The 72089-nt window shown below is 42.3% G+C and overlaps 1 protein-coding gene across 3 annotated transcripts; it reads left to right on the top strand.

Moving 5' to 3' along the window:
* Positions 1–17380: 17380 nt before the first annotated feature.
* Positions 17381–50065, top strand: LOC309530186 (uncharacterized protein). Of its 3 annotated transcripts, XM_082218909.1 has the most exons (6): positions 17381–17564; positions 17717–17870; positions 43282–43393; positions 44178–44246; positions 46892–47044; positions 49977–50065. In XM_082218909.1, exons 2-6 carry the CDS (start codon positions 17819–17821, stop codon positions 50056–50058), a joined length of 468 nt encoding a protein of 155 aa, XP_082075035.1. In that variant the 5' UTR covers positions 17381–17564; positions 17717–17818; the 3' UTR covers positions 50059–50065. The 3 variants fall into 3 exon arrangements, 1 of the variants encoding a protein (XP_082075035.1); XR_014218636.1 differs by lacking the exons at positions 43282–43393; positions 44178–44246; positions 46892–47044; positions 49977–50065 and adding an exon at positions 30789–31353 and having other exon boundaries at positions 17381–17870; XR_014218637.1 differs by lacking the exons at positions 43282–43393; positions 44178–44246; positions 46892–47044; positions 49977–50065 and adding an exon at positions 22809–22906 and having other exon boundaries at positions 17381–17870.
* The last annotated feature ends 22024 nt before the right edge of the window (positions 50066–72089 follow it).

The raw sequence follows: 72089 nt of genomic DNA, 5'->3' as shown, positions 1-72089 counted from the left end.
AAAAGGCTGATTTATGGAGCAACTGGTCTGGGAAAGTTAATGAGCAGACGCTTAGACTGTATTTTATGGGAATTGCTGAAATGGTGCCTGCCGTTTGAATAGGACTTTTGGATCAGCGTGAAAATCCACACAGGACTATAACAATGTTTGCTTCAGCTCGCTTGTGGAGATAACTCAGAGGTTATTAAGAAGAAAAATGATAACAACAAGAAGATTGGAAGATGGGATTTGTAAAGGATAACAACAAAGAGACGGAACGATGGGACTTGTGAACATCAAAGCAGCAGAAATATGAGATGATTGTACCCTTTCTGAACTTGAAGCATGGGTACCCCCAACAAAAATTTAAAATTCGGCTAAATATTTTGAGTTTATTATGTATTGGTATAATTTAATGTGATATGATTGGTTTGTTAATTGGAAATTTAATTTTTTTTAAAAAAAAGTATTGCAAGTGTCCAGGGGTTATAGGAGTTGTAGTTCAGCAAGATCTGGTAGGCTAAAGGTTCCCCACAACTGTGCTAAAGCAATATGGACATATTATCATCTGCCCCTATCATGTAATTGTCATACATAACCTGTCTTTCAATGAACTCCAGAGATAAGTAATGCTTCCAATAGATTTCTGCTCTATTGAACTAATTTTAATTCATTCTAGGAAGAGCAGGCAAGAAAATAGAAGAGTTGGCTTGCTTCAGACACTCCAGATTCTGGTCTACTTACTATTTCTCCTTCTTTAGCAGGAAAAACACCTTCAACTCAGAATCTAAACATTAATCAGCCTGAAGCAGTAGATTCAACCAACAGAGAAGGGTTACAATTTTCCTGCCTCAAGCTCAAGTTTTCTGTATCAGTAGACAGGTAGATGGATATGAAGACTTGTCCACAAGGGGTAAATATTCTTGACCTTTCACCTTAGGTGTAAACACACACACACACACACACACACACCAGTTGGCACAGCTTAACTTTATTAAATACCACACATAATAGTGCAAGAGAAAATAAATACACACAGTAGCATTCCAGAAAATAAATGCAATGTGTGTGTCTCTATGAAGTAACTAAGGGCAAAGAACTGAATATGGAATGAAGAGCTGAAGACATAAATAAAAGCAAGCTTAGCAATGTGGTCTATTTCAGTGTGCACAGCAATCATATATAGGTCATAACAGATTCTGCATATAACCAAAAGATACATTTAAAATGAGGGCAACATTTTCTCTCACAAAAAGTTGCTGTGATTTTATTTTAGAGTTTATAAAATGTGCTGCTGGGGAGCATTTAGTAACAGAAGGTCATTATAGCAACCTGGGGCAACATACCATAGTCTCTAACTGGTCCCCAAATGCTGGGACTCTCCCAAAAACCCTTATGCCACCATGGTTTCTCACATTGCCATGCAGAGTCCAAAATTCACTTTTTAAAACATTGCATCAAAAAACACCTATACCATTATAAATGGTGGGCAATAGCTCAGTGGGAAGGCATTGGGTTTGCATGCTGAACATCCGAGGTTCAATTTCCAGAATTTCCAAGTAGAAGAGCGGCCAGTCTGAACACCTGGAAAGCTGTTATTAGTCACTATAAATACAGACCTAGGTGGTTCAAGGCTCTTACTCTGTATACATCAGCTTCTTGTGTTCCTATGGTCAGCCATCTCTCTTTGCCCTCCCAGCCCCTGCAGCCCATGCTCATTGTGAGATACCTCAAAGCATCCTTCCATGGTGGCATTGATGGGGGCAAATGGTCCTTTCTGGAAATGCTGCCACAACCTGGAGCAACAGCAAAACAGTACTTAGTATTTTATTTCTTTTTAGAAGGAAAATAAGGGAGAAAAGCATCTGCCACCAGCAGTTTGGAACGTATGTTTCCCAGCCAACCCCAACAATGAAGATGGTTTGTGATGGTGCAGAAACACTTGAGGCTTAGCTTTGTAAAATGGACACTTGTAACAAAAAAGGCTGGCCTTGCCCTTCAGTTTAGAAGTATGCATATCTGCCGAAAGCTTTCCTGGTGTTGCAACAGTATGCTCTTTGCAGAAACAAGGTTGTTCCAAATTCTATCTGGAAGCATTTTAAATTATCCTCATCCACTTGCCTTCTGAGGACTGTGCATAGGGTGGAATACCAAATTGCTGGCAAATGAACTGAACTGTTAAACAAGTATTGTGTTTCCCTTACATTTGTATTCCTCACTGCAAACAGGGGCTAAAATGTATTGCTCCCATTTAAACGTATAAGCTTGGATCTCCTTGATGTCTTTCATATCTGCTGCTTCTATACCAGAAGTGGCTTGCTGCGTGGGGTGCAGCAGCTGCACTTGCTTCCCAGAAGGTATGTTGCTGTTGCCTATTGGGAGGATAGGAATGAGGTGGTCAGCTTGGTGAAAGCATCTAAGGAACTAATCCAGAGTCCCAAGTAGAAGTGGTCTATTTGAAGGTATTGTCAGAGGCAGAGGCATAGCAACCTGCTCTGGTACCCAGAGCAGCACTCATCCCAGTGAGCATGGCGCATGTCCCAGGGGGTGTGCGGCACATGGTGCAGCCCCCAGGGTGCTGCCAATAGAGGGTCAGCATTTTGTCACCCTCCCTTTGGAATGGTACCTGGGGCAGACTATGCCCCGCCCCCTTGGAACACAGCTGGTCAGAGGCAGGGATGAGGAACATGTGGCGCTCCAGATGTTGCTGGATGCAAACTCCCATCATCTCTACTAGCTAGTATGGCCTGTGGCAAAGGAATTATGGGAGTTGTAGTCCAAAACCATCTTTTGAAGGTTCTTCAACCCTGGTCTGTGCAAAACAGCATTTGTAAGAGGCATCCTGAAGTGAAGCAGAGACCCTTGCAAGGTTTTGTGTTGGCCTGGCATTTCAGACATCCAAAAACGCTGCAGACAAGTGTCTTCAAAAGTACAACTAATGTCTCTAAGCTTACCAGATAAGGAAATTGCCAGATTGGAGAAGAGAAGGGACAGCAAATTCCAGGGTGGGGGAAGGAGGGGAAGGAGAGCTCTGTTATGACTGACATGCCAAGCTTGTAATAAGAGGAAATGGTGTTGCTCTCCAATCCCAGTGCTTTGGGAGAAAGATGTTGTAATACAGTGGTAACTCGGGTAACATATGCTTCAGGTTACAAACACTTCAGGTTACAGACTCCACTAAACCAGAAAGATTACCTCAGGTTAAGAACTTTGCTTCAGGATGAGAACAGAAATCGCGCAGCAGCGGCGCATCAGCAGCAGCAGGCCCCATTAGCTAAAGTGGTGCTTCAGGTTAAGAACAGTTTCAGGTTAAGTATGGACCTCCGGAACGAATTACGTTCTTAACCCGAGGTACCATTGTAAACTGCAGGGCACTTACAATGCAATTGAATGGAGGAGGTGTATCCATGTACATTCGTATCATGTATGCCCCCTTCACATTCATGTCAAAGGCATGGCTACTAGGGAAGTGGTCAATAGACTCAGTGGGATTCCCTCCCACATGGGTTTGCTAAAGGCATTTATATACACAAATTAACCTTCTAACACATTGCCCATTCTTTGAGCTCTCTCTAGCTCTGATTTCCCCAATTCCAATAAGGGTCTAACTCTTACCATAATGTCAAGTGTCTTTTGAAAAGGGGAAAATATTGTTGAAGAGTCATTGTTTTGACACTGAGAGTAGACTATATCGGAAAGAATAGATATTATTGATTCAGCAGCAGCATTTTTATCCTTATACAGGGTGGTATATAAATAATAATAATAATAATAATAATAATAATAATAATAATAATAATAATAATTTCAAGTAAGTGTGTGGACATTAAACCAGGAGTAGCTGACACAGTGCCTGCCAGATTTTCTTGGTCTACAACTCTTGTCATTCCTGACTATTAATCATGCTGGCTGAAGTTGATGGAATTATGGTCCAAAAACATCTGGAGGGCAGCAGATCGGTTATCTCTGCTTTAAACTATCAAGTCTTAAAGAGGTCAGCCATTTTAGTTGGGAAAACTCTTTGCATTTTCTGAATCTAGAACAGGGATGGGATGCAGGCAACTAAACTTTCAAAAGAAGAGTAAGGTTTTGCCAGTTATGGGAAAGTTAAGGGCCTCTCTACTAGGACTGCCAGCTTTAAGATTTAATCACAGTGATTAATCAGGGGGGAAATGTAGCAACGTTCTAAAATTTCTAAAAAAACAACAACAACAAAATAATAATCAAAAACCAACAATGTGGATAGCTATATTTCTGGCATACCCTTCTTTTATCTAGACTTTTTAAAATAAATAAATAAATCAAACCTTCTTAATCAATAATTAAAGATATGTGATGCTCCCTCTAAGCGATATGCACCACACATCTTTAGCGCTGAGTGCTTTGACACCCAACTGTGTCTCTCTGCGGGAATTGTCCTTTTCTGTCCCCTTTTTTTGATTAATGTTATGCTCTGCAGAAATGATGCATGGTGATAATGGTCGCTAAATAATCAGCCGTCAATACTGCATGGAAACTGGGGGGTGGGGTGGGGACAGCAGAAGTATGCTTATCACTATTGTTGCGAAACAATTAACAATGCAACATAACTGGAAGAATAAGTCATCTTCTGGCTGGAAGAGAAAGCAGGATGTGTAAGCACATGTGTCATGTGTGGTCCTGAGCATTGTCCAGGAAGGTTTGCCTCATCTATATAGGAGTTGGGCCACATGGTTCAATCGTGGTTCTTTTTTATAGTGGAAAGAGACAAAAGCTGTCTGGGTAGCTGAAAACTAGAGATTCACATGCACCCATGAACTGATCAGAGAGGTTCTGGGAACCTGGTGGAGGTGGGACAAAAGAGAGGGGACTTAGGACGGATCCTAAGCTTGTTCATTTTGGTCACATGGCTTGGTATAAAACACAGTGTAAAGGCTTACTTTCTTTCTGCCAGGATTAGATAGAGCAGCAGCAGCAGCAGCCCCATTGCTGAACTGGATTTGAATCTTTGACTGGACTTAACTGCCCAGTGTTCCTTTACCTTTACCTTTTACCTGTGTATACAACCCCTATGCCAGGAGTAGAAAACCTTTTACATTCTGAGCACTGCATTCTCTCTTGGATAACTTTCTGAGGGCCACATGCCAGTGGTGATCAGGGCCAGAGGCAAAGCAAGTGGTGCAACCCTTACTTTGCACAGTAGGTTACATTCTAGCCATGTGAAGCCAAATGTTTCTACTCACACGCCTACATTCTCCATCCAGGGAAGCAGGAGGCATGATCACAGTGCAAGGACACATTTAATGCAAGGAATAGCACTTCAAGAGGGGGCCGAGTTAGGTTGATGATGAGTGTGTCATATGGGTGCTGCCTGGGCAAGTCCCAAAGGCCAGATAAAGAGGCCTGGGGGCACCTCAGTCATCCCCAGGCTTGAGGTTCTCTACTCTAACCCTAGGTTGCCTGAAATGGCACCACCAGGTGAGTGCTGCCCTCCACAAGGGCATCCCTCTGTGCATTGCCGGCATGCTCATTTGGGTATCACCTTAAGTGTGTGACGCAGCCCATACACTTCATTTAAGAGGAGAGAAGAGAAGAGGTGCCTGCGGTGAAGCTGCAATCTCCCTGCATATGCTGCGAAGAGCATTTTGCGTCTCAAATCAGCTAGCTATTTCCTGATTAGGCGTGACAGCTCAGTTGCTGACATTCTTAATTAACTTGTGGGATAAAATATTTCCTCCAGGGGATAAGAAAAAATTTAATCTCCCAAGACTGGGATTTATCTGGGACAGAGAAGTTTACTTACTCTCTTACCCTTCAAAAATGGCTGTGTCAAGTTATTTTTGGCTCGCACTCATTTGATTATCCATTACTACTATGAAAGTCAATGTGGGGAACCCCTGCATTGCCAGGGGTTTATGAACTACAGCTCCCATCATCCATGGCTATTGGCCCTACTTGCTGGGACTGATGGGAATTATAGTCCAGCAAAATATGGAGGGCCAGAAGTTCCCCATGAGTGGACTCCCACTCATTAAGAGGATGCTTTCAGCATTTCTAAGGTGGTAAAGAAGCATAATTGGGGTTATTGCTGATGTATGTAAACTCTATGCCTTTTCTCAAGTACTGCAGCTAGCAATGATAATTAGGAAATTTGAATCAGGACATTGTTAGTTTAAATCACATTCTCTTTACTGCAGCTACCACAAGCTATACTATAATATAATCATGGTGTTGGAAGAGAAACCATGGATCATCTAGTCTCGTGGTTCCCAATATGGGGCACATGCCCCAGAGTGGGGGGGGGGGTTGATTTGGGGGGAGGCAATTCAAAAATGAGTTAGATCAAGTTAATGGCCTTTTAGGCTTCCTCCATGTGAATAGGAGCTCACTTTTTGAATAATAATAATTATATGTGACGGCAGCGGGGGGTGGGATCAGGATTTTAGAGATGCTTAGGTGGGGCATGACCAAAAAGAGGTAGGGAACTACTGATCTAGTCCAACTCCCACAATGCAGAAATATACACCCGTACGGGGTTTGAACCCATGACCTTGGGGTTATCAGTGCCACTCTTTAACCAGCTGAGCTATCATTGTTGTCGTACTCCTTTCCCAATTTTGAACCAATCAGTTGTTCCATAACCAGTTCTAACTGTAGCTTCTTGTCCCACATAGAGATTTCTCAGGAGACAGATGAGGTGATCAGGCACTCCCATTTCTTTAAGAACTTGCCATAGTTTGCTGTGGTCAACACAGTCAAAGGCTTTTGCATAGTCAATGAAGCAGAAGTAGATGTCTTTCTGGAACCCTCTAGCTTTCTCCATAATCCAGTGCATGTTTGCAATTTGGTCTCTGGTTCCTCTGCCTCTTCTAAATCCAGCTTGCACTTCTGGGAGTTCTCGGTCCACATACTGCTTGAGCCTGCCTTGTAGAATTTTAAGCATAACCTTGCTAGCGTGTGAAATGAGTGAAATTGTGCGGTAGTTGGAGCATTCTTTGGCACTGCCCTTCTTTGGGATTGGGATGTAGACAGATCTTCTCCAATCCTCTGGCCACTGCTGAGTTTTCCAAACTTGCTGGCATATTGAGTGTAGCACCTTAACAGCATCATCTTTTAAACTTTTAAATAGTTCAGCTGGAATACCATCACTTCCACTGGCCTTGTTATTTGCCGTGCTTTCTAAGGCCCATTTGACTTCACTCTCCAGGATGTCTGGCTCAAGGTCAGCAACCACACTACCTGGGGTGTACGAGACATCCATATCTTTCTGGTATAATTCCTCTGTGTATTTTTGCCACCTCTTCTTGATGTCTTCTGCTTCTGTTAGGTCCTTACTACTTTTGTCCTTTATTATGGTGATCTTTGTATGAAATGTTCCTTTCATATTTCCAATTTTCTTGAACAGATCTCTGGTTCTTCCCATTCTGTTGTTTTCCTCTATTTCTTTGCATTGCTCGTTTAAGAAGGCCTTCTTGTCTCTCCTTGCTATTCTTTGGAAATCTGCATTCAATTTCCTGTATCTTTCACTATCTCCCTCACATTTTGCTTGCCTTCTCTCCCCCGCTATTTGTAAGGCCTCGTTGGACAGCCACTTTGCTTTCTTGCAATTCTTTGCTCAGATTCGGGAAGAAGTAGACTCCACCGTGGGAGCAGGGCCGGGGCGGGAGAGTGCTAGAGTTCTGTCTAGTCAAGTTGAATGGGATCAATTCCAATCTGTTACCTCCGAGGATGTGGACAGGCTGCTTGGACGAGTGAAACCAACCACCTGTCTCCTGGATCCTTGCCCATCCTGGCTTATAAAAGCTAGCCAGGAAGGACTGGGCAATGGGCTTCGTGGGGAGGTGAATGCTTCTTAAAAAACCATCTTTAGATGCGGCCAGGATGGCCAACTATCGCCCAGTCTCAAATCTTCCATTCCTGGGCAAGGTGATTGAGCGAGCGGTTGCCGAACAACTCCAGGCACGCCTGGAAGAAGCGGACCATTTGGATCCCTTCCAGTCGGGATTCAGGCCTCATCATGGGACTGAAACTGCCTTGGTCGCACTGGTTGATGATCTCCGGCGGGCTAGGGACAAAGGTGAGAGCTGTTTCCTAGTTCTGCTGGATCTCTCAGTGGCGTTTGATACCATCGACCATAGCATCCTTCTGGACCGTCTTGAGGGGCTGGGAGCTGGGGGCACTGTTATACAGTGGTTCCGCTCCTTCCTCCTGGGCCGTGTTCAGAAAGTGGTGGGGGGGGATGAGTGTTCAGACCCTTGGGCTCTCACTTGTGGGGTGCCTCAGGGTTCTGTCCTCTCCCCCATGCTTTTCAACATTTACATGCGGCCGCTGGGAGAGATCATCAGGAGGTTTGGGCTGGGTGTTCATCAGTATGCGGATGATACCCAGCTCTACCTCTCTTTTAATCAGAACCAGTGAAGGCGGAGAAGGTCCTGTGTGAGTGTCTGGAGGCGGTTGGAGGATGGATGGCAGCTAACAGATTGAGGTTGAATCCTGACAAGACAGAAGTACTGTTTTTGGGGGACAGGAGGCGGGCAGGTGTGGAGGATTCCCTGGTCCTGAATGGGGTAACTGTGCCCCTGAAGGACCAGGTGCGCAGCCTGGGAGTCATTTTGGACTCACAGCTGTCCATGGAGGCACAGGTCAAATCTGTGTCCAGGGCAGCTGTTTACCAGCTCCATCTGGTACGTAGGCTGAGACCCTATCTGCCTGCGGACTGTCTCGCCAGAGTGGTGCATGCTCTGGTTATCTCCCGCTTGGACTACTGCAATGCACTCTACGTGGGGCTACCTTTGAAGGTGACTCGGAAACTACAACTAATCCAGAATGCGGCAGCTAGACTGGTGACTGGAAGCGGCCGCCGAGACCATATAACACCGGTCTTGAAAGACCTGCATTGGCTCCCAGTACGTTTCCGAGCACAATTCAAAGTGTTGGTGCTGACCTTTAAAGCCCTAAACGGCCTCGGTCCAGTATACCTGAAGGAGCGTCTCCACCCCCATCATTCTGCCCGGACGCTGAGGTCCAGCGCCGAGGGCCTTCTGGCGGTTCCCTCATTGCGAGAAGCAGAGCTACAGGGAACCAGGCAGAGGGCCTTCTCGGTAGTGGCACCCGCCCTGTGGAACGCCCTTCCAGCAGATGTCAAAGCGATAAACAACTACCTGACGTTCAGGAGACATCTTAAGGCAGCCCTGTTCAGGGAAGTTTTTAACGTGTGATATTTTATTGTATTTTTGGTTTTTATGGAAGCCGCCCAGAGTGGCTGGGGAGGCCCAGCCAGATGGGCGGGGTATAAATAAATTATTATTATTATTATTATTATTATTATTATTATTATTATTATTATTTTCATTGGGATGGTTTTAGTTGCTGCCTCCTGTATAATGTTGCGAGCCTCCACCCATAGTTCTTCAGGCACTCTTTCCACCAAGTCTAAATCCTTAAACCTGTTCCTCACTTCCACTGTTTATTCATAAGGGATTTGGTTTAGATTGTATCTTACCGGCCCAGTGATTTTTCCAGCTTTCTTCAGTTTAAGCTGGAATTTTGCTATAAGATGCTGATGATCTGAGCCACAGTCAGCTCCAGGTCTTGCTTTTAATGACTGTATAGAGCTTCTCCATCTTTGGCTGCAGAGAATATAATCAATCTGATTTCGATGTTGCCCATCTGTTGATGTCCATGTGTAGAGTCGTCTCTTGTGTTGTTGGAAAAGCGTGTTTGTGATGACCAGCTTGTTCTCTTGGCAGAACTCTATTAGCCTTTGCCCTGCTTCGTTTTGATCTCCAAGGCCAAACTTGCCAGTTGTTCCTTTTATCTCTTGATTCCCTACTTTAGCATTCCAATGAGAAGAACATCCTTCTTTGGTGTCACTTCTATAAGGTCTTGTAAGTCTTCATAGAATTGGTCAATTTCAGTTTCTTCAGCACCAGTAGTTGGTGCATAAACTTGGATTACTGTGATGTTAAAAGGTCTGCCTTGATTTGTATCAAGATCATTCTATCATTTTTGAGATTGCATCCCAGTACAGCTTTTGCCACTCTTTTGTTGACTATGAGGGCCACTCCATTTCTTTTACGGGTTTCTTGCCCACAGTAGTAGATATGATAGTCATCCAAACTGAATTCGCCCATTCCCGTCCATTTTAGTTCACTGATGCCCAGGATGTCAATATTTATTCTTGCCATCTCATTTTTGACCACATCCAACTTACCCAGGTTCATGGTTCTTACATTCCAGGTTCCTATGCAATATTTTTCTTTACAGCATTGGACTTTCCTTTCGCTTCCATGCATATCCAAAACTGAGCGTCCTTTCAGCTTTGGCCCAGCCGCTTCATCAGCTCTGGATCTACTTGTACTTGTCCTCCGCTCTTCCCCAGTAGCATGTTGGACACCTTCCGACCTGAGGGGCTCATCTTCCAGCGTCATAACTTTTATATGCCTGTTGTCTTTCTCCATGGAGTTTTCTTGGCAGGGATACTGGAGCGGCTTGCCGGTTTCTCCTCCAGGTGGATCACGTTTGGTCAAAACTCTCCACTATGACCTGTTCATCTTGGGTGCCCTGCTCGACATAGTTCATAGCTTCTCTGAGTTATTCAAGCCCCTTCACCACGGCAAGGCAGTGATCCATGAAGGGGTTCAAGGTGAGTACAGCCACATTTGTTTCTTTTTCTTTTTGGTAACAGAAAAGCACTGAATATAGGGATTTATTTTCAATCCTCATTGCATGGGGGGGGAAAGAAAAGAAAAGAAAAGAAAGTAAAAAAAGAACTTGCAATCAATACACGCACAAACACACATCTGATAAAATTCTATTATTGGATCAATGGCTGCACAAACGGTGGGAATTTCTCATTATTGAGAAAGTGCCACATCAATTGAGTGAAACAATGGACCTTGCTAATCCTGAAGACTTCCTTCTAACATGGAAGCATTTTCTAGCCTGCAGATGCAAATACGTTCTTCAGCTTCACAGCCCCTGTTACTTGGGAGGTATTTTGAGTGCTACAAAGGCACACATTTCCTAAAGCAGAGTTCCCCAAACTTTGGTCTGTGAGCTTCACTCAGGTGGCCTGCGGCATACCCACATTAAATATTCATATCGACTTCTAATTGTATTCTTACTGCCCTTTTTATTTCTTATATTGTATTTTTTTTAATTACAATTTGGGTTTTATGGAATGTAAATTGTAACCCAAGAAAATGCAACGAGAGAAATAAAAGGAGCAATTAAAGCACAATTAAAAATCGTTCCACTCCTAGCACAGCACATGACGATTGCTGCAACAGGCGGGGGAATTATGGGGTCCTCTAAGGCCATCAGCAGTTTTCAGGTTGTCCATGGGAACCACTGTCCTAAGAGGGGACAGGGAGTAGGACTTTTTCCCCACTCAGATTTTTCAGAATGCTTATGAGGTGTTCTCCTTAGTGGCAGATTGCAATAAGAGAGGGGAAGGAGTGTTTTCCTAGTCATGGTTAGCCAATGAATAGAGTTCTGTTTGCATTGTTCTTCTTCTTCTTCTTCTTCTTCAAAAGAAGAGTTTTGATTTGATATCCCGCTTTATCACTAACTGAAGGAGTCTCAAAACGGCTAACATTCTCCTTTCTCTTCCTTCCCCACAACAAACACTCTGTGAGGTGAGTAGGACTGAGAGACTTCAAAGAAGCATGACTAGCCCAAGGTCACCCAGCAGCTGCATGTGGAGGAGCGGAGACGTGAACCCGGTTCCCCAGATTACGAGACTACCGCTCTTAACCACTACACCACACTGGCTCTCGTGATCTGCATGACCATCTCGTGTGTTTAATGTGATAGTGGCTCAGATCTGAATGCATATGTGTAAAACAGGGGTAGAGAACCTAGCCCTTGAGTCTTCCTGGGCCACACACCCTCCCAAGTCGCAAGCACCAGCCCTCTTTTACAGTCTCGTTGATAGTGTTTTCTTTTGACTTAACTGGAATTCATTTTCCATTATCAGAGGCATAGAGATGAACATGAATAAGCAAGCCTACTCAATAAAAGGTAAAAATCCCCATCTGCCTATGACCCTGCCTACCACTAATATGTGGGCCCCTAGAAGGCTATCCTGAATAGTGTGCCCCCCCCAGGCTGTAAGATGTACCCCAGCTTGGTGCAAAAGAAGAAAAGTCTTTTCCTTTTCCTTTCTTCTTCCCTGCTATTTAGCATAATATAACTAATCCACTTTATTCTCTACCAGTCTCCAAAATCCACATTAGTGGCCTCATTTCCATTGATCAAATAAGTGCAAATTCCTGTTTGGAATTCATCTAATGTTGCTGAATCCATTTAAGGCTTCTTTAATAGTGTTAAATAGATTTAGCAATTTGGATACGATCAGTGCTTTCTCCTAAATTACAGATTTCCCTCCCTTCTCACATTGTCCCAGATTTTCCTTTAATTCACATCCAGAGTGTTCTTTCCAATAATGCAGCATATGATTACTCTTTAATTAAAGTAAAATGAAAAATCCACTGTGAAGAAAATGGCCGGGACAAAATCTCACGTCTTTGTTCTGTACTATTTTTTTTTTTTTTTACAGTGAAGGAAATCAGCATTGCTTTGAAATGGGGAGAGGGGGGAATCAGCCTACATTTTGCATTTATCACATGGAGACAACTCAGACATATCTATATTACCTGGCCTCTGAAATGTATGTACCGGGTAACAACTGTTTTTCTTCCTCATCACAAGATGCATTTCTACACCAGTGTCACCCACTGCACGTAGGTTTTTGCCAGTGGACAGCAAAAGAGGTTTAAAGAAGCTCTCAAGGCAAATCTTTGAAAATGACAACTGGGAAACATTGGCCTGCAAGCACTCCAGTTGGAGAATAGCCTCTACCAAAGGTGTCATGGACTTTGAAGAAGCACAAACTCAGGATGAAAGGGAGATTGAGCTAAGAGGAAGGCACATTTGAAAAATCCTCACCATGATCATCTCCTGCTCAGAAACCTATGTCCCCACTGTGGAAGGACGTGTGGATCCAGAATTGGCCTCCACAGTCACTTACGGACTCACTGTTAAAACTGTGATTATGGAAGACAATCTTACTCGGCTACAAGTGATTGAGAAAGAAAGAAAGAAAGAAAGAAAGAAAGAAAGAAAGAAAGAAAGAAAGAAAGAAGAAAAGAGTTTAGATTTGATATCCCGCTTTATCACTACCCGATGGAGTCTTAAAGTGGCTAACATTCTCCTTTCCCTTCCTCCCCCACAACAAACACTCTGTGAGGTGAGTGGGGATGAGAGACTTCAAAGAAGTGTGACTAGCCCAAGGTCACCCAGCAGCTGCATGTGGAGGAGCGGAGACGCGAACCCGGTTCCCCAGATTACGGGTCCACCTCTCTTAACCACTCGGTCCAGTGCCGAGGGCCTTCTGGTGGTTCCCTCACTGCAAGAAAGAAAGATGTCTGCAGATGCTCCATGTAACCTGGAAGAATATATGTCACTATGTTTTTGTATTGTGGCAGCCAGATTAGCAATATCTAAACATTGGATAACCTTTTTATTAAATGTTCAAATTTTAAAAATTCTTTTAAGCAACACTCAGAACAAATTTCTCATACCCATTGACTTCCCCTCCACTCCTCCATGGTGCTCTTTTCTTACTATATAAACCTGCTCTATTACTTATATTTTACCCATTATATACATTGATTCTAACTTATTAAATGTTGCTATGCTTCAAATCAAACATACGTTTTGACATAACCATGATTCCCCCCCCCAAAAAAAAAATCTAAACCTTGGAGGACTTCATCTGGGGACCTGATTCTTGAATGAACCTCTCAGATTTGGTCTTTGATGCAGAAGTTGGCATATAAAGTAGATGCAAAAAGAAAGAACTGCACAATAGATACATTTTGTTATGTTTGGCCAGACTTCATTTCTTTTTCTTTTTTTAAAATAATATTTATTAAAAGTTTAAGAATTAAAGAAAAAAAGAAAAAAGAAAAAAATAAACAGTACAAATCAATACATTACAATACATATAAAAAAGCAAAAGACACAATACATCAAAACAAAAACAAAAGCAAAAACAGTTAAAAACACATCCATTATTTCCATATCTTTATCTTTCATTAACTTGTTTCATCGACCTCCTCACACCTCCCTTTTTGTGTTCTAGTTATTAATTATTTCAGCAAATCCTTTCCATCTTTCACTGTTTTCTATCATTTAATTATCTTAATTTATTTTAACCTTATCTTACCATTAAAACCCTAAAACTTATTTATACTTAACTCCTTATAACATTTCTACTAAAGCCATATAATTTCATTCCAACATTTTTCTATCACTCATTAATTTTGCAACATTTCTCTAAATAATCTTTTAAAAACTTTTTTTTAATCTTCCTCCACTGTCTCTTCTCCCTGGTCTCGGATTCTGTCAGTCCTTTCTATCAATACCATATAGTCCATCAACCTGGTGACCTTCTGTCCGAGGCTCTTAACTCTCTTCCATGTCCCTTCTGCAGATCTTCTTCATATTTATACATGCACTTTACTTTATCTTCTGCTGATCTTCTTCTTAATTTCCTTCCTTTGGCACTGAGGAGTAGATCTCGGGGAAACTCCAACCTAACAATGTCTTTATTCCTTCTCGACGGGTCAGCCCATTCTCCATAGTCAGAACTAAAGTCCAAAAGATACTTCAGAGCGCCACTCTTCCCCCTGACCCAAATCCAGATCCCAAAGGCCAGAGCATCCCTGCATAGGAGGATCTATCCAACTTTCCTTCTCCCATCCAAGCAGGGCTCCATCTCTCCAAATCTGGCTTTCTCTAGATTCGATCATAAAGGACAACAGCTTATGTTCATCAAATTGCCTCTGTGAGGCCGGGGCTCTCTCCACTTGAATTACTTGAGGTTCAACAACAACTTTCTTTCTTTTTTTAAAAAATGACATTTATTAGATGTTTAAAAATTACAGAAAAAGGAAAAAAGGAAAACAATAAAAAAATTAACAGAACATACATTACAATACATAAAAAGAAAAACATAAAAATACAATACAGCAAAAAGAAACAGAAACACTAAAACACACATCCAATATTCCATATCTTTACCTTTCATTTACTTGTTTCATCGAACTCCTCACACCTCCTTTTTTTGTATTCTAGTTCAAATAACTATTTCAGCAAATTCTTTCCATCTTTCTCAATTTTTGTTCTATAATTTATCTTGACGGTCTAACCTTAAATTTTTCCATTTTGGCCCATTATCAATCAGCTTTTACATAATTCTTTATTACATTTCTGCCAAAACCATATAGCTTCATTCCAGCATCCTTCTAACATTCATTAATTTTGCAATGTTTTTGTAAATATACTTTGAATTTTTTCCAATCTTCTTCCACCAACTCTTCTCCCTGGTCTCGGATTCTGCCAGTCATTTCCGCCAGTTCCATGTAGTCCATCAGCTTCATCTGCCATTCTTCCCAGGTGGGTAAATCTTGTGTCTTCCAGTGCTTTGCGATGAGTATTCTTGCTGCTGTTGTAGCATACATAAAAAAAGTTCTATCCTTCTTTGGCACCAATTGGCCGACCATGCCCAGGATAGACTCTCCTCAACAACAACTTTCTCCTTCGTCTTCTCCACAGCTTGCCATGTCAAAACAGATTCCTGGGTCAATTCCTGAGTAATTTCTGTGTAGGTATTCCCTTTTTGTCCCAACTCAGTCATTTTTTGTCCCGAATTGTCAATTTTAATAATCATCACATCCATCTTCTCATGAAGCTGTTCCAATAAAGCACTTGTCTTGCAAAATGCAATCACTAAGGCTTCTTCTGTCAACATTCTTGTCCAAGGTCAGACTCTGATTCTCACGCTCTTTAATCTCTGCAGCTGGAAAATTCCCCAGCTCCACTCCTGCAACAGTTTCAAAAGCTCCCTCTAGGGGAAACAATTTCTATTTGTATCCATCCTTTTAAACGCAGATCCAGCGACAGAGTTAGTTTCGATTTTCAGTAACTTTTTTTTGCTCCTTTTTAAGTGCAAAAGGAAACAGTGGAAACAATATATTTCTCTTATTTAACTATCTGTCAACATACGCTTTATTCACAGTCAATGAACTTTCCCAAAACGTCAATCTTACTGGCAGCCCATTCCCAGGTTCGAAACGGTGGTGATTTATCTTTCTTCACTCTCTCTCCTGCAGGCTTAAATGATCTAGAATTTCCCCCCTCTTCTCCTGCTTCCAAGGGGGGTTTAGTAATTTTAACCGATGGAGATTTAATCCTTTACAAAAGACTTTCCAGGCTTTAGCTTGCAACGTCTTTGCTTCAATCTATTTACAAAAGAGGAAGGTGGACTTCCTGTTTGAAGCCTTCCTGTATCGATGCCAAATTAAGAAGTTTAGAGATCCAATTTTCCGTTCTACTCACGGGTAGTTGTTTAGAGTCCAATTGTCCACAGGAAAAAGTCAGCGCTCTCCGGCAACAGCAATGCGGCTTCACTCCGTGAAAGAAGCAGTCGATTCGAAGCACCGCGCCGCTCACCCCACGTGGCTCCGGATCCCCGAAACCGGGTTTCCCCGTGAGTAGGGGAGGCACAAAAGGTGTCAGCCGAATCCCACATCCACAGGCTTCTCCCGCCTGTGGTTTTTGGTGGGTCTCCGCCTCGCCGTGGCGGTCCAGACCCTGATTTCCACGGAGCGGATTCCTCCCAATCAGAGGAAATCTGCCATTGCCGGAGGCGCTAACCCGGAAGTCCCAGACTTCATTTCTTCTTGCTCTAGTTATCTCTCGCTTGGACTACTGCAATGTGCTCTACGTTGGGCTACCTTTGAAGGTGACCCGGAAACTACAACTAATCCAGAATGCGGCAGCTAGACTGGTTACTGGGAGCAGCCGCCAAGACCATATAACACCAGTCCTGAAAGTCCTACATTGGTTTCCAGTACGTTTCCGAGCACAATTCAAAGAGTTGGCGTTGACCTTTAAAGCCCTAAACAACCTTGGCCCAGTATACCTGAAAGAGTGTCTCCACCCCCATTGTTCAGCCCTGACACTGAGGTCCAGCGCCGAGGGCCTTCTGGCAGTTCCCTCACTGCAATAAGCAAAGCTACAGGGAACCAGGCAGAGGGCCTTCTGGGTAGTGGCTCCTGCCCTGTGGAACGCCCTCCCATCAGATGTCAAAGAGACAAACAACTAACTGACATTTAGAAGGATCTGAAGGCAGCCCGGTTTAGGGAAGTTTTTAATGTGTGACATTTTAATGTATTTTTAATCTTTGTTGGAAGCTGCCCAGAGTGGCTGGAGAGGCCCAGCCAGATGGGCAAGGTACAAATATATTATTATTATTATTATTATTATTATTATTATTATTATTATTATTAATTATATGTGTGTGTATCAGTGACTAACAAAACATACATTTAAAATTCCTATTGCAAATTGCTTCAGCATCTGCCGTCATCAGTTGCTCTGATAACAATGATGTCATTTGAAAGGTGGCAGTTATAGATCTTTGAGGACAGAATGCTCAGGAGACCTTCAGACCTTCTCTGAAGCTAAGCAGTCCTGCTGCTCTCCCCTGTGTTGAAGCCATGCAGTGTTAATGTGTCTGGCATGTACATCTAAAGGTTCTCCCTTTCTACTAACATTTTTGGATCTGTTGGCAGCTCCAGAGCAATTACTGCCAGGCTGCGGTTCTGAGAATTCAGATGTTTACCACCAGGGATATATTAGCCATATGCATGCTCCTAATAGTTAAATCTATTTTTTTATTTTTAAGAGAGCTATTGTATGTCAGAAGAAAGCATGTTAAACCTACACAGGAAACCCATGGCTGCAAAAACCCTGCACTCTCTCTGCACAACTGGGAGGACCGCCCCACATGACCGTTTCCTTTCACTTCAATAGAGGGACCGCTCTCCTGCACATTTTTGGTGAGTATTAGTTGACTGCTATGTGAATGCTTTATGGTAATGGGGGTCCACAGGGGGGGGGCAATGGTTAAATGCTTGAGCCAACTCTGTACTTGCCTCGTGAGGTTGTTATGAGGAGGATTAAGCAAAAGACCCAATTCCAGAGAATACAGGCATTGTTTTCCAAATGCAACAATGATATACAGCAACTACGAACCCATGCTAACGATTTTCCAATCATGCTTTAGCTAAACATTCCTGAGGGGCTGTTCTGTTGTTCTCATTTATTTGTTTTACCCCATAATTGCCTTCCATCTTTGTCTGTTTAAGACAACGAGGAATAAAAAGGCACTCATAATTGAATTCAAGGAAGAAATGATACCATGCGGATTGATGCCAACCTTCCCCTGAGATAATAACATGGTGAACACAAGAATACAGCTGAAGGATCATGTATTTTATTGTGAGAAGCATCATTCAAAGCAACTGGGAAATTAGTAAGAATCACCACATTTCAGTATACTAACATGGCGGTGCAGTTCTATGAGTTATGCATAATAGTAATTTTGTGAAGAACATTGCAGAATTACAAAGCCTTTTAGGAGTAACAGGTAACTTAAATGTGTCTAAGTAAAGGAGAATGATATTGGCTTCACTTTAAAGAGAAAGTGAAGCTCTTTATGGATATGATTAGTTGTTCTTGTGGTGCTGGAGGAGACTCTTGAGAGTCCCACGGACTGCAAGAAGATCAAACCTATCCATGCTTAAGGAAATCAGCCCTGAGTGCTCACTGGAAGGACAGATCCTGAAGCTGAGGCTCCAATACTTTGGCCACCTCATGAGAAGAGAAAACTCCCTGGAAAAGACCCTGATGTTGGGAAAGATGGAGGGCCCACGGAAAAGGGGACGACAGAGGACGAGATGGTTGGATAGTGTTTTCGAAGCTATGAGCATGAGTTTGACCAAACTGCGGGAGGCAGTGGAAGACAGGAGTGCCTGGCGTGCTCTGGTCCATGGGGTCACGAAGAGTCGGACACAACTAAACAACAAAACAACAAAACAACAACAAATTTCTTGAAAAAGGCATAGATTGAAGCATTTGTGTCTCAGGGTACTGCATCAGTTATTACTGTTTAAGAGAAATGTTCAGCTGCACTTTATTCCATCTTCACATGAAGAAGAAGAAGAAGAAGAAGAAGAAGAAGAAGAAGAAGAAGAAGAAGAATTCAAGTTATTTGGACAAATTGTAAACATTTCAGAGATCTGAAAGTGTCTGTGTGAGAGCCTCAGCTAATTTGTAGGCTTGCCTGTATTGGGTCCTAATTTCCAGCATCTGTAGCTAAAGAATCTTGGGTAGCAAGGTTGAAAAATGTATTTACTTGTGTCTCTGCTGCCAGTCAGACTTTACAGTACTGAGGTGGATGGACCAATTTTGTGACTTGGTTTCAAGTAGATTCAGATGTTCATGAACCTTTGTGTAGGCTATATCACTGCAGGTGGGAGCTCATGGCACTGAATCCTCTACCCTTCAAAAAAAGACCCTACGTCCTGCTCAGCTGGCCACAGGGACACTGCAAGGAGTTGACAAACTGAGTTTTATCATTCCCCTGCAGAACTCACTTCACCATTGACCCCATTCAATAAATGCCATGTTTGCCTTTTCATGCTTCCTTGAGGGCTCAAAGATCCCCTGCTTTCTTACTCATCTCAGCTGACTCCATGCTGGGAAATAGTGGCCAGTGAGTTTTTCATGATGGTAGTCTGGGTGAAGGGCCTGCATATTGCTCATGGTGCATGGATGAAATAAATGGGAGACCCCAAACAACTCAGTGACACCTCAGCACCTCTGCAGTTTCTGCTGATATACTGTGTCAAGCAAAGGGGCTTGTTAGGTTGGTGAATGAGCAAACACTGGACCTAGGACCATCTGTCTACTTTGTACTTTACCACTAGGGAATAGACCTACAGTGGGCCTCTTTAGTTTGGATATGGCTATATTGCTATTCTCTTTGGAGGTTGAAACACAGGATGAGGTAGAAGGTAGTGTTCCACAGGCCAAGCACCCAAGATGCAACAGACAATTTACCATTAGTCTAGCTCCCATCTGCTGCTGTGGCTGTGGGGTTAGGGAGTGACTTTGCATAGTGAGAATTTCGGGCTTTTGACCTGCTGCTCACATTTCTATTTGGCATCCTTGGCAAAAACACCCACTGACTTCCATCGCAGCTATAAGGCAGCTTGTGGTGCTGGCCTATGAGCTTTTTTTGGTGATATATGTCAACTTTATTCATCAAGCTGACATCTTGTTCCTCCACACAGGGGGCACTAAACAGTGCAGAGTTTAGTAGGAGCTTTGGATCCATAGCAGAATCTGAACCACGATTCTGGAAACTCCATAAGATCTCCACACTTTCTTCTTACCTAATGGACGTGAAGCTTGATGTATGCTGTTCTTGTAATGGTAGACCTTTGTACTCTGTCTAGAATGTTAGCTATTTGCATGTTGTCTGTGTTTCTGCTGCTAGGGGACATGAGTTCCTACCTGCAGAAGTCCTTGAGGTCTATGGTTTGCCCATTGCTGTTTGCCCTCCTACCCATTCCACAGTGGTAGCCTGCACTGGAAAAGAAACACCTTCTTGCTGCATGCTTGTACTGTATATTGTATATACATGGAGGTTCAGGACACAGTGACAACGCTCTGCATTGATTGGTGTCTCCCATACATGTCCAATATGGAAGGCATTACCAGCTGGTGTTGGCGTGTCTGTCAGGGTTGCTGTTAGCCCCTTGTTTCTGTAACTGTTATGGTGCTTCTGACTTCGATCATGATTCCATTATGTCAGGATTCCATTCAGAGCCATGGTTCCTGACGTAGACTGTTGTTTATCTGTTGTTTAAAAATAAATAGTAACTTAGAAATAACAACAGTAGTCACTTACAAACAACCCAGTTCTCACAAAATATCCAACGGTTTGGGAAAGCATATAATTATGATTGTCTCCAAAACTTCAGCTAAACTATTTCAAGTAATTAATCACTTGTACTCATTTTTTTGTTATGTATTCAAAGTTTGATATACCTTTAAACAAGTTTTTTTTAATAGACTGTTAGCTTCCCTACTGTTGCAATTTCCCACATCTTCAGGAGCTATTCATCTTTGGCCAGTGAGCTATTTGCTGAGTGTTTTGAAAAAACAAGTCTAGCAATCAGATTACATATTACTTCCTGATTACTTTTTGATGCACATATAAACTAATATGTCGAGACTGCTTTCTACACTTTTGAGATATCAAAGCTGTGAAGGTTGAACATTACTGAATAATCCAAGTGCCCAATTCAGAATGCCAAAGATTTTTCAAAATATAGCAACTGTAATTCCAATTTCTTTGGAGCTGTAACAACACTGAGGCTATGTTTTGTAGCATCTTTTGATCAAATCCCACTGGGACTTACTTTTGTGTAGACACATACAGGATTGTGCTGTGATTCTCTTTTCAACAGTGCCATCAATAAGCCTGTGCAAAACAGTAAAATGATAAACATGGTTCAGGGCCTATCTCCACCATTGTTGTTCCTCACTGAAACCATTGAAAATCATTCCCACTCATTGATGTCCCTTCTACCCAGTCATACAGATCTTAGTTGGGCTTTAGATGTTCACATCCATGATTTGTAGTACGCTGCTGGGATCACATTCTGGGTCTACCTCTCCTGTCTTGGAAAGGACTTTACCATCACCCCCTGGACCTTTCTTGCTATCATGGAAGCAGGACCCCACAACACACCACCTCTCTCTGTCTCACTCCAAAAGCTTGTCTGAGAGCCTTTCACTTGTCTTGTTATTCCCTGCAGCTGGTTTCCTTACTTCACACCACTTCTGATACACAGACCTGTCACTTTCCACAAAACAGCTGGGGCTTTGGTGGTGAGGACTGCTGTTTCAAGTCTTTCATTACATGTAAAATCTGGCCAGTAGGAAATTGGCAGCACAAAGCTCTTTGGCAATGGTAATTTGACAGAGTTTCTATAATTCCTGGGACCTCCCTGCTCAAGCTAGAGACCAGCTGGATCTTGCTCCTCCTGGTGGGTCTTGCCATAAATTGCTCCCTAAGCATACTTAGGAATTGTGCTGCCTGTCTATTGCTGATGCATGAACCTGCATCCACATTTTGTGCTGTAATCTTCTTTGGGAAGGAAGGAAGGAAGGAAGGAAGGAAGGAAGGAAGGAAGGAAGAGTCTGGGGAGCTGGGGGTATAACTCTCTTTCTGTACCCTATATGAAAGTGCTGTCTGCAGCACTCCTCTAATCATTTCATAAGTTCATGGGTGAACCAGTCTCTAGTTTTGGGGTGGCAATATATCTCTTTCCTCTTTCCACTATTAAAAAGGAACTGCACTTAAGCTTAGTGGTCCAGTTTATATATGGGAGAGGCAAATCTTCCTTGCCATTACTCAGGACCGCATATGGCAAATAGGCCTACACATCACATTTCCTATTCTAACCAGGTAAAGGTAAAGGGACCCCTGACCGTTAAGTCCAGTTGCGGATGACTCTGGGGTTGCGATGCTCATCTCGCTTTACTGGCCGAGGGAGCCGGTGTTTGTCTGCAGACAGCTTCCGGGTCATGGGGCCAGCACGACATAACCCGCTTCTGGCGAACCAGAGCAGTGCACGGAAACGGCGTTTACCTTCCCACCGGAGTGGTACCTATTTATCTACTTGCACTTTGATGTGCTTTCGAACTGCTAGGTTGGCAGGAGCTGGGACCCAACAACGGGAGCTAGCCCCATCGCAGGGATTTGAACCACCGACCTTCTGATCGGCAAGCTCAAGGCTCAGTGGTTTAGACCACAGCACCACCCACCAGAGGGTGGCCAATTTCCCCGGCTATGTTACAGTGTCAAGTATATTTCACAACACTAATAGCAATAAGTATGCTTCTACTATGTTTCCACCCAGTATCCATGCAGTGTTGAAGGCTGATTACTTAGCGACCATTATCACCGTGCATCATTTCTATGGCAAACAACATTAATCAAAGGAGAGACAGAAGAGGACAACTCCCGCAGAGAGGCACAGTTGGGCGTCAAAGCTCATAGTGCTAAAGATGTGTGGTGTGCATAGCTTAGAGAGAGCATCTCATATCTTTAATTATTGATTAAGAAAACTCGATTAACGAAAATAAGTCTAGGTAAAAAGAAGGTATGCCAGTAATATAACTATCTGCATTGGGGGGGAGGGGTCTTTATAATTGGAAATGGCTGAGAATGTAAAACAAAAGGCTTAGCAGAAATAAAGGTATTTGAAATCTATGACAAATGTTGTTTTACAATCAAGACAGGATTGAGAATTGATCCATGGTTTCAACAAATCACATTCCTTTCACAACACAGCAGTCTTCAATGTGCATACAAAGCAGGCTTTAACAACCTGTGCTTTGAACTACAACTCCCATAAGCCCTAGCAATAGAACAAAAAGGTAAATGTAAAGGACCCCTGGACGGTTAAGTCCAGTCAAAGGTGACTATGGGGTTGCAGCGCTCATCTTGCTTTCAGGCCAAGGGAGCCGGCGTTTGTCCACAGACAGCTTTCTGGGTCATGTGGCCAGCATGACTAAACTGCTTCTGGCACAATGGAACACCGTGATGGAAACCTGAGTACACAGAAATGCTGTTTACCTTCCCGCCACAGCGATACATATTTAACTACTTGCACTGGCATGCTTTCAAACTGCTAGGTTGGCAGGAGCAGGGACAGAGCAAAGGGAGCTCACCCCGTCATGGGGATTTGAGCCGCCGACCTTCTGATCAGCAAGCCCAAGAGGCTCAGTGGTTTAGACCACAGCGCTACCCACGTCCTAGCCCCAGCAGTATTGCAGGTTTGTGAAGGGAAGGCTGACCTAAGAGACAGCATGCTTGAATATACCTCCTCCACAAAATCTACCTGGATGGGTAAGCTTAGCACATCTGGAGCAAGGCTTCTCATTGACTTGAGCTATGTAGGAATGATTAAAGCTAAAATGCTATGTGTGCATCTGATGTAGCGATACTCCTGCACTTTGTAATTGCCTGCTTCAGTGAAAACATGTGGTCTGCATCCAATACTTAAACTTTTATAGCATCCATCAGCTTTGAAAACCAAGAAAATAAAGGCAAGGGGAGGGCTTTGTGGTAATATATGGTCTCTGCCTAAGCTTCAGCTTATTTGGGTGAGAGAGCTTTGGTGTGTTTTGTCAAACAAGCTCAGATATTACACAGCTCCCTTGTTCCCAAATCTTTGAAGCATCCCTGGGTTTACCCATAGCTCTCTGAAGCCTTAGAAGATCACCCATTGGGGGCTTTTGCATGGCTCAGTCTGAGCTGTGATTAATGTCCAAGACTTGTTCAAGAAACATGGAATTTTCTGAGGGGCAGTTAATAAAGCAGTGTGTTAAGGTTGCCAGCGCTATAAGCTGGGACAGATCTTTTTATTATTACTTTGGGAGAGGGTTAAACTTTTTCTTTCGGAGTTTTCTGAGAAAGCTCATGAATACCAAGCCAGAAATAAATTAAATGGGCGTGAGGGAGAGATGCAGTACTATGAGGATTCTACAAGACGACCTTCTCCAATGGGGGCTCAGATATTTGTATTGTGGAATAAGTGACAACTGTGACTTACAAGTAATTGAATACTGCTCAAAGTTACACAGGTTTCTATAGAAGCTTTGGGTTTCATAAAGCAGAAAAATTAAGTGCCAACTGGGATGGGGAGGGGAATTCAGTTTGCATTCTAATGGAAACCTTTGTATTCTGAAACAGTACGCAAACTGAAACCCAGCTTCCCTTCCAAAATTCACATTTCTGCAATTCTCCCAAAAATGTGTACAAAATGTATGTCTCAAGGGAAAGTATGCATAAGAATGCATATATCTATGAAACCAACACACAGCTTTTTATTGGGGAAGTTGCTTGAAAAGGGTAAATATTAAGCATAATTAAATACCAAAGTGTACCTAGAATGATGGCCAATTTTCATGAGAGTTTTCTAAAAAAATAATAATCAGTAAGTGATACATAAATATTGCAAACTGAACCTAAGGCTGAAAAACTGAGGAAAAACCACAGCTGCTTGATTCCTCCATCCTTGTTTCTAGCACTGCTAAACTGGTCCCTACAACTACACTAAGCGTTAAAGGAGCAATCCTATGCACACAAAGCTGGCATAAAGCAAGCCAGTATAAGTTAAACCTGTGTAAAATTGCACCAGATCTAAATCCCGCTCAGCAGTGGGGCTGCTGCTGGTCTATCTAAGCCTGGCAGAGAAAAAGCAGCCTTTAAAATAGTGTTTTAACCTGGGTTGCCAGCTAACATGGTCAAGCTGAACAGACTCAGAATCCCTGCCTCTGGTCCTGCCATGCTCAACAACTAAAGATGGCCCTGGTTGGACATCCCAATGGATCTTGCTCCCTTAAGTCTCATTCTTGACTTTTCCATCCTCACAGTATAGGAAAGAGTGTGCTTCCTTCCACTATGCAGAGAACATGTAATGGGAAATTGGGTCCTCCCTTCAAGAGGGCACGTATTGCGGTGAGACCTGGAAACTGACACCCTGTGTTGTGGGTGGGTACAATTAGTCAGCCACAACACCCGATTGGTAGGTCCCTCATAGCTGGGTGAAATCTGGCCAATGGGATGCAGTCCAAACGGTTTGAGGGACCTATTTATACCCATGCATGTGACCCAGAGCTTCCTCTTTTGGCACGTGCATTTGGAACACCCGCCCACCTCTCCCTACTTTTAGGGCTTTGCGCTTGACCTTGCTATGCCGTCGTGTGTCATCTGTCATTGGGACAGGGGCATGGCAGGAATTTTCCCCGCTTGGCTGACTGGCTGTTGCCATTTGGGTTTCGCCTGCCGCGTAGCAAATCTTCACAACTTGTAAGGTTGCGGATAGGCTCTGGTTCAGTTGATAGGGATGGGAGAATGCTCTCGCCATCCCTATGTGAAGGGTATTCCATTAAAGGAATCCAGGGACTCGATGATTTGGTCAACCCCTGAGAGGGGGTTGTGCCCATGCCTGAGTCCAGGGGGACATTTGGGTGCCGGAGATAGCCTGTTCCCGGCTTTCCGCTTATCCAGGTGTTCACCCTTGACTGACCTATGCTGGAACCCTGGGTCAGTGCTGCCTGCAAGAGTGTAGGGAGCTAGTCGAACCAGAGCCTATGCAACCATTCACTTTCTGTATGCCTAAATTCTGCCAAAAACCAAAACCAAAATTTGAGTGAATTTATTTAGGGGGGAGGTTTCTGGGTCTGAACACGCAAAAGCCTTTCATTGTTGGCAGGTCAGGCAGAGGGAGAGAATCTTGTAAACCAGATCCCTGCATGACTGATCCCAATTTTACTGGGACATCTGTGATGTCCTGCTTCCTCCACAGGGTCCCCACCAAGGCCTGGAGGCCTGCCACAGTCACTGACATGCTTCAGGAAGCTGGGCCGCACTTCCAGAAGTGCACTTTCTCTCCTCTCCCAATCTGAGCACTCAGCAGAGGCCTTTCGGAGATGGTGGGACTTCTGGTGGAGGCAGAGGGCGGGGGGATGAGTTGCGAGGTTGCACAGGGTAGTGGTGGCGGTGGCAGACCTGAGTGGGTGGGGGGCAGCGGCATGGATTTCAGTTAGAATAAGTTGGAGGGTGTGGCGATCACACAGGATCCCTGGACGTTTAATGGTCTATTGATCCCTGTGCCACCACTGTGCTTGCTTCCGCACTGCCACCAACCAGTTACTCTCTGGTAAAACACCGAGTCCAGTCAGTTGTCAAAAGTGAACCAAAAAAACCCCAAGTTTATTTTACAAACGTTAGCAAGTTTATGGTTTCTCAGATAATATTCCTGTCAGTACTTTAGTTTCTTTACCAGCAGAGCCTAGGACGGTTTGAATCCCTGCAATGGGGCGAGCTCCCATTGTTTGGTCCCAGCTCCTGCCCACCTAGCAGTTTGAAAGCACGTCAAAGTGCAAATAGATAAATAGGTACCACTCCAGCGGGAAGGTAAACGGCGTTTCCGTGTGCTGCTCTGGTTCGCCAGAAGCGGCTTAGTCATGTTGGCCACATGACCTGGAATCTGTACGCCGGCTCCCTCGGCCAATAAAGCGAGATGAGCGCCGCAACCCCAGAGTCGGCCACGACTGGACCTAATGATCAGGAGTCCCTTTACCTTTAATACCCTCCTAATACCTTCTGACTGATTAGCTCAACTGTTTGACTGACTCCTCTTAACAAATTCTCTCACTGTCTCACACCAGACTAGCGCAACCAACAGACTCATCCTCTCTGTCTCTTCTAACTCCAGACTGTCTTCTCAACAACTCTAACTAACTAAAAAACCTTCTGTTCTTAAACCTTATACCCAGTTAACTCTGCCCCCGGGTTCCCATTGGTTAGACATTTTACAATTAGTTAACCCTTTCCTTATGAGCCCAGTATGATGTCACACACATAGGAGGGCAAACGCCACAGAGGGTTTACCCTTAATGGCATCTCTGTGCTGAAAGAGAGGGCAGTGATCCTGCTCATCTAACATGCAAGAAAGTGACTACACTGTCAAATGTATGAAGCTCAAAAGCAAAAGGAAAGAAAAAAGGCACCAGTGAAATGGAGAAAAGGAGGGAGATGGAATCCGAAGGGTGTGCTTTTGAAGTAAGCCTGGGGCAGGGGGACTGCATTTTGCTATGGTCAGTAAAACTTTGTGCACATTTGAGAATTAATATCCCCCCTTTACCTCTTTTTAAATGTATGAAGGAGGTTGCAAGACTCTGAAATTCAACAACTCTTGTTCTATATAGCAATAGCAGCAGAAAATATGATTAATAGGCGGCCTGATTTCTGAGCAGTAGAAGAAAGGTAGAGTGTGAATGTAATGAAGAAGAAATGATACACGTCACACAACCCAACTTTCTAAAATGCTTCCAAACTCCAAACCATTCCGGATGCCCAAATTCAGAACACAGAGGGGAATTTCTCTGGTCAGCATGTTTAAACAGTGAATCAGACAGCCGAGGGTTTATTGATCTGGCATGGATTTTACCAAAAGGGGTCAAACCTGAAATACTGTAGGTTAAATATTGTGGGGGATGTTTCTCTTTTGTGAAAACATATTTCGCTTCAGGCAAAACTGGTAGCTCTACACTTTGTGTTTGAAAACACAGTTTGTGTGACACTAATAAAGGGAGGCTATGACTCAGACACCTTATTTATGCTACAACATGCTAGAAATATAATTCAATGAGTATCCTCACCTGGCAATAGCTATATATGTGCACTGAAGAATTTTGTGGTATTGTCTGAAAGAACATGTTATATATCAAATAAAGAGAAGACCCTGAAACTTCAGGATTCTCTCCCCTCCCCACCCCCCAAGCAGACAGTGGGTAACATTTCAATTTTGCCTCTACTTACCTTTACCCTACAGATAGGTAGCCGTGTTGGTCTGCCATAGTCAAAATAAAAAAATTCCTTCCAGTAGCACCTTAAAGACCAACTAAGTTAGTTCTTGGTATGAGCTTTTGTGTGCATGCACACTTCTTCAGATACACTGAAACAGAAGTTGCCAGATCCTTCTATATAGAGAGAAATTGCAACTCATTACCAAACTTAAAACCATGGAGAGACCTGGTCTGAACAAAGACATTGGATTCTTATCTCATTATGCATGACTAAGCCATTTTTCACATTCTCACCCCTTGCCTTTTCCTGTAAGACCTATTGCAGTCGTTAAGAGTCGTCAACAGGCTCATCTCAGCTATCTGCCAATCTCCCATTCCCACCACCCTTCTGAGTAATACCCCTCCCCACCTTCTCACTATATAGAAGGATCTGGCAACTTCTGTTTCAGTATATCTGAAGAAGTGTGCATGTACACGAAAGCTCATACCAAGAACTAACTTAGTTGGTCTTTAAGGTGCTACTGGAAGGATTTTTTTTTATTTTACCTTTACCCTGTGTGGGATGACGGTGACTTCTTTAGCATAGAATTGTAAATTTGGAATTAATATAAAATTGCATAGTTGGAAGGAACCACCAGGGTCATCTAGTCCAACTCCCTGCAACACAGGAATCTTTTGCCCCAGGTGGGGCTCAAATCCACACTCAAAATAGTCAGTCTTGGCTTTTTATTTGCATTGAATGTTATTTAAGCTAAAGCTTTTGATTTATTGCCATCTGTCTTTGAAAGCTAATCCTACACTTTTAAATGTTATCAAAAAGGATCTCTGCTGGGCTTTTTTTTAAAAAAAGACTGGAGTTCTGATTTTTTAACTTCATATTTTTTTGCTCACTTTGACTCATCTCTTTGAACATAAAATTGCAAGGGTGAAGTAATCTAACAATTTTATATGCATTTTAAGCAAGTTGGTGGGGGAGTATCACAGTACTTTTGGATTATAAAATGTGAAACTTCTTTTTTTAAAGTGCTGTGGTAAACATTTTATTTCAGTGGTTTTATTTTGAATTGTGTTTTAAGATGCTCTAAGTATTTCACATGTATTGGTTCTGAGTTAGCTTTGCATCAGGTTTCAAAGATAGGGCATTTTAGCTGTCTTCAAATCCTGAATGGAATTTGGATCTCATGTACTTTGCATTATCTTAACTTATGATGGGCTTGTTTTACAGCAGCTTTTTGTGTATACGATTTAACAGGATTGTTAAAATCTCCTTACCTTTGGAATACATGAAAACTTTCATCAGAGCATCTAAAGGCATACAACTGCAACACACACACAATCTAAATCTAAACTGTCAGTATAAGAAATGTAAGATATATGTTGGATGGACAAAACAATGGTGTGAATACAGTAGTCAAAAGCGAACTTTTAAAATTGCTTAAACTCAGCCAGTGATGTCACCCCCCCCCCCAGGGATGAAACCCGGGGCAGACTACACTCACTGCAACCCCCCTTCCTATGCCAGTGAACTCAGCTATTTTTCATGACTTCCCTGATATCTGTTAGATCATACCTCTCAACAGATTCTCCATTCCAAATTCCATTGGTTGCAAGATCACAATCAATACATAATCAGAATGAATTGTGTTTGTTTTTAGTGCCTCGGGTGGCACTATTATCGCCACTGTTATTTTATTCACCACTTAATACCAAAATAGGAGTCCATTTTGGTAACAGCACATCAGAGGCATCCCTTGCTACCCCCATCAAGGAGCTGTATCTGCACACACCCCAGAAATATATATATATATAAATTTACAGCAATATCCACATTAGAAATTACTACGTTTTACATGTCTCAAATACTTGAAGCATCCAGAGTGAAGGCAAGGCAAGGAGGAAGGGCGAACAAATTTGCATGCCTTTGTGCCACAGTGCGCGAAGGATGAGAAGCTTCTCCTGTGTTTGATCTCTCCATAACAGCAGCATTGTGTCACCACACACATATATGCATCAGACACCCCATAGTCTGATTTTTGCGCCCAACTGGACATGCACCCTTGCCGGGGGCAAGATTCACCAACCCCTAGGGACGCCTCTGCACCACATGCTTCTAGATCTTCTTGTTTATCATTATTATTGGTTTTCCATCTGACAAGGCTCATCGCTGGCTACTCCACTGGTGATAGTTTTTTTTTTTTAAGCCCTTTATTAGAAAAGTTGCCATTGTATATAATTGACCTCCAATAGTAGCAAGGGTCAGTTCATTAGGGGAAACTGGTTGCAAGTCTTCTATGAACATTCTGTTCTCATACTGCCCATTAGCAGTTGCTAATGTATATTAATGATTGAATGTGCATTAATGAGCCATTGATTTTTTTTAAAAAAAGAATTAAACAGCGTTCTTAAATTATATCAAGGGAAATAGTCTGTTAGTATGATGCAAATTAATGCTTACCACTTCCCCCCAAAGAGAGAAAAGAAAATGGAACATTAAGACCAGGCTGTTTGGTATCTTTCAGAGCCCTACCCTGGCAAGAGGCACAGAGAGAAAGAAAGAAAGAAAGAAAGAAAGAAAGAAAGAAAGAAAGAAAGAAAGAAAGAGACATCAAAAGTGCAATGTCACCATCTCAATGTGCTATCAGACTGAGCAGAAGCTAACTGCAGCTTTGATCATATTGCCGCCTCAGCCTTAAACTTAGTGCAGAATAAGGGAGAAGCGGATGATGCTGTCAGAAATTCCTTTTAATCTTTGAAAGAAGAAAGGAAAGAAACTGTAACTGCAGCAGTAGTAAATCAAAGTTAGACTCCCAGATAAGAACTGTTAGCTGATAGATTCAGAATTATTAAGTGAATTGTAAGATAGGATGGGGTGTTGTACATTTTCTTCATGTATATCAAACCGGCAGTGTAATGTTCTTAACATTAATATATTTTTAAACCATGCAATATGGTTCAGTGGGGCATTCCATGGTAATTGAGCATAGGATAGCAGCCTTAATTATCTGTCTTTGTTTCTTGGTTCCTGTATGATAATAAATAAAACAAATAAATGTGATCCAAAAAGTTTAGTGGCACTCAAAATCACCCCTGAGCATTATTTCCTAAGAAATAAATTTGCCTGATTTTAATGCAATTTACTTCCAAGTTAGCACACAGAGGATCCTGGCGTAACGCTGCGGCCTTCAGGTAGCTTAAACCAGCTGATTTCAATTGACTTTAACTGAACTCAGAACAATTTAGCATGGACGTTTCCAGTGGTTTGTTTGTTTTTTTGTCAGCACAATAACCTCGTAATAAGGAAATGTAATCATCATGGTGCATTCTGCCTCTCTTAGACTTCCAAAAAGGAGAGTCATCCAAAGCCCTTAACCTGATCAGGCCAATATAAGCAGCAGTAACTGTCCTGTTCCAAATTACACCCTCATGCAGGAAACTCGTATGTAACCATGGGATGCATGCATTTGTCCATTTTGGCTCTCTAAAGGAGCAAGCCAATGCAAAGGAAGGTAGCAAAAGTTATATTGGTATGCCAAAACCAAACTCCATTCAGGAGTGGAGCTACTGCAGACTGAGCCAGTCAAAGCCTGGCAGAAGGAAAATAAGCCTTTAAATTGTTTGACTTACAGCACATCTTTTGAGCTCTGAGGCGACCAAGCCCTTCCCCCAAGTAAATAACTTCACACTGACTCGTATTTTTGGTTTAAGCTGTTGGGCAAAATCTAGGCCACAACTTTATTGATTACAGCAAAGTGAGGCTTAGGCATTGGCAACTGACTATAACTGACTCCTAACTTTCTGGCAGGTAGTCTGGAAGGGTAAACAAACGAGGGAGCCACATCAATGAAGACCAACCGAAGCTCACCCCGGGGTTCCTGTAGTTCTGGCATGGCCCTAGCCCCTCAAGTGGACTTCAGATGAGATCTAGGACCCCCAGATTCCTTTACCAGAATACCCTATTCACAGAGGGGCAGGTGATGGCCGCACCTCCCCTCCCACACACCTCACTAAGCCAATGCCTAACTGCCAAACCTTACAAAGTTGTGACAATTGCTAAGGGGGTAGGCGAAAAGCAAGTGGCTAGTGCCAATTTGCCAAAAGGACAAAATTCCTACCCAGACCCTGTTCCAAAACAGGCGACCAACCAACATCCAAAGCAAGGCCAAAGCAGCAACCTATAAATAGGGACGGGAGGGCAGGTGTTCGGCAGCGCAAAGCAAGTGTCTTGGCCATGTCACGCAGCCACTTTTAAAGAGCCCCCCAATCACACCACCTGCCTTGGATTGGCTCAAATGGCCTGGTGTGATTGGAGGGCCATAATGACAAGCCTGGGACACGCCCAACACCTACCACCTAGCAGGGTTTGTGTGTGTGTCTCAGGGCCCGAGCACAACCTGGGCCCTCATTAGGATCCAGCCTAAGTCTCTACTACCACCACCACTTTCTGGTCCCCCTGTCATACCTGTGGAACACATTGAGCTTGGCTCAGCGTGTTGGGTTCTGGCTGGGAATGGGGGAGAGATGCTGAACATTCCTGTGGCTGAGTCAGGGGTGAAGGGGTTAAGACAGCATAGCCTGGGTTCACCAGATAAGAAACTGGCTGAGAAGTCCTCAGCAAAACTTTCTCTCGGTGTAATCGAACTTACATGGTTGAGAGAATAAAATGGGTAGCCCACATCTGCTACCTGAACACATTGAAAGGAAGGGTGGCATGCAAATGGTTTAAACCAAGCAAATGGATCAATTATTCATTTAAAAACAATAGATTTTGCTAATTAAAAACCTTTCGAAAGTTGACTGAGAAATCCATTATAAAGCTAATATAGTCTGAGGAAATGGTTCCTACAGCTATCCCAGAGTGATTAACTGGACACATTCTTATCTGTCACTTAAAAGGAGACTTGGCAATCACGGTGTCTGATTTTGACTCTTTATGAAAAAAATAAAATATAACATATGGTTTGTTTATTTCTCTTTCTCTTGGTAGTTGAGAAGGCAGATGCTTAATGGCAAGACTTTGAGAAAGAGCCTTTCTAAAAGTCACTTTTAGAGTTATCTGTCAATTTGATTTGAGAACGTAAGATGGCCATTCTTCTTAATATGAAGCCCAGTATTATGATAGAATGAATGCAATTTCTGACATAAGCATTTACATCATTACCTCGGCTTCTTCATAGCTATAGCATATTAGTCAACCAGAAGTCTTGGGAAGATAAATCACTGTCAGCATAGGAGGGAGATGTGATTTATATTCCACTTCCACGTATTTATTTAGAATGGAACTATGAGATTAAACAAAAAGCTAAATTGGCTGTTGACTCAACAAGGGGAAAAATGAACACTTGTAAATAAATTGTGCTTCACAGACCAGTACTTGGGACATTAAATGTAAGCTCTGCCCCTTTCTCTCCACCAACTAACTGCCAAACAGCATGTAGAAAATAAATTACGAGGGGAGGGGGGAATCACAATTTGCTAATGTTCTCCAAAGGGCTGTGCCAAGTTATGAATAGAGGTTATAATTCTTGTGGCTTGATTTGTCAATAATATGGGAAGTGATGTTTTGCTTAAGAAGCAGTCTGATAAAAATGTTAACTTCGTTGCTCTGTTATTTTTGTTTTAAAATGCATCCTGTTTTCAAAAGCACGGGACTGCTATCCTATTTCTGGGAATATTCAGTCATTCATCTGTGTATGCAAGAATTTTTTTTTTTACTAGGGCCATGTGTTAGAAGCTCTATGCCAGACCTTCCCAGCCATGCAACAAAACACAGTTCACCAGAATGTCCTGTTTCTACATCCTGGCTATGTAAGTAAGAACCAGGAAATTGCCAAGTACCAAGTAGGTTAGTGTAATGGGTTTTCCTCGTTGATCAAACGGTGTATGGGGCTGCTCTTTGGTAATCATATAATTTTCAATTAATAAATATATTTTTATAGCGGTATAATCTAGAATTCCCAAGTTCTTTCTGAGTCTGCCCTGAAAAACTCAGACACACCTAATAAATCATGACAATAACATCACCTAGCCTGGTAAAAGCCTGGAATACATAGAACTCAGTTTCCTCCTTTACTGGGCTCTAGATACAAATAATTTACTAAGACAATTGAAGCTATTCAGCTCCATAGTCAAATTATCAAAGCTGTTGTTAGGGAAGAAAAAATATAAGCTGTGGTTATCATGATCTTTCTCCACAGGAGTAGAGACAGCTTCAGGCTTAAGAACATAAACAGGATTAGACCAGTGGCTCATCTACAGTAGTACGGCATCCTGTTTTCACAGGGGCCAACCAGGTGCTTATGTGAAGCCCACAAGCAGAAACTGAGGTCCAGTATTCCTGCGGTTTCCAGCACGTAGTATTCAGAAGCTTACTGCCTCTGTCAGTGGATGCTTGACGTAGTGTTCTCTTCTGAGCCATATTCTATTCCAGTGCTTTCTCTAAATGTGGAACTCCATGGTGGCACCATTGCAGAATTGCTTGCTCACTGTGATCTGTCCAGGGTGCTGAATGACCTCCCCCCCCCCCAGTCACTGATTCGTGATCCTGAATGGGACCTGCAGCTCTTATCTCTGCATGACAGGCTTGCATTTAGAGTGCGAACCTTACTTGTGAGTAAGGCACACTGAACTTTCATTTTTATAGGCTTGGTGTGTTGGACAGGCAAACTGGTAAATAGCCTATTTTCATTTGAGGGACCAAACCTAGAGAGCAATTGGATGAATCCTGGAGCCTTTAGTGGACACAGGTTATATCATTTCCAAAGAACAAATCATGCCAAGTACTATACAGCACAGGGTACAGGTTATTTGCCTGATGTGACATTCCATACAGTTTGCTGTTTATTAGGACTTGAGCTAGGAAGAGCTAAATACTCTAGGTAGGTAAAATCTATTAGATGTACTGCAGCAGCTACCCCCTGTCAATAAGATTGTGCTGCTCAACTGGTGGAGACCATACACCATCAGTGTATCAAACACCTAGCAGACCAAAAAGAAAAACATAGGTGTCCTTATTGGGGTGAACCTTAAATTCTGCAGCTAAGTCAAGACTGAGAGAAAGGAAGGGGGAAAGAGTTAAGGAAACACAAAACAGAGAAAGTAATAGCTAATATCAGTAGCTATTAGCTGTGGTGGCTAAATGAAAGATCTCTTTTCAGAGGCAGTATAGCATAGAGCCCAACTAAACCTGCAGGGTGGGGTGGCAAAAGGTGGAGAGGGGGCTTAATCTGTCCCCTCCATGCTGTTTCTTTTCTCCACATAGCTTGCAGAAGGCAATTTGTAGTAGAAAAGCAGCATGAGGAGAGCACGTTAAGTCCCTCTTTCCCCTCTTCATGTCAGTCTTCATTTTAGTTTGCAGTGTTCAGTTGGGCATTTCGAAAAACAAAACCCACCGAAGTCAGGGTTCAGATCCCTGCGGCTAAGCCTCATGTATAGCCTGACCTTCAGGGTCAATTGCTCAAGAACATTGGATTGGGTCTCATTTTCATGCCCTGTTTCACCTTCCAGAAGCATCTGGCTGTTACCTGTATGCAGGCAGATGCAGAAAGGCGGACCTTTGACCCGATTCATCAGGGCTCTTCTTTTGTTCCCAAGCTCTTATTCAGGGTTTGATAAGGGGCTTAAAGGATGAAATAATCTAGCCACAACTAAATTGTGCCTTCTTGTGAGAACCTATGTTTCCCCATAGCATTGTGAAGTACTGGTGGCTTGCCAAATAATCTCTTGATTTGCTATCAGTTCATTCATGTATCTTTAAACATCACACCCTTGTTGTTATACAGAATGGGGCACCTCATGCCTTGCTTACAATATTCAAATAATAAAAACATTGCTGCTTTGCTTTCTTCAGTAGTCCTTCTTCCACAAACATCTTAAACGGTTATAATAATAAACTATTGCCAATTCACCAGAAAGAAGATTTGAGAGCCTATGGTTGTGGGTAAACAGGTTAAACTTATCCAATATAATGAACTAATTATCTAGAATAACTGGAAGAGTACAGGGTGGAGCTGACAAACAACCTAGTTTCTTCCTCTTTCCCACTGAATGATGGCATTGTCACTTTCTCTCTCTCTTTTTCTTTTTAGTCTTTTTTGCATTTAAAAAAAATTACAGATAAAGCATATATTAAACACTACATCCAAATATTCAAAACTAAAAAGAAAAAAAAATACAAAACCAAATATATATATATAACAGGAGGGGGGGAGATTTTTTTTTAAAAAAATGAAAGATTGATGAAGTACACCAAATTATTTAAAGGATACAAATATTGATTTGACTATTCTATATGGTAAGTTACCAGAAAGAGATTGCATTTGTACTCCTTCTTTTCTTTTCTTTTCTTTCTTTCTTTCTTTCTTTCTTTCTTTCTTTCTTTCTTTCCAGTCACTTTCTTTCTGTTCTGGAGAACTGGTTTGCATCCTTTCTATGTTGGATGACTTCCCTCTATCCCTTTGCAGTTTCAATACTTTCCTTAAGTAACGAGTATTCTGTATTCATTTATTAAAATCAGTTTTCCCCATATCACTTGAAATTAATCTAAGTACAACCAAGTATTATTTTTGGAACCATATTTTATCAGGTAGTTTTTGAAGCAATCCCATTCTTTTTTTACCTTATCGCCTGAGTGGTTTCTTATTAGGTCAGTCATTTTGGCTAGTTCGAGTTACTCGCACAACTTTAATTGCCACTCATCTTTTTTTGGTGTTAACTCGCTTTTCCAATATTTCGCTATTAGCACTCTATTGTCGCATAGAGAAACACTCTTTTATTTTCATTGACATTGTCGCTTTCTTTGCCCAGCTAAACAAACTCTCCTCTTTTTTTCCAGGTGAGGAAGATATGGCAAAGGAGATCACCATCTGAGGCCATTCTTCATGCGCCTCTTCCATGAGAGGTCCAGAGGGTGACAACACAAGAATGGGCCTTTTCTGAAGTGGCTCCCTGTTTGTGGAACGCTCTTCCCAGGGAAGTTCGCCTGGCACCTTCATTATACGCCTTTAGGTGCCAGGCAAAAATGTAGTTCAGATTGTAATAGTAATAATAATCCTGCTCTAGAGTAAATGCTTAGTGGATTGTAGCAAAAACAACAACAACAACAACAACAACAATCCACCCTCAATTTTTTATTAATTCTCATTTTTTAATGAGCCCAATACACTAATTCGTTTTTCTAAAAGTGTCAGGCCCTGCAAAGCTGATTTGTGCACGTGTTGCTATTTTACAAAAACCAAATTAAGCTTCTTAATTATAATTAAAACAGAATCACATGGATGCTTATTAATTTCAAGTGAACCATATTTAAATATTGCAGATGATAAGGGCAATGTTTTGTAAATGTTTCAGTTTCCTTTTACGGTTTTTAACAGGAGATGCATTTTAATATTTTCTACTTGAAACAACTATTTAATTCTTTTAAATAAATGTTTACTGTAAATATATTTGGAGTTGAAATATGCATTCTGCTATTTAAGACCCATCAGCTACTCTTCAGAAATATCTCAACATTCTCATGGCATCAATTATGTTCCCTTACATTATCATATTGCAGTAATAGTGCATTCAATTCAGTGAATAGCATGGAAACAATCACTTAGTTCTACTGCAGGCTATACCATATCCACTACTTATTCTGTATCTTAACAAATAGATACATTTCATAAAAGGTAGCTATATTATATATGGAATCCTTGCAACAGCACTGACTGTTTGCATGGCTGGCGATAGTGATACGCATCACAAATCCAATAACAGTAGACACAAATTCAAATGTCAGTTAATAAGGCAGTGTAGGTTCTCAGTATCTTCTGCCGAGCATTCCTTGAAGAAAGATTGAAATTTATTTTAATTGCCTTGTCAGTTGTTTTTCCAAGAGGATATTGGAAGTATTTATGCCTTTCCTGCAAACAAATGACCTTAAACAGTTTGAAAAAGAATACTCCCACTGTTTAGATGCAGCTTCTGCCCTCTCTGATGTTATTCAGATGCACAATTGCCAGCACACACACAAAAAGGACCCGAGATGCAAAAATTAAGCACTAAATTATATTTATTAAATGTAGCAAAATCAGAATATCTGGAAAACCAATAAACCAGATTTAACCAAATCGTGGAAGTCTGGTCAAGTGGGTATATGTAATAAGGAAATAAATAATCCCTTCCATCTCCTGGGCATGTTTACAGTTGCAACCTGTGGCCATGGGATCAAGGGTTGGAAAAAAATTATGTCTACTTGCTACGTGAGCCTTGTGTATATGAACCTAGCATTGCCCCTCGGTGTTAGGGACTGGGCAGAGAAGGAATGGTGGAGACCGCCTCCCCATCCTGACCCTTCCAGGGTGGAGGACCATTTAGATTTATGGTCTTGAGGGAGATTTGTGGTTTGAGGGAGGTAGCACCTCAGACGCAGATGAAGGAAAAGCTGGGAAATCATGGGAGAGCCGGAACAACACCCAGCTGATACGTTGTGATTAGAAAGCATTCCAGACCCTCCATCTCCCAGAACCTGGAGCCTTAAAAGTAGGAGAGCAAAGAACTCAAAGACAGAGGGCATGTAGCATCACCCATGGAGGAGATCATGAGAATGGCGAATGAGGTAGTGGGAGAGACAGGGGTGGAGATTCACTTGGGACAATACCATTATCCAAGAGGCTATGGTATGTAAAACTGCAGTCAAGTACAACATTCCTACAGTGGACATATTAGGGGATGTTTTGTACCACTCAGGAGAAGACTTTCTGTTTCCTCCTGAGCTGGGACAGGCTTCCACTACATGTGACTTGAAGAGGGTGTGGTCCGTTGCACTAGCATGGCGAGCACATGGCCTCCATGCTCTGATCAGTGTGTGTTTTCCATTTTGTATGTTGCTGTGTGTTTGGAGAAGTGACTGCTTAGTTGCAGTCACTTGGGACTAACTTATTTATGGAATAGTTCTAGTTGTTATGTAAGCTAAGCCTGCCTTCAGGGATATGACTGTGAACCTGAATGAATCTGTGAGTAAACTACTTTTATATTAACATTAATCTTGTGTTTATTCTTTTTAAGAGGGATTAGAAGGGATTTTACCAGGAAGGAATCTTTAATAGTAAGACTCAGATGAGTCAGCAACAAGCTGATCGCTGCGTAATTTAAAAGGGGGGGGGATATTTGGAACTCTGCTAGAATATGGAGCTTGCTAGTGCAAGTTATGAAGGATATGATTAAATAATATATCCTCTCCTGCCTCTCTAACTATCCCCACAGAGGCTGGGTTCTATAGCTACTCTCTGTAAAGATTAAAATAAAAATGGACGGTAAGAAACTTTTCCTTGTTTTTATACTTTCTTGGGCAACCAACTGGGAGCAGCTGACAGCATCCTGACACTGGGTGAACATTGGATTGGGTGAACACTGAAAAAGCATCAGTGCTTTTTTTCCTGGGGGGACGCAGGGGTATGCATACACCTAAACATTTTGTGAATCTTTGTACTTTTGTCCATAAAGGTAAAGGGACCCCTGACCATTAGGTCCAGTCGTGACCGACTCTGGGGTTGCGCCGCTCATCTCGCTCTATAGGCCATGGGAGATGGCGTTTGTCCGCAGACAGCTTCCAGGTCATGTGGCCAGCATGACTAAGCCGCTTCTGGAGAACCAGAGCAGCGCACAGAAACGCCGTTCACCTTTCCGCTGGAGCGTTACCTATTTATCTACTTGCACTTTGATGTGCTTTCAAACTGCTAGGTTGGCAGGAGCTGGGACCGAGCAATGGGAGCTCACCCCGTTGCGGGGATTCAAACCGCTGACCTTCTGATCAGCAAGTCCTAGGCTCTGTGTTTTAACCCACAGCGCAACCCACGTCCCTTCTACTTTTGTCCGTATACTGTATCTATTTTTCCCGATTCGAACTATAAAATGGTGAATTTCTTGAGTCAAAATGGAGTACCCCTAAACATTTTTTTTTAAGAAAAAAGCACTGGATAGCATAGTCTAAAGGACACCCCCAAGGGTACCCTAAGCCGATGACAATGAGAAGTGACCAAAGAACATTCCTCACCTTTAACGCAATAGTGCCTCAGGTGTTCAACAGCCAATTTCTTAAAATTCTCTCATCAAATGGCCAAATAACAAATACCCACATATGCCACTCTTCTAAACCAATTAGAATCACCCAGCAGTGCGAAGGAGGTGAAAAAGAAGAATTCCAAAGGCCAATCAGGGATTCCTTGCAAACTTCCAGTGAGTCAACTAGTGAAGCCCACATAGTGAGGGGAGAGTGCTGCAGGAAGGAAGAAGAGCTGGGGGCAGGAAGAGCTGGCTTCAGAAGGCTGATACCACTCCTTATCTGGACTAGCCAGCCTCTTATGTCTCTAGGGAACTCCTCCCCTTGGAGTAACCACTTGGGTCTTCTCTGTAAGAGGAATGCGCGTGGCACAATTTGAGGGTGGGAGTTGCACTTCTGTCGTGCTGTGCTCTGGAAATGTCTAAACTTTAAAACACTGTTGAGTTAGCAGCCTCACAGAACCTACCATGCACGTTCAAGTACACATAGAAAACTCCTCTTTGGGGAGGGGGGGGACAAGTAGTTTCATCCCATACACAAACAGCAAAATTTGGCATTGTGTGATAGGAGTTACTTGGGTGGAAAAGGTTCATGCCTCCTTGGTGGAGGGGGGACTAGTTTATAAATAACAAAAGTTATTTTTGCTTCCTTGGTATCACAGCAGCTCGTGGCTTCCACAACATGTCAACATGAGTGCAATTTCCCTGTACATAGATAAATTTCTAATAGTGGATGATGGCGATGATGATGATGTTGATTTTCTTAAATTGCAAACTGCTTTGCAACTGCTTTGCATGTGCATTATTTATTTGATACATCTGAATCATAATTAGATCTTTAACACCCATGACTCAAGTTTCTCGGAGCACGGTGAGGACTTCACAGTGCAAGCGGAGCCTTTCTGCCTTGCCAAAGGGGGACTTGGGATGCATGCTGCAGCATACTGTTTTGATTTCGTTCCAGCCCAAGCCATATTTACACGGTTCTGTCAATTTGTTAATATTGTTTGTGCCACAAGACAATCACCCTTGATTTCCAGATACGTGCAATTTTCGCTGCGGCTGCGATAATAAAAATTGTGTAATTTGGACAGTGTCCTCAAGCTGTTCTTCTCTTTCCTCTTGAATGTGATCCCTGTACTGTCTTGGAATGGCAGAATAGCAAAGCTTAAACTAGAATATACTGCTGCCATAACCAGGTTGTAAGGCAGAGGATTGTAGCCAGTGTTAGCTTCCATTTCAATGTACACCCATTGAAATTAATAGGCAAGGCTATGTCATTGATCCCAGATGTGTCCTATTTAGCTGTTTAACAAAGAACCCGAAGAAGTACAAGAAAAAGTCATTTTGTAACCAGTTGTGAACAGTGTGAATTATGCTTTTGAAGGAAATGTTTTGAGACACTATCCATGATCTTGGAGCCTGTGCTGGAAAAACATGAACTCAAACTTGCTAAGCAAACTTGAATTCCTGAACAGTGAGAGTAGCCAGAAATATAAGCTCAAGAGGAAGGAGAGAGAGGAGTGTTGATATAGAAACCAAGGGAGCAATCCTATACACAAGAAGCTGGCATAAAGTAAAGGTAAAGGGACCCCTGACCATTAGGTCCCGTCATGACCAACTCTGGAGCTGCGGCACTCATCTCACTTTATTGGCCGAGGGAGCCGGTGTACAGCTTCCGGGTCATGTGGCCAGCATGACTAAGCCGCTTCTGGCGAACCAGAGCAGCACACGGAAACGCCGTTCACCTTCCCGCCGGAGCAGAACCTATTTATCTACTTGCACTTTGACGTGCTTTCAAACTGCTAGGTTGGCAGGAGCAGGGACCAAGCAACAGGAGCTCACTCCGTCACAGGGATTCGAAGTGCCGACCTTCTGATCGGCAAGCCCTAGGCTCTGTTTTACTGTGTGTTTAACCCACAGCGTCACCCGCATCCCTAGGCATAAGGTAAGATGGTGTAAATTAAACAGGAATAAAATTACACCAGATCCAAACTCCATTCAGCATTGGGGCTAACTGCTAGCTGAGCCAGCCTAAGTCTGGTAGAGGGAAATAAGGCTTTAAAATTGTGTCTGGTGTAATTTATGTCTAGTTGCTAGGTTACATGACCAGAAAAGACTTAGGAGCCAGCTTCAGTCCTACCTCTCTGATAGTGCCCCCATGCCTCCAGAATGTCCCCTTTCAGGGCTTTAAAAAGGTAAAGGACCCCTGACAGTTAAGTCCAATAGTGAATGTCTCTGGGGTTGCAGCGTTCATCTCGCTTTACTGGCGGAGGGAGCCGACGTTTGCCCACAGACAGTTTTTCTGGGTCATGTGGCCAGCATGACTAAGCCGCTTCTGGCGAAACCAGAGTAGTGCATGGAAATGCCGTTTACCTTCCCACCGGTACAGTACCTATTTATCTACTTGCACTATGACGTACTTTCGAACTGCTAGGTTGGCAGGAGAAGGGACTGAATAACAGGAGCTCACCCCATCATGGGGATTTGAACCGCCAGCCTTCTGATCGGCAAGCCCCAGGCTCAGTGGTGTAGACCACAGCGCCACCCGCATCCCTGAGGGCTTTCAGGGCTTTGGCTAGGTTAAAATTCACCGGGCTTGATGCAGGCAGCTGGGTCCTGGCTGAGCTGGCATGGGGAGAATTATCCTGGTGTATATTTGGCTGTGCTCAGGATGAGGCTGTTAATTCTTCATAGGCCAGATGAGTCAGGAACCTCCTAATCCAGTCAGAGTTCTGCTGAATCTGAACTTGCATATACTGGTTTGTTTTGCTTTAGAATTGCTCTCTGAGATGGAAAGTGGGGGAATCACAGATTTATTTATTTTTTGCATTGATATTGTGATTGGGACAAAGAGGAGTGGAATTAAGCAATTAATTAAGTAAATTTAAATAGAATCTTACCTTTGCATCTATCTTTACTTATTTTGTCTGTTGTAATCACTCCTGTTCTTTTCTTTTTTCTTTGTCAAAGTAGGGCTCTGTTCTGGTATGGGTCACTTAAGACTAGTTGCCTTCTTGTCCCTGGGAAAGTTGAGCCTTGTAACAGTGCTGGGAATCCCAAATTCTAAGGAAAGGCTGTTACTCAGGTAAGGCCTTTCAATCTCTGACATTAATCAGGTAGGGGATTAAAGGATTTCTTACCCATTAATTTCAAATACCTATCTTTTTATAGTAAGTAGAATAAGGATAAAAATAATTGGCTTCTCCCCCCCCCCTTAAATGGAGAGGTTGATCATGCTAGTAGGACCAAAGCAGTGTTGTGGACAAGAGTTTTGGGGAGCAGAAATGGGAAATTTATGTTCAGGTGCCATCAAACCACATGATGTCGTTGGGCAAATCAATATACTGCAACTGAACCTAATTATGAAGACAAAGGGGATATGAATTATAAATTTTGTACATGGAAAGCTGTCACTGAAGCAATCGATACACTTGTCATTTAACAGATTCTATCTATTTGTTTTAAAAAATGGGGGGTTTCAGCCCACACTTACAAAACAAAATAAAATAAGTGTAAGCCACACAAGGCTGTAATGGCTTCAGGTCAACAGATAATAATTAGTCCCAGAATTATTGTTTCCAGTGTTGGGAATATCTGTAAGAGAATACAGTATTTGGATTTGTGTGTGTGAGAGAATCTGAAGTTTATATTATAGGGTTTTTGGTGCATTTTGTAATCCTTTTGGGAGCAAACCATATGAGAATTTTCACAGCATTTCACAAGAGGGTTTTTGCTTTTTTGGGTTTTTTTTATCCTGCAAAGGTGTGTAGAACCCAAACTTAAAATGGGTGGAGGGATTGGACTGACAGAGTTATCCACACAGAAGTCTTCAATTAACCAGACTCCTATGTACTTTCTGTTGTCTGCAGTATGTCTCACAGTGGGCTTAGAGTCATCACCAAAATGTCTCCTAAAGCTACATCCGAAGTTAATTTGAGGTACGTATTCAGAAGGAATGTTTGATGAATTTGGTGAGAGGGCAAAATAATGTTGCTATGGATGGGATGGTGGATCTCTGCATCTCTAGGCTGTCACCAGATCATGCATGAATTAAAATTTGAAATAAATTTGGATCTTTGGCTGAACATCTGATAAACTGTGACAAAAAAAAGTTTAATAGGCTATGAAGTTTCTCAGGGAGGTTTCACACGCTTCTTCGTGTGAACTATCCACTACAAAACAGGCTTATTTTCTTTAGTTTGACACTTTGTGTGTGCACGCATCTCTGAATTTTAATAATGGGTTCATTAAGTGTTTCATTAAGCATAAACAAGAAAAGGCAAAGAAGCAGAATGTCCAATTGTGATTTTGTGGATACAGCATTAATGTCAGATACTATAATATCATCTTAGTGTGCATGATGTAAACATATTGTTTCCCCTCTGAAACAGCTTTCTTCCCATTTTTCATGTCCGCTTAACACATAAATCAAACTTTGCAGTTTATCCATGCCAATATTTAATTATTTTGTGCCTTTGTGGTCTTTAATCTGCTTAATCACATATTATTGGTAAATTGATAGGAAATGAACATATTGCAAATGTAGAATAGAAATCAGATCTAGTAATGGAATCTTGTACTTATCACTCAACTGTCAAAATCCATCTTGCTTGTCGTTTAAGTAGTGTATGACAAGTGGAAGGAATTCAGGAATGACATCTGTCATTTGGTTGAGCCATCTGGATCTATTTTACCAATGCAGAAACTCCAACACATTTCTTGTGATGTACAACAGCAGACCTAGATAATACATCTGTTGCTGGACTGCTATACAGAGAGAGATTCAGATCCTATATCTGAATATTGGGGGCGATGGGGAATTCGCTGTGGTATATGCTTTAACATGCTTAACTAGGAACTGAGAGATCAGGGTTGAAAGCCTCTCTTGGCCATAAAACTCACTGGGCGAACTTGGGCTTTTCAATCATACATGTCTTTAGGCATGAGGTGAAAACATTCCTCTTTACTCAAGCCTATCACTATTAAGCAATCTATGGCCTGTGAAAGTGTGGGAGAGAGGACTGTTATTTTTTTCCCCTTCAAATTTTTAAATTAATTTTCCAGCAAATTATTCAAACAAACAAACATACATACATCTCAACTGCAATTAAACAAAACTTCATAACATTGTTAAGTGACTTCCTCGTATCCCCCGGTTGAATTTCAGTGTATATCATTTTAACAGTTTTCCAAAACCTAAATTCTTAAAAAAATAACTTAATCACTTAACATCTTTCTTTCTTTACAATTCAACTTTAAACATGTTGGTTCATCACATTACGTATTTAAATCCTAAGCCTATCTGCTGCTTTCCAATTAAGTTAATTTGACATATTTAACTAAATAGTCTTTAAATTTCGTCCATTCTTCCTGGTAATCCTCTTCCTTCTGGTCGTGGACTCTTCCAGTCAGGTTGGCTAGCTCCAAAAAGTTCATCATCTTCATCTGCCAATCTTCCACTGTTGGTACTTCTTGTGTTTTCCATTTCTTAGCTAGTAAAATTCGAGCAGCAGTTGTGGCACACAAAAATAATTTAACATCTTTCTTGGGCAATTCCAGACCTGTTATTCCAAGAAGAAAGGCCTCTGGTTTCTTAATAAATGTATATTTCAACATTTCCCCCCCAATTCATTATAAATCTTCTCCCAGAAGTCTTTCACCTTGGGGGAGAGAGGACTGTTATTAACTATTTTATTATTTGTCTGTCAGTTTGCTTTTTATTATGTTCCTATTATGTTTTTATTATTGATGTTCTGTAAGGTGTTTTTAATGTTGCACACCACCCTGGCATCTTTTGATAAAGGGTGGTATATCATTTGAAATAATAATAGTACTTTATCAGTGGTTTAACTGTAGGCTTCCTGACTGCTTTCCTAATCTATTTTTAAAACATTGTGCTGCCTTTTAGTTATTGTCCCTCTTCTAATTTTTATTATTTGTAATATTTATGTTGTAACTGTTTTTATTGTATTTTTATGTAAACTGCAGGGTGACCAAGACCGATTCAGGCCCAAAAGGGTTCTGAACTCAGACTGAAATAAGTCTGGGTTATCAGTTTCCTCCAGGAAAACTTATGGTTGCATCTTTATAGAAGACAGAGGTGGCATTCATGAAATCAATTATCAAACTTCTCAAGGGAGAATGCAGAAGATTATTGCATTCCATCGCTGTGATAGGCGACAATAATGTGTCCAAGATAGCTTGTTTCTGAATGAGGATTTGAATTCAGATCCACCTGAGTCCAAAGTTGAACACTCCGCCACTATACCATACAAACTGTGGAATGTAAGGTGGTGAATGGAATTCTGTACCCCAGGAGGTATGCTTTGGGCGTGCACACTTAAATGCCCATAGCCTTTCAGTTGTAAAACAAACCTAAACTGGATTACCTCATAAACTGAAATATTATGTGGTTTTAGGCATTTTCCATTTGCCTATTTGAAGCCTTCAAAATGATTTTTCTTACCTCATTTTCCCTGATACAGATCTAGATAGCAGAGGTGTTGCATCAACTGAATTGCTTGTACAGATTTCTAAGCCACTCTGAAATCATAGTTTTGTTTACTCTATTCCACTATCTTAGAGTTTTCCGGAAACTATGTTTCCTGGGAACCACTCAGGAAAAAATCAGCTGCAATATCTTTGTATCTGCTAGATTCCCCATGAACCAATTGTCTGAGATGGAAGGAAAAATGTATCAGGATGGAAGGAAGACAAGAATGAAAGAGATCAAAAGGTCAGGGGATACTTTTCAACTGAAGTCAGACATGTCCGGAATAGGATATTGCAACTATAAATTAAAATTGTTGAGTAAACCTTATCATTTTTTTATGATGCAACTATTTGTGGTGTTTATTTTTTTTATTTTTTTTGAAGACAACTAATCCATGTGCTTTGCTGCCCCAGTTTGTACTGAGGCAAAGGGAATCAATTAATAAGGTGAAAATCCCTTTATTCACTGATATGTTTGAAAGCTTTTAGCAATATTGCATTAACCTTGACTTTCAATCTATGCTTTCCTGACACCAGTCTCCTCGAACTGACTTTTAATCAAAGGGGCGGGAAGTTATGCTGCCTAAACCAACAAGAAGAGGCTCATAATCATAGCAATGGTATATCAAGGTGGATTTTCGGAGCGCAGTGCACACTTTTTACTAATTAAGTATTAAAAGACTAGAACTGGATATGGAACAACTGATTGGTTCCAAATTGGGAAAGGAGTACGGCAAGGCTGTATATTGTCTCCCTGCTTATTTAACTTATATGCAGAATTCATCATGCGAAAGGCTGGGCTGGATGAATCCCAAACCGGAATTAAGATTGCCGGAAGAAATATCAACAACCTCAGATATGCAGATGACACAACCTTGATGGCAGAAAGTGAAGAGGAATTAAAGAACCTTTTAATGAGGGTGAAAGAGGAGAGCGCAAAATATGGTCTGAAGCTCAACATCAAAAAAACGAAGATCATGGCCACTGGGCCCATCACCTCCTGGCAAATAGATGGGGAAGAAATGGAGGCAGTGAGAGATTTTACTTTCTTGGGCTCCATGATCAGTGCAGATGGTGACAGCAGTCACGAAATTAAAAGACGCCTGCTCCTTGGGAGAAAGGCGATGGCAAACCTAGACAACATCTTAAAAAGCAGAGACATCACCTTGCCAACAAAGGTCCGTATAGTAAAAGCCATGGTTTTCCCAGTAGTGATGTATGGAAGTGAGAGCTGGACCATAAAGAAGGCTGATCGCCGAAGAATTGATGCTTTTGAATTATGGTGCTGGAGAAGACTCTTGAGAGTCCCATGGACTGCAAGAAGATCAAACCTCTCCATTCTGAAGGAAATCAGCCCTGAGTGCTCACTGGAAGGACAGATCGTGAAACTGAGGCTCCAATACTTTGGCCACCTCATGAGAAGAGAGGACTCCATGGAAAAGACCCTGATGTTGGGAAAGATGGAGGGCACAAGGAGAAGGGGACGACAGAGAATGAGATGGTTGGATGGTGTTCTTGAAGCTACTAGCTTGAGTTTGATCAAACTGCGGGAGGCAGTGGAGGACAGAAGTGCCTGGCGTGCTCTGGTCCATGGGGTCATGAAGAGTCGGACACGACTAAACGACTAAACAACAACAAATATTAATTACAATTAAAAGCTTGGCTGCACCAGCAGCCATTTTTAAGCAATATGTATCTCTAGGCAAAACTGGATATGGGCCATATTCAGTCTACACAAGCAAGAGGATGGAAGAAGCTGCTATATCTAGAGCAAAAAAATCAAATTGTGCAATATTGCATTGAATTCTTCCATATATATTTTTTTTAAAAAATGATACTACAATTACAATACAATACAAAACAAGAGCACATAAAATAAATCAGATTTCACCCATGGACACATCTGCAAATTGAAGAAACTTTTGTGAACACCACACAAAGAAACTTAACACAGATTGCAACATATTATATGGGTTATGGGAGAGTGCTTCTTACAAACCTACTTTCTTCAAGGGAAGAGAGCCCTGTGGCAAGAAAGGCCTCTAAGGGGACATGTGTGCCTATGGATGTCATGTCAACAGTGTCATGGGACAAAGGTTCTTGACAGCAGAAGAAGCAGTAAGGCCTACAAGGTCTACACAATCATTCAAGCCTAAGTCTACTAACTGTTAACTGTTAACAGCAAACTGCTAGGTGACTGTGACTTGTGATGCATCTTGGGTGATGACTCATTCTCCCTATAAAAAGTAGCCAGCCTCTCTATGGGCCTCAGTTAATGCCTGTGTGTCTCATCCAGTGTATGTGTTGTGTTGTGGCTCCAGGACTCTAGTAAATCAGTAACTAAGACTATGCCTCTGTGAAGAGTCAGATAGCTGCTATGAGCTCTCTGTGTATGCTCTTTGACTAAGCTGTCTATGAACAAGTTTATTTTCTTCAGTAAAGTTTTACTAAGTTTATGAAGAAGACTCTGCTTGATTAATTTACCGCTACGCGATAAGCAGCCCCTGATACACCTCATTCCTTGTATTTCCAAATCATGGAGTGAATGGCAATGCTTATGTAGCCAAAATGGCAGCAGATTGAGAATAAAAAACCTACCCCAGGTTTGCATAAGTAAAGAAAAGGTAAAAACGAAACAAAAACCCACATATCCCAAACCCAAAGGAGGCCAACTCTTCCTGCTGCTAAAAAACAAAACAAAACAAAAATCAAAATTGTGTGTGTATGATTCAGTTACACAGGTTTGCTACTATAAAAATCTGTTGGAATCAGAGCTCACATGGCAGACCTCCAAAATCCATTAGGCAGGCAGCTGGCGCAGTGAGTTAGTAGATCTTGATATATGTGGGGGTTGGGGGGGCATTAGACTAATTAATTAATCCATGCAACATCAACAAATTATTGTTCTTTTATCAGATAAGCATCTTTGCTACCAGCACATTCATACACAGAACCAGAGTGTTAGAAGAATCAAAAGGCCATTGGACCTGCAATCCTATGCCCAATGACCTGGGAGGAAACCCCATGAAACTCAATAACTTACTTCCGAGTAGACATGCCTAGGTTTACACTACTGATCACATCTCATCATATGAGATATGGGTTTGTAAACTGGTTTGTTGAGGGAGAGGGGAAAGTGGATGGATGAAATGTTTCCCTTGTCTATTCACTGTTAGGTTTAAAGGCCAACACTTGAGAGGGAATGTTGGGGAATTCCAATGGAAACAGAAGTGGAAGCTGCAATATCCTTTCCACTGAACTGAATGGTGTGAAATAACACAATGGTAGCATAATTAATTAGGTAAAAATCCACGACAGCAGACAGCAAGATGAATAGCATAGGTTTTGTCAAAGGCTGAACTGTAGAGGAAGGGAAACATTGCTACGTGGGTCCAAATGAAAATGGCTGCCATCTTACATTCCAACTCTTGAGTGCAGTCAAGGCTACATTGCACAGATGCAATGATAAGAGCATCTTTTGCTACTTTGACATTGGCATAGATTACAACCCCCACCCCACCCCACAGTCTGCTAGCCAGAAATAAAAGAGGCCTTCAGGAAAAAACCAAACACATATGTAAATAAACTATGGGCTTGGGAGCCACGGCAGTGTGGCTCCTTCCCATGCCATGAAGGCCACCTGAAGGAAGCCCACGGTACAGTTTATGAAATGGGCAATGTTTGAATAGCAAAGAATGGCAGTCAGGGATTACATTTGTGTGACTTGGAGCTTCTGATGTGTCGATTGCAGCATGGAGAGAAGCCACAATCCAGTGGCTCCTTCCCATGTTGTGAAGGCATACCCTCCAACATTTCTCCGATGAAAATAGGGATGCCCTATTCCATAATGATAATTTTATTCTTTATACCCCACACATCTTACTGGGTTGCCCCAGTTCCTCTGGGCAGCTTCCAACATATATAAAAAACATAATACAACATTAAACAAAACACCTTCGCTATACAAGATTGCCTTCAGTCAGCTCAGGAGTCGAATAACTCCATACCTTCCAACATTTCTCCAATGAAAATAAGGAAAAGCAGGACATTCTGGGATCAAATCAGAAACTGGGATAGCTTCCCTAAATCAGGGACATCCATGGAAAATAGGGACACTTGGAGGGTCTGTGAAGGGGTCCAGAGATGGATGGTGGTGATAGGCATGCCCTCCTTAAATAGCATTTTTGTGCAATACAGGATGGAATCCTCACTGGGCTAGAACACAGGATACAAAAGAAGTCATATTACAACCGATGTGATTATGTTGCATCACTTAAATGAGGCAAATGCTGTGCTCAAGAAATCCAATATGCTGCAGCTTTTCTTTTCATTTAAATATTGTATAGACCATTAAAAATGAGAGGGCAGGAAATTAAGAAAATGAGGCTGACGGGGAGAGCTGAACTTTGATCTTGCAAAGGTAGGGATTTATTTTTTGCTTTCTTTGCCAGCCCTACGTCCTGCAACTCAGCAGCTTGTCTGCTTTCTCAATCAGCACTTCTCTGATAACTGCTTTAAAGTGTATGTTTGCTGCACATTCTTTCCCCACGGGACTGGGAGTTCAGAGGGGAAATTCAACCTAAAGAGACTGGGCAAAGCAGCTAAAATGAAAACAATGTGACAAATAGGCAGCAAGCAATTGTCTAACACTGAACTGTATGTTTGTGCACACAGAGCAAAGTGTTGATTAGGCCTATCCTAACTCAGATTTCAAGAATCAGAAGGCATTTATTTGTTATACTGGTAGATGTATTTATATGTTTTATATACACACACACAAACACACAATTTATCTCCTAGCTTTTCTCCAAGGAGGTTAAGATAGCACACATTGGTCTCCCCCTCCCCATTTTATCCTCACAACAACCAAGGTCACCACATGAGCTTAATGGCAGACCCTCCAAGTATCCCTATTTTCCAGGGACAGTCCTAGATTTACAGAAGCCATTGTGGTTTCTGATTTGATCCTGGAATGTCCCATTTTCCCTTAGGACGTCCCTATTTTCATGAGATAAATGTTGGAGGGTATGGAGTTATACGACCCCTAAGCCAAGGAAATAAGTATACAACCTTTAGAAGACATCTAAAAGCAGCCCTGTATAGGGAAGGGTTGTTTTTTTAAAAAATGTTTAATGTTTTATTATGTTTTTATATGTGTTGGAAGCCGCCCAGAGTGGCTGGGGCAACCCAGTCAAATGGGCAGGATTTAAATATTATTATTATTATTATTATTATTATTATTATTATTATTATTATTATTGAATAAGGCATCTCTCTTGTCAGTGGAGAAATGTTGGAGGGTATTTAATGGCCAAGTTAAGACAGACCGACAATAGAAGATAGGTAGTGTTTCAAGTGTGTACATGGACTCACATGTGTGTAGCTAGCGCTCATGAATGTTCATAAATACAGTGGATGCTTGGGTTGCGAACGTGATCCGTGCGGGATGCACATTCGCAATCCGCAACCCGCAGCGTCCGCAACCCGCAGCGTCGCATCTGCACACATGTAGGTTGTGATTTGGCCCTTCTGCGCATGCGCGGCCACAAAAACCCAGAAAGAACCCATTCCGGTACTTCTGGGTTTCGGAGGTCCACAACCCGAAAAAATGCAACCTGAAGCGTCTGTAACCCGAGGTATGATGGTACACTGCTGAGATGTTTAGGATATTTTGCTGGAGTTATGGTGTGTGCTTCTTAGGGATGTGTGCTAATCCTTAGCCTTATGCCCACAAGAAACTCTCACAGAAAGAAATGAAGAAAGCTTGGTTTATTATATGACATAGGAGTCATAGGAGTTTACAATACATACGCATCTTGATTAAAGGGTAAAATATTCCCTATTTTAGCCATCCACCTGAATCGAAGAGAAAGAGAGAGGCGGGGACGCAGTTATTTGACCTGCACTAGAACCAGGGGCGACCCCCAAACCAGCTAGGGAGACCGTTTGCTGTCGTTTTTCGCACCTCCACTAACCAAATCAAGGGAGGAGAACTCTCCGGAGACAGACTGAGTGGGAATGTATCCGCCTACACACCCATGAGTAGCAACAGATGGAAGCTTTCAAACCCTTCATTTGCACTCTCAAAAGCTACCCTAAAACCACTTTTCAAATCCTCTACCCTGATAGAATTCAAAAGAAGCCCACTGTGTTGATTGTTCCTATTATAAATATATTTTTAAAAGATCTCTGGAATGTTTTCATAGCAGGGGCAATTTACCATGGATGTGCTTTTTTTGTTGTTGTTTTTTTGTAGACCACCTACCTTTTTTTATTCATGATAACTTAACTAACACCCTTCTGTGGCTTTACAATATCCCCGAAACAATGGTAGAAATTGCTTGCATGGAGAGGCAGAGAAAAAAAGGAAAATGTAAAGAAAGCATCTAATATGCTTTTCTCTGCATTATGAAGCCATTTAGTTGCAGGAAATAGGAAGGAGCAGCAGTAATCGAAAAACTCTCCACAGACCAGTAGCAAATGCTCTGTGAATTAATGCTTAGGAGCCAATACATGGGCTATTTGTCTCCTTCTTAAGAAGAGGTTTACTGGAATAATTGAGGTTAAAATTGTGTGTGTGTGTGTGTGTGTGTGTGTGTGTGTGCATGCCAGGGTCCATTACAGTATGTGTGTGTGTGTGTGTATTTATATATATGCAAATGACCAAATGCTACAGCTGCCCATTAGCATTGGCTAAATTGCGAGAAGCGAATTCCTGTGGGTGAAAATTGTTTTTCATGTTGGACTGAAATAGCTTGTCGACACTGACCACATCCAACAAATTCCAGGATTTGCTTATTATTTAAGCACGAAACCTCACATTATATCCAAAAATGTTCATGCCGTTCATGTAGCAAAACAGCTAACAATGCGCGGGTAGCTAGGCATGGACTAATAATTTTAAATATCAATAAAGAATGGAGAGCAGATTCCCATGTTTGATGTCCGGGGACAACAACTATAAGTAAGCTTGTGCAGGGCTGGCCTGCCCATGAGGTGAAGCCAGGGTCACATTTTGCTGTGGCGGTGGCTTCCAGGGAGTAATTTTTTTAATTAGTTTTTATTAAAGTTTTACAAAAAGACTTTAATTTTAAAAATAAAATAAAGGAGCAAAATGTTAACAATAAAGGTGTGCTGTTTGTCATTAAAGTTACGTACATCTTGATTAATTTTTGCTGGTGCGTATGTGTGTGTGTGTGTGTGTGTGTGTGTGTATATATATATAGTATTACCTAGTAGGCAGGGGAGAGACTATGAAGAAATTTCTCTACTTGACAGTCAAAGTAGATGGATTTGTTTCATTGCATTGCATTTTGGAAAATGATATAGAGCATCTGAGAGGATTCTATTTATATGTGTGTGTGAATGATATTCATTGACAGAATTAATTTGCCACAAGTGTCAAGTGCAAAAATTTATAAATGTTGCTGTAAATGTCAGAAACTTGGTGAATGTTGACATTTGCGAATAATTCTTAAGAGTTTAGGAGGCCAGTGGGGGAAGTCAGAAACGGGCACTGGACGGGAAGCTTCCAGCTCATGAAGCTTGGGGAGGGGGAATCTAAATTTTACTTATGCAAAGGAGTTGGGCATAAATTAAGAACACGGAAGACCTCAAGAGATTGTCTTCACAAGACAATAGGAGACAGGCTGCTTCTGAATTAGTCAGTAAATTACATATTTCCAATTAACCTGGTAGAACTGATGATTTGTTCTACTTGGATCTACCTCAATTTATAGCTGTAATTTGGTGCTGTTGAAAGAGACCAGCAGGTCGAAACATGTCTGCAGCTGTGCTCTTTTTGCACAAACATTTTTGTGCAGGGTGGAAGCTGGGCACTGACAATTTCATGTGTATTCTCATGTAGGTTGACAGATGTGTGTTTTATTACCAATGCACAATGGGAGTTGTGTTTCGTCAATTCAGGAATGGCTTAGTTTTTGAAGGATGAAATATCTTTCAACATTATAGTTCATATATTTGATATTAATGGATGGTCTTTATACGATGTGTGGTGATCCTGAATAAGTCCATTTTGTGTAGTTTTGTATACTCTCGAGTATATTAGTGGGAAAGGTAGACATTCCCCATGGCAATAGGTATGATGGTTGAATATAAGCTACTATTTTATTGTTGTTGTTACTTGGATAAAATTCTGACATCATTCCAAAGCCTGGTGTGAGTGTATTCACAGGTCATAGAACTGTAGAATTGGAAGGGAACATCCCCTTTCAATGTAAGAATCTTTGGTCCAATGTGGGACTTGAACACACAACCTTGAGATTAAGAGTCTCATGCGCCCGGGTTCGCATCTCCGTTCCTCCACATGCAGCTGCTGGGTGACCTTGGGCCAGTCACACTTCTCTGAAGTCTCTAAGCCCCACTCACCTCACAGAGTGTTTGTTGGGGGGGGGAGGAAGGGAAAGGAGAATGTTAGCCGCTTTGAGACTCCTTCAGGTGGTGATAAAGTGGGATATCAAATCCAAACTCTTCTTCTTGTTGACTGAGCTATCTGTCCACCTGAGTAAATCAGCCATCCATTTCAAGTAAACCATTACTAGGTGTTACTATTTTCAAATAGTTTATAAAAAATGGTTTATAAAATAATCCCACATCCAATAGTACCTCGGTTTAAGAACTTAATCCATTCCGAAACCGTTCTTAAACCGAGGCACGCTTTCCCTAATGAGGCCTCCCGCCGCCGGTGCCCTTCCACCGTTCAGATTCCGTTCTTAGACTGAGGTAAAGTTATCAAACCAAGACACAATTTCCGGTTTTGCGGAGTTTGTAAACCAAATCGTTCTTAAACCGGATTGTTCGTAAACCGAGGTACCACTGTACTAAGGTATGAAAAATTCTAGCAATTGGATACACACACACACACACACATATACATATATATGCATATGCTTCTGTTGCTCTTAGTAGAAGAGCCTTTCAATAATATTTATTGTGTGTGTCTCAGTGAAAATGATGGTTATGGTTTTTAGCAATTGAGGTGAGCATTTCATAAGCATTTTCTGGCTTCCATATACTGTAGCTTGAAGAGACTCCTCGCATTTGAGAAATTGAGCTGTGTTTGTACAGCACAGTGGTACCTCGGGTTATAGATGCTTCAGGTTACAGACGCTTCAGGTTACAGACTTCGCTAACCTAGAAATAGTACCTTGGGTTAAGAACTTCAGGATGAGAACAGAATTTGCGGTGGTGGCAGTGGGGCGGCAGCGGGAGGCCCCATTAGCTAAAGTGGTACCTCAGGTTAAGAACAGTTTCAGGTTAAGAACGGACCTCCAGAACGAATTAAGTTATTAACCCGAGGTACCACTGTACTCAGATATCTAACCAGCCACAATGAAGCCTCTTGAAGGTTGGGTCAATTTTTCTGTTATGATGCAGTAAAGAATGAGGGCTAATTTAAAGAAAAACACTTTGAGAGCATTCCTATGCACACAAAAAATGGTGTAAAGCAAGTCCAATATAAATTAAGCCAGAGTAAAGGATACCAGATGTGTTCAGGTGTGGGCTATTGCTGTCTGAGGTGGCCTAAGTCTGGCAGAGGGACAAGAAGCCTTTAAAATAGTGTTTGACTTACACAAACCTTTTTGCCAGCTGAATGTATGCTTGGATGCCTGGTCACATGATGAAGCTGAATGGGTTTAGGATTCAATCAAAGTCTTCCCTCTCCAGTCCTAGCCCAACCCTGCCTCTGGAACACCTTTTTTCAGGGCTTACACTGGCTGGGTCCTGTCTGACCAACATGGAAGAGTTATGCTGCCATTTCACTGTCTGAGCGGAGGGTGAGGTAGTTAAAACAGCATAGCCTGGCTACACCAGAAACCTAAAACGAATGGCACCATTTTTACAGAAGCACAGTTCATCTATCCATAAAACAGCGAGAACAACTTTAGTTTTAGATACAAACGTGTTATAGGAATGCAAAGCATCGTTGCCTGCTTTGAGTTGTTTGCCTTATCCTTAATCCAGGGTTACAGCACTCATTTTTGCAAGTAAAAATGTATGGATGCTGAAGACTTGCTACCCTACTGTGCAGCAGATGGGAACATAAAATCTTTATTGAATAAAAATACATCACTATGCATATTTTATGTGTTGATTTCTTGGCACTCATTGCTAATAGTAATAAGAGATGAGAAATGCAAGCTTTTGCCACTTGCCTACATGAGTCCATTTGACGTGTTTATCACAGAATAGTAGAATTTCAGATTTGGAAGGGATACCAAGGGTCATCTAGTCCAACCCCCTGCTATGCAGGAATTTGTTCCAGCATCCTCTTTCCAGCTAGGCCAGGGCTGGATCTCGACACATCAAAAGAACATTTCAGGAAAACACGTTGTAAAGTTTGTAATGGGAAATCATGTTGCTGAAGGATAGAACTCTACAGCGCCATCTGGTGTCAGAAACTAATGTAGCTGAGTCCCAGGTGGCTCTGGGGCATTTCTAAGGCACTCCAATGTCTGATTCAGGGCATACTGGACCTGCCCAAAGCTGCCAATGGGTAGCTCAAGAGTTCCCCAATAATGCTACATAAGGTAATGGGTAATGGGACCCCTAACCATTAGGTCCAGTCGTGACCGACTCTGAGGTTGCAGTGCTCATCTTGCTTTATTGGCCAAGGGAGCCAGTGTACAGCTTCTGGGTCATGTGGCCAGCATGACTAAGCTGCTTCTGGCAAACCAGAGCAGTGCACGGAAACGCCGTTTACCTTCCCGCCGGAGTGGTACCTATTTATCTACTTGTACTTTGACGTGCTTTCGAACTGCTAGGTTGGCAGGAGCTGGGACCAAGCAACGGAAGCTCGCCCTGTCGCGGGGATTCGAACCGCTGACCACCTGATCTGCAAGTCCTAGGCTCTGTGGTTTAACCCACAGCGCCACCCAAAAAACATTTGGCTAAACACTTTCCTGCCTGGACTAACAGCCAATCACTCAATCAATCAATCAATCAATCAATCAGAAAACACAACACTCCAGAACAAGAAAACTCCCAGCAGTATGGAATAGGCCAAAAGAAGAGTCCTTGAGCCAATTTGGGGCTCTCTCAAAATTCCTATGCAGCTCCCCAAAACAAGTGAATAGCAAAGCTGATACTGGGTTGGTGCAAAAATTGGATCAAAGTGAGGCTCCCTGTCATAAACTACAGCTAACTCTGACACAGCATTGGCCTATTAGGACCTGTCTGTCTTTGCCCACTCCTCTCCTGAGTAACAGTACTGAGTCTTCTTTTTTCAGTGAGACCAGGGTGTGGCAAAGTTGCCCCCATTAAGCTGGATGTAATAGCACTGTGCAATAAGAGTGGGACAGAACCAAAGGAATCCTATCAAGGTTTTTAATCATCCATGCAAAACACTTTGAACTCACGGCTGCGTTCTCATAAAACTCTTTCTACTCCTCCTACCTAAGATATTCATAAAAAAAAGAGGAAGGTTGGTCTAAAATTTATGGGACCACAAGGGAGTGTCTCCCGTGAGTGAATAATAAGAACTTTACTACGGATAGCAAGATGTAATAAAAATATAAGATCTTGAATTCATTAAGACCCTTGTAGTTAAAATTACTCAGCAAGGTTTAGGGCTTTAACAAAGATTTCACGAGGGAAAGTAAGGCGAGTACGAAACCAAGCCCATAAGTAAACTGAGGGAAGAAAACAAAATCAATGATGATTTTAAAATGGATGAGCTGCTCAACTGCTTTATGAAATCAATATTTAACAAGAACCAAAAAAAGGAAAGAAAAGGGGTATGTAGAATTACAAAGTAATAAAGACCTTGTCAATATTGATGTTGATGAAAAGCTGGTAAGGGGATACAGTGGTTGTAAAAACAATGCTATACAAATCACCACAGCCTGGATATGATCTGTGACACGAAAATGAATTGTATATTGTATGTTGCCAACCGTTAGTAGTAGATTGCAAAATGCCACCATCCATGTCTTGGGCTAGAACCATAAATTACTGGAGGAGAAATCAGCATGGATGGTTCTCTTTGTCACATGCAGTGATTAAAATGATAATTATGATCTCCATGCTAAATTGAAAATATAACTTTCTTGCATTAGACAAGCTATTCAGATCATGGGCTTACGAGTGGAATTTCAATTTGCCTAGGGATGCGGGTGGCGCTGTGGGTTAAACCACAGAGCCTAGGACTTGCCGATCAGAAGGTTGGCAGTTCAAATCCCCGCGACAGGGTGAGCTCCCGTTGCTCGGTCCCTGCTCCTGCCAACCTAGCAGTTCAAAAGCACGTCAAAGTGCAAGTAGATAAATAGGTACCGCTCCGGTGAGAAGGTAAACGGCATTTCCGTGCGCTGCTCTGGTTCGCCAGAAGTGGCTTAGTCATGCTGGCCACATGACCCGGAAGCTGTACGCCGGCTCCCTTGGCCAATAAAGCAAGATGAGCGCTGCAACCCCATAGTCGGCCACGACTGGACCTAATGGTCGGGGGTCCCTTTACCTTTACTTTACTGATTTTAAGTTGATAAGGTATAATGCAGGAAACTCCTTTATACCGAGTCAGATCATTTGTCCATCTAGCTCAATGGGCCAGAGTCTGGGTTGCCTCATCCCTTGTGGGCTATTTTGACAGGTTTGCAGAGCTCATCTACCTGGCAATCACTATGTTGTCAGGAGGCCTATTTTTTTCCTTTTAAGCTGCATTAGAAAGGAAGTCCAAGCCTAGCAAGCCAGTGCTTGACGTTACTGCCAATCAGCTTTCTGCAGAGGACTTCTTTATCATACCAGATGCCATAGAACATTAAATAAAATATTAAGTATCAATTTTATGCGCATTGTAAGTGACATCAAAGACGACATCACCAACATTCACTGGAATGAATGCCACATTTCAAAATGTATTATATGTATGCCTTACATCCTGACATGTATGGAATCAGTCTTCAGTTGCCTAATCTCAATAAAGATCAGTGAATTAGTACATGCCAGCCCAAGTTAGGCATGCTTAAGTGCCATAAATTTTCAGTGGCTGAAAGCAATTTGTTAACTTTGGCTGGATTGTCCCTAATATTTGTATCCCTTGGTACTTACTTGCTGTAATCTCAGATATAGCAAAACTGAAATAAAGTTAAGATCTGATATCTTGGAGGGAAAGAATATAGAAATATATAACTTCTGGTTTTATATCGGCTCTGCCTTGAAGTCTCATGGAGAGATTTTTGCTTGACCTGTTACTTGCAGCCTTTTATCTAGGGGTTGGACCTGGGACGCTCTACACACAAATCTTGTTCTCTGTAGCTTAGTTTCAGCAGGAATTGCTATTTTGGTAGAGAGAGAGGAAAATATATATATATTTCAATAAACCAAAATAGGTTAGGTTGTGAGGATTTCGTATACAGTATACAAAATCTTCACAACCTAACAAAGGTAGGCATATTTGTTACAAAGGGAAACAGATAAAAACTAAGAGTTCCAAAGTAATAGTTTCCCCAAGGTGTTTTATCTATATGGAAGAAATGCTAATCTTCTACTTCAGCTGATCTCAGGAACTACTCACACTGTTGTTGTTTTTTAAAAGACTTTGGTGGGCACGTCTTAGTGCCATTTTACATCTATAATACAGGGTCAGAGGACAGCCACCCGTATATATGCATGTATATATAAGAGCTACAGCCAAGCTCTTTTCAGGTGTTCTCATCTTCTACATGAGTGGAATCAAAGGTGAGAAACTGGGGATAGGTCCATTAGGTCCACTCTCTCACCCACAAAGAGGCAAATGTCCGCAGTGGGTAACCTGCTTTACTCATGACCTCTCCAAGCACAATTTAAAAACTTGGAAGACTTAGAAAGGCACCCGGCTTCAGAGGTTGACCAGGATGGTGAAGGAGAGTGGAGTCAGTGTGCTTGTCCCTGCTTTCCTGTGAGAGAGTTCAGATCTGGACTTGAGTGATTACTCACATGTGTGAAACACCAACAATAAGTGCTTTTATTTTTTTAATTTATTTTTCCTCACGGGTGAAACCACCCACTTCACAACAATAAAGCGCTGTAGCCAGATGTGCAGGCTTTGTTTAGCAGACCGGTTACTGCTATTTATGAAGGTCATAGAATCATAGAATCATAGAATCATAGAGTTGGAAGAGACCACAAGGGCCATCGAGTCCAACCCCCTGCTAAGCAGGAAACACCATCAGAGCACTCCTGACATATGGTTGTCAAGCCTCTGCTTAAAGACCTCCAAAGTAGGAGACTCCACCACACTCCTTGGCAGCAAATTCCACTGTCGAACAGCTCTTACTGTCAGGAAGTTCTTCCTAATGTTTAGGTGGAATCTTCTTTCTTGTAGTTTGGATCCATTGCTCCATGTCCGCTTCTCTGGAGCAGCAGAAAACAACCTTTCTCCGTCCTCTATGTGACATCCTTTTATATATTTGAACATGGCTATCATATCACCCCTTAACCTCCTCTTCTCCAGGCTAAACATGCCCAGCTCCCTTAGCCGTTCCTCATAAGGCATCGTTTCCAGGCCTTTGACCATTTTGGTTGCCCTCCTCTGGACACGTTCCAGTTTGTCAGTGTCCTTCTTGAACTGTGGTGCCCAGAACTGGACACAGTACTCCAGGTGAGGTCTGACCAGAGCAGAATACAGTGGCACTATTACTTCCCTTGATCTAGATGCTATACTCCTATTGATGCAGCCCAGAATTGCATTGGCTTTTTTAGCTGCCGCATCACACTGTTGGCTCATGTCAAGTTTGTGGTCAACCAAGACTCCTAGATCCTTTTCACATGTACTGCTCTCAAGCCAGGTGTCACCCATCTTGTATTTGTGCCTCTCATTTTTTTGCCCAAGTGCAATACTTTACATTTCTCCCTGTTAAAATTCATAGTAGTAGAGAAAAACACTCACTCATACCTTTCTCCAAGATCGTACCACGATTATGTGACAAACTCCTTGGACGTGAGCAGTCTGGTAACTAAGCATATTAAGGCCACAAGATGTGATGATGACCACCGGCTTAAATGGCTTTTAAAAAGAATTAGGCAAATTCATGGAGTATAAGGCTATATTAATGGCTATGAGCTCAGAATCAGAGACAAGCATACCATTGAATGTCAGTTGCTTGGGAACGAAAATGAGAGACAGAGATTGTGCAGCTTGTGGGCTTCTGAGAAGCATCTAGCTTGCCACTGGATGTTAGACTAATTCGGCTCTTGGTCTGAACAAGCAGTGTACTTTTAACGGCCATCTTTGAGAACACTAACCTGCCCATCTCATTACAACCAACACTCAAGTTTTTGAACGGAGCATATACTGCTCCATAATGAGTTCCTTACTATTTATTGTGACACATTGTCAGTGGAGTCAAAACAATGAATGCAAACTTTATACCTTCATCCCAAGTGGCTACACAGATGAGCACCTGACAATGTGAAAACATTATTATGATTTTTTGAAGGGCAAAGTAATTGAATGCTCATTAGTCATCTGCAGGGATATAACAATGTGAAGTGCTCAAGTAATTAATGTTATGACTTAACTTATAACACAAAGCCATGGTTCAAATTTATCGCCATTTTATTACCATATTAACACCTCCATATTGTTCCGAGTGATTATTTAAATTAATTCAGGGTCCTTTTCCAGCTAACTACTGTATGCATATAATTTGTCCCATGAGTCCAGTAATAGTTGCTGTAATTCACAAAAGATACATGCCTTGGAGGGGGACAGAGTTCCCCTTCTTTGAAATGAAGACTTTGTCACTTTCTTCGTTAAGTCTTGGAAGATTTGGAATAAAAAAATACATATATATTTTAGTATAATGTATTAAACATAAGTCTTCTTCCTTCAGCTGGGGAACATGAATGCCATTAATGAATATGAGTCATGGAAATACACCGTTGTGTATATTTGTTACAGCAAATGTCCAAAATCTGGTGAAGGAAATATTCACATATTAATGTTGACTATTCAGAAATAATTTTGTGAATCTGTGGTGTATACCCTCTCTGCTTAGAAATATGTCAGTGAATGTGGACAATCACATTTTGGAGATTGTCAGCATTTATTGGGGTGACTCATATTTTGTTTGGTGGGGGACTGTCCACTCATATTTTTGCTGTGGTTTGTCATTATTTGTATGTGAACGTCAGCGTTTACCAGTGTGGGCCATTCACTACAATACACATATTCCAGAAATGCTATGGAAAAGGGTGGTCCAACTTTTCATTCCAAGTGGTACACGACACATTACTCACAGGCCACACGCTGCCTTGCTGTGCAGGTTGGGAGCAAGGCCAATATTTGGCACACACCTGTGCTCAGCTCTCACACTGCTGTCCCAAAACTATGGAGTGCTTCACCTAGAGTCCTTCCACCTCCTTCCCAAAGTGGAGAAAGCACTAACTAGGCATTGGACCACCTTGCTGCAGAAGATTCATTTGAGCTGAACGATTTCTGAAAGCTTTCTCGTGTCCTCAGATTAGCTGCTGGGGAGAAATACACTAACACTGGCCCAAGGAGTGTCACAACACCCTGAATCATCTTTCTTACAAGTTTCATAATAACTATTGGGTGATGAAATGCCACTCCTTCCACCACCCAAAGCATCTTTGTTGCTTACGTCCTTGTGCAGAAAGCACCACCTGCTTCTGATTTAATCTAACAGTGTATTTTAACCTTTTTTTGAACTGCAGTCTTGGGCACCTTTGTGATCAATTTGTTTTAAAGTTTGGATTGCTATCTTAATTAAAATATTATCCATCTGGCTTCCAGGGGCAGGTTAATTGCTTCTGCCGCACTTCGAAGCAGGCAGGTTAACAGCTCCTTGAACCACTGAGATGAATGCTGTACCACGCAAGAGACCAAAGAGCACACAAGCGGCATGATATTTGGATTTTATGGATGCTGTCTAGGCTTACTTATTTGGAACATGGGTTAGTGGGACTTCTGAGTACACAGGATTAGGTTTTAAGCAATACCCCTTCTTTCACCCCAGGCTCGCTTTTTCTGATCCATGAAGACAAACTGCCCCCTCCTTTTCAAGGAATTGTATGAATCAGGAGACCCTAGGTCATCAATGACTGCTGGCATAGTAGAAGAAAGGGAGCATACCAGTGCTTCAAATATGTGGTTAGTGTGAGCTGAATGATGATGAGAATGCCTGAACTGGACCCCTATAAGCAGAGTAAGACAAGCTGTATCTCAAAGCGATCTGCGAAATATAAGGAACAGTAAATCTGAAAGCTTGACTTCTAGGAAATGGACCGCCTAGAACACAGGTGTCAAACACAAGGCCCGCGGGCCAAATCCGGCCCGCCAGACCTTGTCATGTGGCCCGTGTAGCTGCCAGCCCGCTTCCCCCTGCGAGGCGGCGTGCTGTGGGCGGGGATGGGGGGCTGGAAGGCGGACGGTGGAGAAAGCAAAGGCGCTCCCTTCCCGCGCCGTTACATGGCCGGCCTGAGAGAAAATTTCTGAGGCGGCGGCGGCCTTCGTCCAGGGTCGGGGGGCCATAGCGGGACTTTGCCCTCCCGGTGGCCTGGAGCATCTGGAGCTGGGGCGGCGGAGTCGTCGCCGTCACTTCTTCTCCTTCTCCTCCTCCTCCGAGGAGGCGGGCGAAGCGGCCAGGGCGGCTGGCGGGAGCGTGGCGGCGGGGGCCGTGCTGCAGATGGGCATGGTGGAGTGGGGCCGAGGAGAGGTGCCTTCGCCCTCGGAGCCCGACGCCCGGGAGGGCCCGCCGAGAGTGGGAGGCAGCGGAGGTGCAGGCGGCGCGGCGAAAAGGAGGAAGGCGGAGGGGAAGGCAGGCCAGCAACCTTGCTCCGCCGGAGGCGCCCCGACGCTGACGCCGCGTTTCCCTCACGAGGAGACGGGCAAGGAGGTTGCTGAGCAGCCGCCGCCGCCTCGCCTGGGCCAAAGGGATGGCGCACCGCCTGCGAGGTGAGTCGCCGCCCGGCCGGGCCCTTCTGTCGCCCTTCCCAGCTCGCATCTCTCCTGTTTCACCTTATTACTTTTATGTTACTCGCAAGTCTTCTGCTCTGAAGACAAATGCAAATAATCCGTTCAGCTCCTCTGCAATCTCCTTTCCCACCTTTAGCACACCTTGTTGGCTAAAGGCTCTACCACAGACATGTCCAAAGTCCATTTCGGGGGCCTAATCCGGCCCCTTCGGCAGTTTATGGGGTAAAATCCTCACAAAACCCCTCAACAACTTCAACCCCCCCCCAAAAAAGCTCAACAATTTCAATCCTAAAAAAAGCGCAACAACTTTGGTTGGCCCTCACGGCCCTTCACTTCATCAAATCTGGCCCTCCTTGAAAAAAGTTTGGGCACCCCTGGCCTAGAACAATGCACAAGAATGGTTAGTATTATCTGTTTATTTTCATTTAAGTGCTGGTTATTATTATTTCTTGATTATTATTTATTTAATTTATACCCGGAGGTCTCACATTTGGCCAAGTCTTTAGGAACTGATGAAGTAACAACAACAAGAACAACAATAATATTTTTATACCCCGCCCATCTGGCTGGGCTTCTCCAGCCAATCTGGGCGGCTCCCAACAAAATATTAAAATACAATAATGCATCAAACATTAAAAGCTTCCCTAAACAGGGCTGCCTTCAGATGTTTTCTAAAAGTCTGGTAGTTGTTGTTCTCTTTGACATCTGGTGGGAGGGTATTCCACAGCGCGGGTGCCACTACCGAGAAGGCCCTCTGCCTGGTTCCCTGTAACTTGGCTTCTCGCAGTGAGGGAACTGCCAGAAGGCCCTCAGCACTGGACCTCAGTGTCCGGGCAGAATGATGGGGGTGGAGATGCTCCTTCAGATATGAAGGAGCAAAGGAAACAATATGAAGTTGGAAAAAGAGAGAGATAGTTCCACCTACTTGTAGCAAGTAACAGAAGTGCCTAGCGTGCTCTGGTCCATGGGGTCACGAAGAGTCGGACACGACTAAACAACAAGAACAACAACAACTTGTAGCAATGGTTTCCAAACTTTCTGCCTTCTTAGATCTTTTCCACATTGACTAAACTTCTAAGGAGCTTCAGTGGATTCTAGGGCACACATATTCTCTTGACCTCACCAACTACAGTGATACCTCAGGTTAAGTACTTAATTCGTTCCAGAGGTCTGTTCTTAACCTGAAACTGTTCTTAACCTGAAGCACCACTTTAGCTAATGGGGCCTCCTCCTGCTGCTGCTCCACCGGAGCATGATTTCTGTTCTTATCCTGAAGCAAAGTTCTTAATCCGAGGTAATATTTCTGGGTTAGCAGAGTATGTAACCTGAAGCGTCTGTAACCTGAAGCGTATGTAACCTGAGGTACCACTGTACCTTGCATTCACAGAATGTGTTGTGGAACATGTGCTTCTGCAGGTGCACTTTGTAGGTTGTCTCACAGACATTGTACTGTGGTCTTGAATACAATTCATGTCCCACATTCTCTCCACCAAGGAGCTGTACACAACCCTGTTAATAAACCATTTTGTTTCAACAAAGTCTTAGCTCTTTAACAGGATTTGCCGATAACACACATGAGAAAAAAATGGTAATAGATGACAAGGTAACTACTCCAGAAGCTTATCGGGTGCTCCCCAGGGAAAATATCAGTAATATCAGATAAGCTACCTTGGAACTGAAACACAAGATTTGAGATCCACTGTTCTATTGTTTTTAATTGTCCTATTCATATAGCTTACATTGGGAAATGTGCCATAGGAAGACCTTTTTACTGTACCCTCCATCAGGGTCCAAAAACTGTCAACAAAAGCTATGCAAGTACATCTTAATGCATATGCAAATCTAACAAGAGCACAAGTTGAATACATGTAGTCTCTTTCACCCTGTGGATTGGATGCAGGACCATTGGGACTAATCCCATCATCTGCCCTGTCCACATATTTATTCCATCATATGTTATTCCATTAGGGGACACGGGTGGCGCTGTGGGTTAAACCACAGAGCCTAGGACTTGGTGATCAGGACGTTGGTGGTTTGAATCCCCATGACAGGGTGAGCTCCCATTGCTCGGTCCCTGCTCCTGCCAACCTAGCAGTTCGAAAGCACAAAGTAGATAAATCGATAATTGTGGTCTCCATGCTAAATTGAGAATATAACTTTTTTGCATTAGACAAGCTATTCAGATCATGGGCTTAAGAGTGGAATTTCAATTTGCCTAGGGATGCAAGTGGTGCTGTGGGTTAAACCACAGAGCCTAGGACTTGCCGATCAGAAGGTCGGCGGTTCAAATCCCCGCAACGGGGTGAGCTCCTGTTGCTTGGTCCCTGCTCCTGCCAACCTAGCAGTTTGAAAGCATGTCAAAGTGCAAGTAGATAAATAGGTACCGCTCTGGCGGGAAGGTAAACGGCGTTTCCATGCGCTGCTCTGGTTCGCCAGAAGCGGCTTAGTCATGCTGGCCACATGACCCGGAAGCTGTACGCTGGCTTCCTCAGCCAATAAAGCGAGATGAGTGCCGCAACCCCAGAGTCGGTCACGACTGGACCTAATAGCCAGGGGTCCCTTTACCTTTACCTTTTATGTTATTCCATTAGGCTCAAAGCTGTGTAGGGAAGAGAAGCTACAGTGGTGCCCCGCAAGACGAATGCCTCACAAGACAAAAAACTCGCTAGACGAAAGGGTTTTGCGGTTTTTGAGCTGCTTCGCAAGACGAATTTCCCTATGGGCTTGCTTCGCAAGACGAAAACGTCTTGTAAGTTTGTTTCCTTTTTCTTAACACCGTTAATACAGTTGTGACTTGACTTCGAGGAGCAACTCATAGAACGCGGTGTGGTAGCCTTTTTTGAGGTTTTTGGTGATTTTTGAAGCTTTTCCAAAACTTTTCCGACACCATGCTTCACAAGACGAAAAATTCGCTAGACGAAAAAACTCGCGGAACGAATTAATTTCGTCTTGCGAGGCACCACTGTAGCTTCATCAAGCTTCTCCCTCCAGCAACTGTCACCTCACAGCAACCATACCATCAAGGTGCAACAGAGAAGGGAAGCTGGGCAACTCTATCAGCTCAGCCAAGATCAGCGAGTTTTGGTTTCTCATTTTGTTTCCATTTCAATGTTATAGGAACTTTATAACCAAGTGTCTGAATCTGAATCCCCCCCCCAATCTTCCTGTCCATTCCCCTCTCCTATTATGACTCCCTTTTTAATATGCAAGTCTGATGGCAGAGTCTGCCTTACTATTGATCTTTCGAAGGCACTTTGGAAGTCTTCTTTTCCAGTTGAAAGCTAGGATAAAAATGCTTTAAATAAATAAAGGATTTGCCTGAATAGTGCTGCAGTTAGTTAATATGAAAGAAGACCATATTGAACATCAAGATGTTCCCAATTTCAACCTGCACAGATGGGAACGGTAAGTGCCTTAAAATCTCACATGCAATATACTGCCTCAAGTAGACGTTACTATTGGATGTCATGGTGTCCTTCAGCGCTCCAGATGAAATAGGAATGACACAAAGTTATTCACTGAATGCTTGCATTTTATATGCCACTCTATAAGTAGTACTATTATAATTTATCAGAGCTGCTATAAGAGCAACTATAAATTCACAATGAATTGCACAGGATATTTTCTACTCACTGTAAGGCAGATGGCAGTGCAGAACTGGAAGGCAAGGGTGATGATTACCGGCTTAAGTAGCTCATGAGTCATAAAGTTAACCTTTCTCTCAAAAAACTATCTTGACTCCATTGATGTTATGATTTCTCATTTGTCTCATTTGATGAATAACTTAAAGAGTTACAGACCTTGCTTACTTCTCTGACTCATTTGTCCCTAGTGCATTGATGGGAAACCTTAGGCTTACGTAAACAACCAAAGAAGACTAACTCTGAGTGTATGCACTATAACTTTTGAAGCAGCAATTAATCAACCATTCAAAAGTAGACAGTGTAAGGATGTACAGTTCCTTCACTTGGGATCTGGCAAATACTCTGCTTAGCCAAAAGAGCTTTCAGCTGAATCCCATTCTTCACCTTTATATCCTGCTGCAGACTGAACCGGCAGAGTTACCAGGGGCTACAAGAACCGAGATAAGCATTGGCTGGCTTCACAGCCTTCCCCACATTGTGACTTAATGCATCACACACACACACCATGGTTCATGATATATTGCCAAGTCAAAAATTATGAAATCGATATCACAATATGGACTTCAAACCAGTTTTGGATCATATCGTGATATATCACCCAACCCTATTCTCCAACCTGGTTTAGCTAAAGATATGCTGCTCTTAGTTGCTCATCCCAGCTAAGCTGAAGTTGGCTGAATTGAGCAGCAGCTGCCCACTGTTGAATGGAGTTTGGATCTGGTGTAATTTTATGCTAGTTTAGCTCATCCTGGCTTGCTGTACACCAGCCTCTTGTGCATAGGATTGCTCCCTAAAAGGCCTGGGGAGGGGGGGGGGGAACAGTATTTGGCAGTGAATTTGCTGCCCCGGATTTGCTGCCAGGTGAGCCTCTCTGCAAAAAGCGTTCTACATACATGGAACCAACACTGAAAAGGCCTTCTTTATCATAACCACCTACCCCACCACACTTGGTGATGACACTCAAAGTGCCTCCAAAAATACGTCAGGGTATAAAGGCTTACTGTGCTAATTTACCAGGATTTGGGCCATGGGAGAAGTGATGGGGGAGCTACAGTTACACAAACTTGCTACTCAGTTGTTTCACCCCAGCCTATACTTCCAAACCCTCTAAACATACAGGACTTCACTGTGAATTTTAACTAACAGCCTCAAGTTACCCTCCTCAAATGCTTATATTGCTGCTTGGCAGAAGTAAGGTTTAGTATGAGAACTGTTTTACTTCAAGAAAAGAAAAGAAAAAGAAAAGAAAAGAAAAGAAAAGAAAAGAAAAGAAAAAAGATTGATGAGCTTGGCCTCAATTTCCCCATGAAAATTCACAAGGTTTACAGTAGGTCATTGCATTTTCTGTGCAGAGTTAGTGATAGCAAAGAAGTGGTATCTTTGTAAAAGGTTTTGATATCAAGCTATATCTGTCAGCAGTTAAGACTTGAGTGTATTGATTCATCTGGAAGAGACAGAATGCCTGTGTACATTTCTTTGATGGTGAATTAAGTTATAACCATGTTGTTTCTGCACAGAGGGAGAAGAAAGGGACAGAGAGAGAGCATCAGACAATATGAATCGTGGAGTTTGGAAGTTTTATAGAGCAGGGAGGGGAGGAAGAAAAGGTTGAAGAGCACAAGCTGAAAATGTGTGGCAAAGTGATACTTAGCGTTCTGCTTCAGTGAGCAGTGTGTTTATTTCAGTTAGAAAATCTGTCTAGATAAAAGAAAAAATTCATAAAGGGCTCGCTTTTCTTCCTGCCCTCCTTTTAGATCTCATACAACGTGTAGCACTGACCTTTGTAGAACCAGATGTATTGAGCAGCAATTTTGGTGTCTTACGTTTTTATAACCCATCCTTCGTAGGTCTCAGGACTTCCAAGTTTCGGTAGACTTTTCAAATCAGCAGTGAGGCTTCTAAAAATGTAACCCTAGCTGATTGAGGATCTAACAGATACACAGATTATGCTGTATATGGATGGGGGACTAATTCTATTGAATTTATATTTAATGGCAAATCAACCCAATTTGCACTAACTGAAACAATAAATGAACTGCAACACAGTCACTCTTCCAAGGTCACACTTCTCTGAAATTTTGTTGTACGGTACTCTGGGCAAGTACCACACCAAAAAATGCATGTACTAGGATAAAGCCTGCCCAAAATGAATATTAATGAAAATTACAACAAACAGAAATGCATTATATTAGGGGAAATACAAATATTAGGGAAATATGTTTTGCAAACATTAGTATATTAGTTAAAATTGCTTACAAAAATTGCACAGAAATGCTGATAAATTTTCACGAGGACTTTAAACAAACGTACATACATACATACATACATAGTCATACCTTGGAAGTTGAACGGAATCCATTCCGGAAATCCGTTCAACTTCTGAAACATTCAGAGACCAAGGCACAGCTTTCGATTGGTTTCTGATTGCGCAGGCACGCTGGAAGCAATAGTGGAAGCTGTCCCGGACATTTGGCTTCCAAAAATGTTCAAAAACCGGAACACTCACTTCCAGTTTTTGATTGTTTGGGAGCCAGAACGTTCAACTCCCAAGGTGTTTGTGAGCCAAGGTACGATATCACAAACCAATGTAGAGAACTGAATTTAAGACTGGAAAAAATAGAAACAGAGAAACAAAAAATGAGAGATTCTCTCATCCCTTCTGCTATTTAGGTTGTTTTTCCGTAACTAAAAAGCCCCATCCGGCAGGGAGGAATTTATATCATATTTTAGGTGGTAGCACCAATCATCTATTTGTAAAGCTGGAAAAACGCAATTCAGACCCCTTCTTCCCTGTTCTGCTCCCAAACAGGTGATTGTTGTTCTTTCTGATTATCTGAATAGTGCTGGCTGCTGTATGAGACTTTTAAGACCTGACTTTTAAGACTTGCAGAGCAGCTAGCTACTATAAAATCATATGTAATTGGATTATAGCCAATGTGTTCTTCAGAATTATGACTCAAAGATACATTACAACAAATGTAATGCTGGAATATCTGAATTCGACGTTTTCTAATGTCACTTGTTTTCACTAATATTATCAGGAAGAGGACCATGAAATTGTTTTAAAGTGCAGTAGCAGTGATAAAAGAGAAGAGAGATGGATATAGTAACAACAAATGAAGGCGCAACCCATGGTTGCATTTGATCCATGACTTGCAGAGATGAAGAATCTTGGAGACAATTCAAAAAGAAACCCCTGCTTCTTCTTATTCATAAACAGTAAATCAGTTATTATGCATCTGAGCAAATAGCAAAGCATTTTCGATTCACATCCCCTGGAAAATGTTCTATGGATAAACTATAACTGTTGCAGATTTGTTCTCCTTAGCCATGTCTGTAAGATGGTTACACGTAATGGTTATAATCCATCAAATGCACCATATCTATGATGCATTTATTTCAATATATATACTCCAGAAACAATACTTAACATTTAAACAAATAGCAGCTTACCTAGTAGGCTGGAGCCACACTATTGCCCTCCCAACAGTGGGGGTGGGGCAGTGGAGGGCGGCTGTGGGGTTAGGGCTGTGCAGTGGCAGAGCTAATCCAGAGTTCCTGTCATGTGCCACACAGTTCAGACCTCATTGCTACCCTGCCCCATGCATGCACCATCCTGGTAAACAGCAGCGTGGTGGGGCAATAACACTGGCGCATTTGTGCTTCTGTTTCATCTCAAATATCTGAAAGACCATAACAGTGGAATGGATGAA

This window comes from Podarcis vaucheri (genome assembly GCF_965113315.1).
Source record: "Podarcis vaucheri genome assembly, chromosome: 4".
Classification (NCBI taxonomy): Eukaryota; Metazoa; Chordata; class Lepidosauria; order Squamata; family Lacertidae; genus Podarcis; species Podarcis vaucheri.
Note: the sequence above shows the minus strand (reverse complement) of the source record. Positions and strands in the feature narration are given on the sequence as shown.

Bases quoted from the DNA above. Each gene is read 5' to 3' on its own strand.
- LOC309530186 (XM_082218909.1), top strand. From the start codon at position 17,819: ATGACCGTTTCCTTTCACTTCAATAGAGGGACCGCTCTCCTGCACATT. The intron at 43,394-44,177 runs GTAAGGCCTTTC...TGTTGTCTGCAG, and splicing joins AAGGAAAGGCTGTTACTCAG to TATGTCTCACAGTGGGCTTA. The intron at 47,045-49,976 runs GTCAGGGGATAC...ATTCACTGTTAG, and splicing joins AGAATGAAAGAGATCAAAAG to GTTTAAAGGCCAACACTTGA.